General features: G+C 45.1%; 3 protein-coding genes and 1 non-coding gene across 5 annotated transcripts; 1 reads left to right on the forward strand and 3 right to left on the reverse strand.

Annotated features, from left to right (window-relative positions):
• Window positions 1-34,669: 34,669 nt before the first annotated feature.
• Window positions 34,670-43,850, reverse strand: LOC114627584. 2 transcript variants are annotated; one of them, XM_028775473.1, is made up of 2 exons: window positions 38,321-43,850; window positions 34,670-35,519 (listed from the first exon to the last, which is right to left on the reverse strand). In XM_028775473.1, the coding sequence occupies exon 1, from the start codon at window positions 43,403-43,405 to the stop codon at window positions 40,262-40,264; it is 3,144 nt and encodes a 1,047-aa protein (XP_028631306.1). In that variant the 5' UTR covers window positions 43,406-43,850; the 3' UTR covers window positions 34,670-35,519; window positions 38,321-40,261. The 2 variants fall into 2 exon arrangements, with proteins under 2 accessions (XP_028631306.1, XP_028631305.1); XM_028775472.1 differs by having other exon boundaries at window positions 34,670-35,883.
• A 1,879-nt stretch (window positions 43,851-45,729) lies between these two features.
• On the reverse strand, window positions 45,730-45,801 carry Trnae-uuc. The gene has a single exon. It is a non-coding gene; the product is annotated as a tRNA-Glu (tRNA).
• Window positions 45,802-47,429: 1,628 nt separating this feature from the next.
• On the reverse strand, window positions 47,430-51,945 carry Ccdc115 (coiled-coil domain containing 115). The gene is made up of 5 exons (XM_028775426.1): window positions 51,369-51,945; window positions 51,183-51,286; window positions 51,018-51,100; window positions 49,934-50,065; window positions 47,430-48,379 (listed from the first exon to the last, which is right to left on the reverse strand). The coding sequence occupies exons 1-5, from the start codon at window positions 51,477-51,479 to the stop codon at window positions 48,267-48,269; spliced, it is 543 nt and encodes a 180-aa protein (XP_028631259.1). The 5' UTR covers window positions 51,480-51,945; the 3' UTR covers window positions 47,430-48,266.
• Window positions 51,651-56,753, forward strand: Imp4 (IMP U3 small nucleolar ribonucleoprotein 4). The gene is made up of 9 exons (XM_028775425.1): window positions 51,651-52,059; window positions 52,173-52,281; window positions 54,756-54,839; window positions 55,395-55,504; window positions 55,580-55,712; window positions 55,786-55,940; window positions 56,014-56,108; window positions 56,209-56,282; window positions 56,368-56,753. Exons 1-9 carry the CDS (start codon window positions 52,057-52,059, stop codon window positions 56,478-56,480), a joined length of 876 nt encoding a protein of 291 aa, XP_028631258.1. The 5' UTR covers window positions 51,651-52,056; the 3' UTR covers window positions 56,481-56,753.
• Window positions 56,754-70,387: the final 13,634 nt, after the last annotated feature.

Here is a 70,387-nt window from a genome sequence, read left to right on the forward strand (position 1 = left end):
GCCATCGGCTGACTGGGAGGGAAGCAAAGACATTAAGTCCCGGGATCATTATGTCTCAGTCTCCTACCTTTTTGGTTTCCACTGCTGTCTTTGGTTGGCTGACTCTACGAGCTGAAAGAAGACAAGGCGCAGATTGATGGATGCTCTCCATGCCGTTGGAAAGCTGCATCTAGAAGGATGGAGTGCTGCGGGAGCAATGGAAGCTGTTCATATGTGATGGCTGTTCTTGGTTGTCAACTTGACTACATCTGGAATTAACAAAAACCCAAGCAGCTGAGTGCATCTGTGAGGAATCTTTTTTCCCTCCTTTAATTAAATCATTTGAAGTAGGAAGACCTGCTACTAATCCAGATTTTTGAGATGGTAAATGCCATCTTTAATCTAGGTCACACCTTTCTCTATTTTTTAAATGATTTATTTCCTTTTATGAGCATTAGTGTTTTGCCTGTATCTTTGTCTGTGTGAAGGTGTCGGGTCCTCTGAAACTGGAGTAACAGACAGTTGTGAGCTACTTTGTGGGTGCTGGGAATTGAACCCAGGTCCTCTGGAAGAGCAGCCAGTGCCCTTAACCTCTGAGCCATCTCTCTAGCCCTGAGCCACACCTTTCTATAAAGGACGTGGAAAGGAGGAAGCTTGCTCTCTCTTTGCCTGCTTGCGCTTGTCTTGCTAGCAAGTACCTCCCTTCACTGGCATTAGAGTCTACTTCTGTGGGATCCCAGTATATACTGAAGACCAACTAAGACATCCAGCCCCATGGACTGAGCAATTACTGGATTCTTAGACCTTCCATTTATACATAGTAATAGTTGAACTGCTGGACCAGAGCCTGTAAGCCATTCTAATAAGTCCCTTAATAAGTCTGTCTGTCTGTCTGTCAGTCTCTGTCTGCCTTTCTATCTCTTATCTACCTACACCTATATTGTTATATCTATATTATATAGATTATTATATTATAGAGGTAATTTATATTCTTATATCTATATTATATAGATTGTTATATATTACATAGTGTCTTAGTTAGGGTTTTGCTGCTGTGAACAGACACCATGACCAAGGCAACTCTTATAAGGACAACATTTACTTGCAGCTGGCTTACAGGCTCAGCCCATGATCATCAAGGTGGGAGCATGGCAGTGTCCAGGCAGGCATGGTGCAGGAAGAGCTAAGAGTTCTACATCTTCATCAGAATGCCACTAGGAGAAGACTGGCTTCCAGGCAACTAGGACAAGGGTATTAAAGCCCATGCCCACAGTGACACACCTACTCCAACAAGGCAACATCTCCTAATAGTGCCAGTCCCTGGGCCAAGCATATTCAAACTACCATACATAGATACTTCATATTATTATATTGATCTATCTGTCCATGCCTTGTAGTCATCACAGGTCATTACTTCCTTGCTTTAAGGTCTCTTTTTTGGGTCTGGAAGATCAGGCTCGCTCTTTCAAGCCTTTATAATTTGGTCCTTATGAGTTTCAAAGAACTGGTGAATAGGACATTTTTATATGGGATGAAAGTGGTCTGTTGGGAACTTAATTTAATGGATTCCCAAATTATATGGGGATTCCCACATTTGCTTGTAAGACACTACAGGTCTCTGCCCCCAATTGGTTTTGATTGGGGAATAAAAATGCCAACAAGCCAATAGTTGGGCAGGTAGACTGAGGCAGGACCTTTAGATTTGCAAGGGCTAGAAACTGGGAGAGAGGAATGAGGCAGAGATTGCCGTGAGGGAAGAAGAAGAAAGACCAGACATGTGAGAATCAGGGAAAGTGGCCACACCAGCTACTTCCCCAACTGTGTTTGGGGTAGCAGAGATGAAAGATAGATTTTAAAAAGTGTTAACTCAGGAGTACCAGAGAGGAGTCTTTGGTAGCAAAGGGAGGTTTAGGAGTGCCCAGCCATTAAGCTAGCCATGGCGTATCAAAAGTAACTGATGTGTGTGTATGTGTATCATTTCTCAAATCCAGAACTCCTGGGTGAGTGCTTAGAGTGCACATGACCTGCTGGGAGCAAAGTGGTTAGGTAACTACTGCTACAGTGGTCACACTGCACCTCTCCTTATTTTGAGATGCTCTGCCTTTCTGTTTCTTAAGAGGGTCTCTAAAATTGTCTTTTATAACCAAATCTGTCATTAGTTCCAAAAAAGGAACTTTTCACACATGTTGGACTAAAAAGAGAGCCTTATTCCTTGAATGACAAATTTGGGGTGGGAGGGAGCATGCATTCGACACACAATGACTCTCAAAACATCAACGAGAATCCTTGTAAGCAAGTAAGTAGCATAGGCCCATAATTCCTGCTAAGAGAATTTTGAGTTCAGTGCCACCCGAGGCAACAGAGCAAGACCCCTCTCTCAAAACAAACAGATAACCACAGCAAAAGAAACTAAAATTGGACCCAAACCATCTTTGCTTGGACTCTAGAGTGACAGGCAGATTGGAAGAAGAAAGCGTCTGGTAACGGAGTTGCTGAATAGAAATTGTCTGAATCTAGGCAGCTGCTTGCATTTCAGTAGAAAGGACATGATCTAACGGGTATTTAGCAGCATATGGATTCCCTAGGGTAACTGCCTCTGCTGCTCCAGGAATGTGAGCTCACCAGCACAAGGTCAGAGAGTCTGCTCTTGTGTCAGTTACAGCTTGCTTGACATCTCAGGCAGTTGATGTCCAGCTACTATGCTCGGAGGGCATGCGTTCAAACTTAGGAGGTGACATTTTTCCTGAGTGCAGAGAGGAGTCTCAAATGGCACAGAACAAAAGAATGACCACAACCCTTACAACTGCCACTGCCATTGTATTCAGGGAAACCGGCCCACAGAGCCAAACCTACACAGAAAAACAAAAGCCAAAATGTAGCCCAAATCACATTATAGGACCTCTGAATGGACATGTTCCGGGGACTTGCTCTTTGAACTCTGTCTCGTTTACACAAGCTGACATGGTTTTTTGGCTCACAGTCTACACTCCTCTTTTGAGCTGGCCACCTGTCACTTGTCAACAAGAGAGTCCTGCCTTATTTGGAGCTGTTTTATCATTCCTGTGGAAACTTTCTTGGGGGAATTTTTCTAAAGTTTTCTCTGCCGGTGCCTTTTGAATACTCTTCATTGGTACCCACACAAGCCTGGGTATGAAGTGAGGGAAACTGCTGTGCCCATCAGACAGGTCAACAGGCCAGGCTTACAGGTCAACAGCTGCTGCTTTGGCCCAGTTTCTCTCCATTGTTGGCCACTTGGCCGGGATTTCAGAGACCATCATGGTCAGCTGACACAGAGCACGCACAGAGCATTCTCTGTGCCAACGATAATGCCAAGATTCCCACTTTATCTTCATCTCTGAAATGTGTTGTCTTGTACAGAGAACTGCAGGTCAGCACGTGATTTAATGAGTTGGTTATATGAGGTCAGATTAGCCCAGGATTGATTTTCTGGCGCTGACCCCTCATTTCAGACCTTCAGAGTAGATGGTGGCTTATCTCAGTCCACCCAAACACCTCTGTTCTCCCCATTTCTTTGGGTCACCCATCTCTGTGAAGTAGGAGCTAGGCATAGGTGCTAGATACTCCGGCCCACCTGCCTCCCATTCTGTGATGGGCCAGGGAACTGCAGCCCTTAGAAGTTTCATTCAGGTAAATAAATGCAATTCAGGGGACCTACGCAAGGGATGGATGAGAAATCTGATCTCTTCTTAGAATCCAAACAATTTCTCAACAATGATAGAGGACCTCCTGGAGACATCAATTATCTCATTAGATGTCATTGAGAACTACAGTCTGGAAGTCTCTACCACTTCTTGGGCTCGTGCAAAGAACCCCTTTGCCTCTACTCTCCATTCCTAGGGAACAGTAATAACATCTAGGTTGCTTGGAGCGGGCAAGGGGGCATGAAAGGAAAGAACCTGGGGCATCCAGGGAAGAACCTAGTTTAAAGTTTGACCTTTGCTCAACCAGTAGCCCCCAAGGTGAGCTGGGTGCTAACATACCTAGAATTTCCATGAACTGGTGACATACTGGTCTTCAGGTTTTTGGGGTGCAAGGTGATCGATGACCCTCAGACAACTTGAGGCTGAGCAACTTTTAAGCCATTGGTTTGGGATTACGAATTTCTCTAGGTCCTTCTGCATCAGGATGTGGAGAGGAGCCATGGAGTAAACAGCAGACGCTACAAAAGTGGACGCCAACCATGCTTTAACTCTTCAGACAGTGTGGCTGGCATTTAGTTTCTCCTGAAGCTTCCAGATTCCGTCTGGATTATCTCCCTTACTGATGGGATTTCCCTCTGAGCCGAGAGACACAGAAGCAGGTGGGTCAGTGCTGATGAGCCTGTGGTATAGGAAGCGAAAGCAGGCTTCAGAGTTACCACTCAATTCCCCAAGGCCTTTCCTTTCCCCATCAACAGATGAGACATTAGCTTGATTAGGAATATGTAAATAAGCCACTTCCTTCCTCTTATTTTAATACAACTCTTGCTCTGCGAAATCCATTTTTTTTTTCTTCCCTCCGACGGTGGAAGGAACTGATGTCATTGTTCGGTGTGGAAGACAATGAGGTTTTCGGTCCTTGCCAAGTACATTTCTTGCCAGGGCCCGTTCCCTCTACTCGGTTTAATTATGAGTAATTGTTTGGGTTGTGATGGAAGAAATATTAGAGAATGGAAAGGGAGAACGGAGTTCAGAATATTATGCTGCAACTGATTCATGTCTTGGCAAGAACCCTTAACTAGCTTTTATGCCTTGGTCTTGTGACAGTAAACAGGGCAGCTTTGCCATATAAGCACATAAGGCTTAGCCCAAGGACCTATTTTTGAAAAAGCAGAAGGATTTGAAAGAATGCAGAACCAGCAAGCACTAGCCGTTGGGTAAATTCCATGTCGGTCCTTGCAGAGGCCTCCGCTGAGGACCGAAGTTATTCTAAACTGGATGCTAGCTAGCGCCACTCATATTCAGCTGCTTTGTCAAATCTTTGCAGCTTGCTTTTCATATGTTAGACAATTCTTGCATTTTATAGAAAGGCTCTGATTAGTTTCTACTAGGTATGCTCAGAGAAGAACAAACGGCCAAGAGCATGCTACTCGTTTGAGAAAGCTGGGAAGACAGACAGGATTTCAGACGGACGCCTGAAATGTGTCATCCAGGAGGCTGAGTGTCCCCAAGTGACCGTTGCTGGAAGACTGGGCAAAGACAGGGGACTCAGAAAGCTACCCCAGACGCATCACTGAGTTGGGGATTCACGTTTACTCCCCTTTATTTACTTGGTTATTTACTAGTTGTTTACTTATTTGACCAAGACATTCCCCAGAGGGCCTTGAAAATGTCAAGTTAAGAACGATTCCCTTTTGCTTTGTTTTTCAAAGTGGCCCCACTGACCTTGAATTTGAAATCTCCCTGTCTCAGCCTCCGGAGTAGCTGGCATAATCTGCCTGTACCATAGGACCTGACTCTGTTCCTATTTTCTAATTAATAAGATGAGAGATAAATACAAAAAGCATTTTAAAAAAAAAAGGAAGGAAGGGAGGGAGTGAGGGAGGAAGGAAGGAAGGAAGGAAGGAAAGGAGGAAGGGAGGAAGGGAGGAAGGGAGGAAGGGAGGAAGGAAGGAAGGAAGGAAGAAAGAAAGAAAGAAAGAAAGGGAGGGAAGAAAGAAAGAAAGAAAGAAAGAAAGAAAGAAAGAAAGAAAGAAAGAAAGAGAAAGAAAGAGAAAGAATGAATGTTAAGGGGGCTCAGTAGAGGACCCAGGTTCAACCCCATGAGGCATCTTACATGTGTCTGTAACTCCAGTTCCAGAGGATCCAGCACGCTCTTTTGGCCTCTGTGGGACCAGGCATGCAAGTGGTACACAAACATATGTGCAAGTAAAACACTCAAACATCTAAAATCTTAAACCCTTAAAATTACCTACTATGTCACTCCCTGAAGGTAATTCTGTATGTTTTTTAAGTTTTCCTCAAGTTTTACACATAAGGCATACATTTCTGAATAATGAACATTGAAAAAAAAACTGCTTTGCAATGTACTCTTGAAACTAAAACACACCCCACGTGTTTCTCTTGCTTTAAACCCCAACAGAACACATTTTAGCCGCTGATGTGATTACATTTAACAGTTGTATGCTTCTGTAAGTGCACATAGTAGTTAATATGTATTTGTTAGGATGGTATTAAAGTCTAGCATCTTTTTACATCCTTGAATTACTTCCTGTTTCTCTAGTTAGGGATGATTAAGGACTTCAAATCTGAAAGACCACTCAGTGTTAAACATAACTCCCTCCATCCCACCTTGGGAAAGGCTTTAGGGTTATTTGCCTTCACGTTCTGTTTTGGATTTTGTTGTTAGTGGTAGTGGTGTTTAACAGGATCTCATGAAGCCCAAGCTGGCTTAGAACTTGATATGGAGCTGAGGGTGACTTTGAACCTCTAATTCTCCCACCCCCACCTCCCAAGTGGGAGGTTACAGGTGTCCTCCATTATAGCTGGTGTAGGTAGTACTGGGAAAACCAGGAGTTTGTATACTCTAAGAAAACATTCTACGAACGGAGGTACATCCCCAACCTAGGATTTTTTTTTTTAATGGAAAGATTTATAATCATTTGCAGCCATGTACACTGGGATTTTTTTCTTTATGTGTCTATAAGCTCTTATGCCCAGAAAGATTTTGGACCTCAACATCAGACACTTACTCCTCATGTTTTCTTACCATTTGTCCTTGAACACCCTGCTGCGGCTTGGATTCTTTCGCTGTGTGTTTCGTAGAAGGCTTTTGACTATTCCTGAATGTATCTAGTAAAAGCTTATGTTGTAAATTGTTTTAGCATCTCTTCCCCCATCATCAGATTGCCTTAATTAGGATAATGTCACACCTAGTTGTCACACCTAGTTATCTGTTAGGCTAAATCTGTTCTCTTTCTCACTAGTCTTTCAGAATTCGCTTGGCTGTTTTGTCCCAGCTTAGCTTTTCTGATTAACTAAAAATTCATTTGGCCAAATACTGTTTAGAGACTTTTCCTCTCGGAAGCATCCTGTCTAATGCCATCCTCCTGGTTAGATTTTAAAATATTTACATTTATAGTTTTTCTTATACTCATTGTCAAGTAAATAATCTACGGAAAGAAATAGATTAACAATGTTTTAAAGAAATAGGCTATTGATGAAGTGAAACACAATAGCTGATAATAGTTTGTGACCTCTTGAATTAGTCTAAGAATTTGTTGAAAATAATAGAATTATTTCTATTCTTGAACACTGTCAAAATAGAAATTAAAGAGAAAAATTTCTGTCTGGCAGTGGTGACACATATCTTTAATCCCAGAACTCAAGAGGCAGAGGCATGCATATCTCTTCGTTTAAGGCCAGTTCGGTCTACAGAGCAAGTGCCAGGACAGCCAGGGCTACACAGAGAAGCCCAGTCTAAAGAAAACAAAACAAAAACAACAAAAACCCAACAACAAATTTCTTTTCCTTGGATGTATTTCCACAATTGACATTTTTAAACTCTTCATAACTTAAAGAGCTTAACTTCATAAACTTGACGTTTAACCCCCCAAGTAAAATAAACAAGTTTCCCTTGCAGCTGAAGGCAGATAATTCTGAAACAAAGGCAAGTCTAAATGAATTTTAATTGAGTCAGAAGAAGAAAATGTGGGGGGAAGACCTGGTTTCCAAGTTGCTAAAAATTTTCAATTATCTTATTTTCTTGATCTTGACATATCAGTCAGAAATTGAAAATAATCATTATTTTAATGCATTTGCTTCTTCTTTAGAAAACCACCAATAATTAAGTTGTTTAATTGAACTGAAGCACCTGTTGTCTTTCATTAACAAAGAGGACAATCCAGTTGTTTCTTGATGTCCTGCTATGGTAGGTAGACTGGATTCACACCTGATACTTACTGGTATTGATAACTGACCAATTCTTACTCAGCCTAGCTCTTTCCCAAGATGGAAGAAAAGACTCTGCCCCCCACCCCCCATTCTACAAACAGTGCCATCAGCAAGCACATTGGATTTATCCAGGAGAAGTGACAGTGACCCATCTCCACCAAAATATTTGGAAACCATTCTGGACAATTAAACAGGAGCGACCATCCAGAATCTCTTGCTCAGCACTGTTGAGAATAGGAACAGGAAATGTCCCCAAGTAGCAAGCTTGCCAACAGGAAATTAATGGCAGGAAGTGACCTTGAAGTTTAACCCCTCAAGTAAAATAAACAACTTTCCCTTGCAGCTGAAGACAGATAATTCTGAAACAAAGGCAAGTCTAATGGAGTCAGGAGAAGAAAATGGGGGGGGGGGGAAGGAAACTAGTTTTTAATCATACCAATTGGAATTTTAATCAAATAGCAAAGTATTTACTGCCCTGCATATCTAGAACGCCTGTCATAATCAGTTTCATTATAGTTGTAGGTGAGTCAAATCAGAATTTTCTTTTTTTCTTTCAGCAGTGAATATATAGATATTTCATCATCTATTAAAAAACATTTTTAAAAATATCATTTTAATCCTTCATTTCTCTACATTCAATTTTGATATGTAAATATATGCAGATATTTAGGTTTAAATTTATGTCTGGTCCACAAATCATACAGTATAAACCAACAAATAAAGAAATGAATTGAAAGACTGTTTCTTCTAGAATAATTAATCTTAAATTATAGAGTCATTTATAAAATACAATTCTCTCTCTCTCTCTCTCTCTCTCTCTCTCTCTCTCTTTCTCTCTCTCTTATTGAGTCAAAGAGAATGTTGAGCAATTCCTGATTGAAGTGTTGAGCCTAACATAATTCAGACATGTTTGATTTCATTGCATAGTTATTTAATGAAGGCAAAGGTACCCTAAATATCTGTGGGTATTTATGATAAACTCTTTTTTGTTTGTTTGTTTGTTTTGGTTTTGGTTTTTCGAGACAGAGTTTCTTTGTATAGCCCTGGCTCTCCTGGAACTCACACTGTAGAGCAGGCTGGCCTCGAACTCAGAAATCCGCCTGCCTCTGCCTCCCAAGTGCTGGGATTAAAGGTGTGCACCACCACTGCCCAGCTAAACTTCACTTTCAGGTCATACTAAATTATTGATATTTGCTGTCTTTGTTGTTTATCATATGGTTCAGAAGTGACGCACAGCATATGAATTTGTTGACTAAATTAGGAAATGCCTTGGGGCCATACACTGAGAGTCTTCGAAAAGTCTGGTCAAGGTAATCACTATCTCAAAGAATCCTCGGAAGGCACAGTGTTACTAGGTAGAAGATAGAAATGGCCCTATCTCTGTATAAAGTATGGACAAGACCACTCCATGGAATGCCAAGGTTTAGTTATGGTTATGAGAGTACAGCCAGAAGCATCTGGAAGAGTCCAGAGCAGAGAGAAAGAAGTAAGTGGAACATGGCAAGCTGACTGGACATGCCCAGAGATGTCTGTAAGAGAAATGGGAATGGCAGGGGCAGAGGGTAGAGCGGGCACAGTGAGAATAAAAAGACCCAGAGCCATGAAAAGTGAGGATAAGATAGCCAGGTTACAAGAAGGGTGAGCAGCTATGGGGAGGAAACCGGGAGCTGAGAGAGTGAGAAAGGCCAGGCGGGAAGGTAGCTGCAGAGTCGTCTGTTCTGTTTGCTGGAGCTAAGGACAATTATTTCCTTTGGTAATCAGAAACCAGCTTCACAAGTTCCTGAGGAACACTGGCTTTTATCTAACTGTCAAATCCCCCTATAGCGCAGCTTGGACTCGATTCTGGGTCTTTGGACTGCCTTTTAGAATTTTGAAAATCGGAATGTTCTTTGCATCTGACAGTCTCTCCCATGGTTGAGAAGACTCAAGGACACCCATAAGACTTCCTCTTGTGCCTCACTGGCCTGATCTGAACCATAAGTCCTTAGCTGATTGATGGCCATGATCATAAAACAACTGGGGTGCATTTCAACTAATTGGGGGTCACTTTTGGAGCCACAAGGGGAAGGTATGTGTATGCAAAATATATGTAAGTTCTACTAGCAATTAAGAAAAAGATGTAATGGTACATACCTGTGCCCTAGACTCAGGGAGCTGGGAGAGGAGGATCAAGACTAGCCTGGGAAACAAGAGACCTCAAGTTTGTCTAAAAAGAAAAAAATACTCCAGACTTGGGGGTACATGACTTTAGTCCTACTGCTTGGAAGGCAGAAGCAGGCAGATTTCTGTGAATTTGAGGCCAGCCTGGTATAAGGATACATAGTGAAACTCTGTCCAAAAAAAAAAAAAAAGTGTTTGATTGGGGGGGGCAATACAATTACATGCTTAACTTGAAGAGTTAGTGTTTCTTTGTTAAGGAAATTAAAGTAAAGTTTATACTTTAATTGGGGTATTTACCAGAGAAGACTGCTTGGACATGGGTTTAAGCCAATAGAAAGTCTTGATTAGCTGGCCAGTGACTACACAGGGTGTTTGAGATCCCAGTATAGCGCTGAGCTTTTCTTAGGGTAAGACTTTAAGCACAAAAAAAAGTGTTCTGGGTTGACATACTTCAGTTAACAAGAACAGTTAGCCAGAAATGGAACTACAGAGGCTAAAAAGCAAGGTTAGTACATTTTGAGACGCTCCCAGAATTATGGGCTTTGATGAGGTCTTTAGTTTTGGCAGGTGGCTCTGTCTACATGCTGAGTTTTATAGCCTGAATGGTACTTCTGTCATTGAGTGAGTTGTGCTAAGGTCTCAGGGCCTGCTAAGGTCTGGGGCACTGTTATAATACACATACTCTTTGACTATTGCAAAGAACAACACAAACACTTCAAAATATTATTCTTTTACAGTTGTATTCTCTAGGCACACAAACTGGTCCACTGGGACTGAATCCATCTTAGAAGCTCTTGCTTCCAAAGTTGCTGGAAGTGCTTCTCTCTTTTCTCACCAGGAAACAATTTTCCACTCATGGAGTGGTGGATGCCATTATCTGGAAGAAAACTACCTCTGCCCTTTTAAGAGGTGTTAGCATTGAGTCCTGAGCAACCGCCATCACTGGAGTCGGTCCTGCCACATGCTCAAGAGTAGAGAATACTCCCTTTGTTTTCAGTCTGATCTGGGGATGGGGGTGGGGCTCCCCAAGAAAAGAGAAATGTGAGTTTATATCCCATCTGCCTACTGCCAGGATGTTTCTGTAATCTTGTTCCTTATTCTCACATTGACATGATCTCAGGCAGAGACTGGTCAGATTTTCCTGGTGTAGGATTTGGCCATCAAAGCTAACAGTCAGCTATATGTAGGTTCTATGGTCTCTGCAGCTGACAGGGTTGAGAGTCACAGGAGGAATATGAACACCACACAGGCTGTGTCTTGGCAGTCCCTGGGGTTTGTGTGTTGAGTCAGATTATCTCACTGTCTGTTCTTTTGCATTTCCAGTCTCCCTCCTGCTGGGTTTTTCTGTCTCTCTATCCCTTCCTTGTCAAAAGATGCCCCAGAATCCAACAAGCTCGCCAACAGATGTAAATGTTTTGTGTGTATGTATGTGTGTGTATGTGTGTGCACAGATGCTCGCACATGCTTATGTGTATTAATCCTTTGAATTTCTAAATTAAACACATCTCTAATTCAAAGGGTATGTATCTAATTGTGGTATTTAACAGATGCCAATTAAATTTGCTATTGTTGGATTTAGGACTTTGATTATTTGTTTTTGCTTTTTGTTTTTTCTTTTTTTGGGGATTAGAATTCTTCCTTCTTTAATATCTTTCTTTCCATCTTTCTGCTCTATGAGAGGAAAGTGCCAAATATCAAAAATGACGTTAGGCCGGGCGGTGGTGGCGCACGCCTTTAATCCCAGCACTTGGGAGGCAGAGACAGGCGGATTTCTGAGTTCGAGGCCAGCCTGGTCTACAGAGTGAGTTCCAGGACAGCCAGGGCTACACAGAGAAACCCTGTCTCGAAAAACAAAACAAACAAACAAACAAACAAAAGACATTAGAAGAAGTGGTTAGTTAATCCCAAAGATGGGAGGAAAAAGAGGACTGACCCAAATCATCATGGCCAAATTACTTAAGGAAGGCAGACAATTAATTAATGCTAGCTTTTTAAAAATTCATGTACACAGACTTCATCCACTAAGGCAGGATTTGAGAGGTCAACATTGATCATGGGGAAGATAAGGTGGTCATAGCGCAGGGGTAGGGAGTTTCCAAATGGGGGGTTTTGCAGGCACATAAGTGAGGTTAAAGAAGCAGAACATAACAAGGAGGGCATAACAACAGGCAATCATAACAACAGGCAGCCATAACAACAGGCAGCCATAACAACAGGCAGCCATAACAACAGGCAATCATAACAACAGGCAGCCATAACAACAGGCAGTCATAACAACAGACAGCCATAACAACCTCTTGAAACAAAAGTAGCATTTCACAATGGTCATCACAGCTTTTTGAAACAGACATAGTTGCAATTTCCTGGAACAGGCAGTACAGAGCCATTTGTAGTTAAGGTTACAGGTGGGCATAGCCCAATCTTTGAAAAACAGATGTTTAATAATAAACATCCATGACCCTGCTTTGTCTTTACTGTACGATGGCTTTCAAGTTCAAGATGGAGATTGGCTGGTTCATCAGTGGCAATTACAGATGATATAAAGGAAGGCTGGAAGATGGTACAGTGGTTAAGATTACTCGTTGCTCATGCAGAAGATTTGGGCCTGGTTCCCAGAACCCACGACCATCTATAACTTTCAAGACATCTGACACTCTTTTCTGACATCTGTAGACACCAAGCACATAGGTAGTACACATACATACATGCAGGCAGGCAAAATGTAAGATAAAACATATACATCTGAAAAAATACACAAAATAAAATACACAAATCTATAAAATATTTTAAAAAACAAGATAAACAAGCAAAAAAAACAAAAAACAAAAAACCACACACCCTAGATGATGCAAAGGTTATTGAGTCAAATCCAATAGATAATGAATTATGGAAGAACTGAGTGCTACGCTGGAACCCACAGCCTTACGTCTTAGTGTTCTGATTTAAAAAGTGAGACTATTAGGAATACATTTGTGAGTAAGACTGTGTGATTGTCTGTCTTATCTACAGCAGTCGCCATATTCCTGCACTCTGCCCAACACCAACCAGAGCTCCAATCTCACCACCCAGCTCGCTAAATTCCCACCGGCGGACCACTACCATGCCATTCCCGTGCTTCAAACCCCCACGGCCTTTGAGGGGCACATCACACAAACCCAGCACCTTTCTCTCTCGAACTAGGTCGAGTCGCCCCAAGAAGAAAAACACCACACAGAGTTTAGGAACAATGGTAACGCAATCTCTGGGCGCAACAACTAAAACCTAATCTTGTAAGCCTTATTAAACCGAATCTTCGGGTGGCAGATCCTTGTAGATCCACCATGATACTGAGAAAGTCTACCACTATCTTGTCTATGTGCTCACCCCATTCCAAATTGCCTCTAACTCTTTTTCTTCCTCCTCTTCCTCTGTCCAACCCGGAATTCCTGCCTCCTACTCACCCAATGATTGGCTACTTTATTCATTAGGGGATGGTTCACAAGAAGTCTTTGAGGACACACTTCATTCTTTGTCTACAGCCCCTCACAGGAGAGCGGAATTAACATCAGAATACAAAATACCAGGACCATCCAACACACACACACACACAAATAATCAAGAAACAAGAAATTCAGGGGTAAGTTTGTATCAGAAAATAAATCATGCTATTCTTTGTAGAATAAACTTACTACTGACTTAAAAATCAAGGATTTATTAGAGGACAAAATAAAACAAAACCTGACTCACTTGAGGACTCTAGCAAGTTTTTATTTGAGGAAAAGTGTATCTCTGAAGAGTCATCTGGGTTAAGACAGCTCTGAAAGACTGAGACCTGAGGACCCTAGGGAGAGATGGATAGGGAACCGTAATTGCTTTTTCCCTGGATACTTCAAAATGAAAAAAAGAAACAAGATGAAGAACATGACTGCTCCTAAGTGTGGTAGAGGAGAAAGTTTATTGTAGATAAAAGGGAGACCACAGCCAGAGGCAGAGACATCTGGAAGAGCCCAGAGTGGGCATGACCAGGCTGAGTTGGGCCATGTATGTAGAAGCAGGGGACAAGGGAGAAGGAAGAGAGAGGAACCAGGTGCAGCAGTCAGCAGGCCAAAGGTGAAAAAAGGGCGGGTAACCAAAATGTCTGGATTATACAGGGAAGAGCCTCTGGGGGAAGGGCAGCCCAGCCCCTGAGCTGGAGAGTTCAGGAGTAGAAGACAAGGTTTGCCAGCCATACCCTGTAACAGGTAGGGACTGAGAGATGCTGAGAACCTGGCAGCCAGGTCTGCTTTGGTATGTTAAATAGGCACCTCAGCCACTGGGGTTTGAAACTTAACAATTTTAATGTCTGATAATTTGGATTCATAGGAGGCAGCTGCCTTGATTTTAGACACTTTGAGGACTTTGAAGCTCAGTTCTGGGGAAGCCATGAGCATTTCAGTGTCCTCTACTGGAAAAAGGACTTTATATAGCTCCATGAAGTTCCTACAGAGTTCAGTTCACCAGAGCCTCAGGAACTCCCTACTCCTGCACTATGACAACCTTATCTTCCCTATGTGTGGGAAAAAATTACAGGGCCGCAGCAGTGGGTCCGGGGAGATTTCCATGCTGCGGCTGGTCCCACATGCAGGAGGAACGTCTATGGTTCCAGTGGCCTGGAGGCTTTGGCGGCAGTAGGCCCCAATGACACGAGGAAGTCCTTGGTTCCAAAGGGTTTATTGTCATGGTGGATGGTGGATGGATTTGGATGTATGCACTGTAAGACTCAGGGCAGTCCCGAGTTATATAGGGAGGGAGAAAGGGGAAGGATCTGGGGAGGATATGGGGAGGATATGGGGAGGCATGCTTAATTTGCTCCGCCCTCTGGCCTTCATTAGTATGTAAATCCCTAGGCCCTGAGGCCTCTAGTCACACCCTCTATCCTCGCACTTTGGGAGGGGCTGTAATGGCCAGCCTACATGACTGAGTTTTAAGGAGACTAGACTGCTTTTCAGGACCCTGGGTTCTTGGGGTGTGCCGAACTCCTGCCGGTTCTCACGCAGAGTCTCGGGGTTCTAGGCAACTACCCAACCATGACCCAGAATACCCTTATGCAGTCCCACACCCATGATCAATGTTGACCTCTCAAATCCTGCCTTAGGGGGACAAAGCCTGTGTACACGAATTCTTTAAAACTGGAGATCAGAACACTTTCCAGAAACTTCTATAATCCCATGTTATAATCCCATAATAGAGACTCTGTACTCTGTATAAGAGGAAAGATCATTTCAGGGTCTGGATATTTTCTTTCTGGGCTCTTTAGAGAAAGATCACAGCTAACAAACCAGGTAGGATCTAGACTTCCCTTGCTATGTTGTTCTTTCACAGAGAAAAGCAAACTGCAGGCCGAAGGGAGCAGGGAGAAGGCCAGGGTACCAAACTCCTCTGTGAGACGCAGCCGGGACTTGCAATGGGAAAAGCAGCTGCCTAAAACCCTGTTCACCAGTGTCCTGTGTGCTACAGACAGCTGACTAAGGATGGAGGTAAGTAGGTTTTATGGGAGGGGTCTCCCCAAAGGGTCCAGTACACAATCTTCTTTCTAGCCAAACAGAGAAACTCCATTTATCTGTGAACAACAGCCAGGAGAAAATGGCCCTTGGAAATGCTATCTGTGAAACGTGACTGTATGCTAGGAACAGAAGCTGTTTTGTTTCCACAGAGGTGAAGGAGCCTCTGTGGCTTTGGCTGCTCATCTGCCTTTGCTCGGGAGTTCTCATTTACAGCACCTGATACTGCCTCATCTGCCAGGATGCATTAGTTCCATCTCGATGGCTGCCTCTGCCAATTAGAAAGAATTTAGCATTAATGAGGGTCTGGACAACTAAATTGCTCCCCATTGTTACCTCCAGAGACGACTGGGAGGGAAACGTACTCCTTCAAAGATGTAGAAATTTGTTTTTCCACTCTAGCATAAACACACAATGCTCGTTATGTTGATAATGCATTTATCTTGGCAGCCAACCTATTTACTGTGGCTGATTACGTCAGTCCTCAGATCTGCTGCCCAGTAAGAGTCTGAGTCAGCCCAGGACAGTCCAGTTCAAATCATGTTCCTTGCCCCAATAGTTACCTTCCAACTGTCTAGTTGTTCTGAGTTGTCACCCATTAGCAACACAGACAGTTTTGTTTTCAAATCAGAGTTGCTCAGAGTCCTGAAGTGATTGTTCCAGGGTGGAATAGTTTAGTAAGGGGCAGGGGACATTTACAAAAGCATGTTGGATTGTCTTAATTGGACTTTTAATAGGCAAGAATCAGACATTCTAAACTCCTGGAAACACATCCTGATTGACCTGTCCTGTAAACATTGCCACACCCAAAATGTCCTAAGGGCTTAGAAATATTACCAGAGGTCTAACTCGAAGGCCTGGTTGGCCCCTCGGAGGTATCCCACATATTGCCATCTGAGCGCACACCTTCTAAGACATTCAGTCAGCTGATAATGCCACAGAGTAAGGAAACACCTTCCACAGTAAGTTACGGTTCAAGGGGAAAAAAAAGGAACCGGGTAAGAGGGGCCAGATGGTGGAAAAGTACAAAATCTTCTTGGCCTGTGCCTTGAAACATGTCATGGTCTATACGGTACACTGCCTTGAATTATGATCTACCTGCTGTTCTTCAGAAGATATGGTACACTGCTTGAGTTATGGTCTCCCTGCTATTCTTAAGATGATATGGTACACTGCTTTGAGTCTATCTGCAGTTGCTAAGCAGGATCTTGCAGTTGCCAAGCTTCAGAGGACATTGTGCAGGTGGGGAAAGGTAGGGGGTGAGGGTAAGGGCGAGGGTCCTGGCTTCTGGCATCTCCCCCTTCTCTGTTTAGTTAGAGAAGGCATCTTATGATCAATCCCAACTATGTGAATTTTGAATTTGGATGTCTAATTATGGGGGGTCTTAGACAAGTTCACAACCCCAAAACACTGATGTGAGACGAGTCACATCGATGGTCGAAGGTTTTAGGCTGTCGACGATGGGCAACGTCAAGGGACTCCGATGTGGGTGAAAGGAGGGTGAGGGCCCTGTCTTAGGCCATGTAGGCTGCACCCACTCCCAGCACCACGCACTCCTTTTCGGCTGAGCGCACACCTTCTAAGACATTCAGTCAGCTGATAATGCCACAGAGTAAGGAAACACCTCCCACAGTAAGTTACGGTTCAAGGGGAAAGATAAAGAACCTACTAAAATGGCCACTCCATGAATGAGAAATTTATTGTGGATAGGAAAGAATGAGAGAGTGAGAGAGAGCAATTGAATGAGAGAGGAAGAGCAGAGGGAAAGGGGGAGAGAGAAAGAGAGAGAGAGAGAGAGAGAGAGAGAGAGAGAGAGAGAGAGAGGTGTGCAGAGGCATCTGAAAGAGTCTGGAGTCGACAGAATAAGAAACAGACAACAGACTGGACATGTACAGAGCTAGTGAAGCAGAAAAGAGGGAATACTGGATATAGCAAGAGATATCAAGAGAGACTAAAAGAGGATTCCAGGCTTTAAGGGAGAGGAACAGCTACAGAGAGGGAAGCCCATGAGCTGAAGCAGAGAGTTTGGGATAGAGACAGACCGGGGTGAGAGGGGCCAGGATGCTAGTGTAGGGGCTTTGAAATATATACCAGGTACTTGTGAAGAGTAACTGAGGGAGGCTGGAGATAAGCATGGGTATACAGTCACAGGCATATGTCAATGGATCCATATGTCCTTCTGCTAGAGGCAAGGAAAAATGATTCACACTCTGGATTTTGAGGACCTAGAGTTAAACCTGACATTGACTGCCTGAGTTTTTTTTTTAACTGGATTGTTGTTTTGATTTGTTTTGTTTTTTTTTTTTTTGAGACAGAGTCTCTCTACATAGCTTCTGGCTCTCCTGGAACTCACTGTGCAGTTCTGGCTGTCCTTGAACTCACACAGATCTACCTGCCTCTGCTGACTTAGTGCTGGTATTAAAGGCATGTGGCACCACACCTGGCTGTCTACAGAGTGAGTTCCAAGGAAAATATTTAATTGGAGAGTGTTGAGTTCATCATCAACACATTTCATTATGCCATGGACAGCCAAGAGTTCTACATCCAGATCAAGCAGGCAGCAGGCAACAGGAAGAGAGAGAAATCCATTGGGCCTGGCTTGGCTTTCTGAAACCTCCACTTCCTGCACCTCAAGCCCCTTGTGACATACTTCTTCCAGCAAGGCCACACCTGTTCCAACAAGGGCACACCTCCTAATAATGACACTCCCTGGTGATCAAGCATTCAAATCTGGGAGCTTATGAGGCCAGTTTTTATTCAAACCACCACAGGCAGAAAGCCTAGCTCATTCTGTCAATGGTGGTGTACATCTGTCATCCCACATACTAGAGGCAGATACACTTCTCCCAATGCAAGGCCAGCCTGTGCTACATAGCAAGACCGTATCTCAAGAAACTAAAACCAAAGCAGCCTAAGTCTAACAGCAGGGGCTGTTTGAAGAGTTGTGTACCACATCACTTTTCAAAGAAGAAAGCACTGCACACACAAAACCTATCAGGGCAACGTGGCCTGTGGCTCCTGCCAAAGTATTGGGGATACTTTGGGAAGGGAAGAGGCCAGAGATTCCGTCTCCAGAGAGTGAATGAGTTGAGCTTTATTCTTTAAATCACACAAATGAAGTTGCTGATTGAGAGCTGGTACTTGTCTCTTACTCCATGGCCATGGAACAGGGAAGGAAAGCAAAAACATTGAGATTAACATATGAGAGAAACCACTTCCCAAAGGGAGAACAGCTGTTCTTCATCACTGAGGCTCCATTTAAGGCAGTGGTTCTTTTTCAACCTGTGGGTCTCAACCCCATCATGAGTTAGACAACCCTTTCATAGGATTTGCCTAAGACTATCGGAAACCACAGATATTTATGTTACAATTCATAACAGCAAATTTATAGTTATGAAGAAGTAGTGGAAATAATTTTATGGTTGGAGGGGTCACCACAACATGGGGAACTGTATTAAAGAGTTGCAATATTAGGAAGGTTGAGAACCACAGATAAGGAACAGAAAGTGTTAAAAACAAGCCCAAGAAACAAAGTCAAAAGGTGGGACCATGAAGTTCTAGGGGAACAGAACCCACGAGGCCCAGTTGTTTTGTGGCTCTCTGCCCTCTGCTCATCTGCCAGTCCCCATTCTTAAGGATGCTTTTTCTTTTTTTATAAACTGCCTCTATTTCCGTTTCTAAGCATGTGTCCCTGGCACAATCCTTTGCTTTGTGACACAAGAATGTCCTCTCTGGATTCATACAGCCCTATGAATTCAACAACACTATGCGTGCTTTGCAGGTCATTCTGAGTTTTCTGTTTTACTGACCTCCATGCTTAACCTAAAAAAGGCACAAATTTATCTCCATCTTCCCTTCCCCTAGAAGCTGCTAGGACTCAGCTTGCCTGTTCTGTTTCTTTTCTCTCATGCTTTAATAAAATTGTCCTTGAACTTCCTTCTGAGCCTATTATGAAGTGATTATAAAATGCTTTATGGATGAGACTAAAGAACCCAAAAGGGGACCCCCAGTTTCCTTGGTAACACTAGGACACATGTTTTCGTGGTGTATAAAAGAAGTCAAGCTTTTCATTTTTCTAGAATGACATACAGAAATAGATTTTTGTTTTGTTTTTGGATTTTTGTTGTTCTGGATTCTGGACAGAAGACTTTTGTTTATTTGTTTTTGTTTATTTTGTTTGTTTGTTGAGACAGAGTTTCTCTGTGTAGCCCTGGATGTCCTGGAACTCACTCACTCTGTAGACCAGGCTGGCCTCAGATTCACAAAGATCTGACTGCCTCTGCCTACCCCACCGCAGGGATTAAAAGTGTGTCCACCACTGCTTGGCTGGACAGAGTGGGACAACTTTTACAGAAGTTGGGAGAAAGATCTAACTTACTCTGTCCTGGGGACAGAAGGGGCCACATGGGACAAGATGTTTTTCAGTGATATGCTCTCATGGAGGACAATCAAAAAGTCTGTGAGCATGCTCCGAGCTGATAACTAGGGACTCACACAGCAGAGAAAGATACTGAGCACTGAGCTGCTTCCTTGCTGGGTAGGGTGTCCTGGAGAATGGGGTGTGGATGAGAGGAGCCTGATCCCTAACAGTTTGAACATAAAACTCAGCAGGAATGAAAGAGGCTATGTCCCACACAGAAAGCAGGATTGGAGAAAGTTGTCCCAGATGAGGCAGAGTGGATAGACTGGTTTCTACTAAATATCAGAGTCATTTTATTTTAATAAATTTAGAAAATTATATTTAAACAAATACGATCAAAGTCTAGGTAGTGTAGCACATTCAGCCTTTTAGGTATAGTAATGTGTGTACAAATAAAGGATCCTAATGTATTGGCTGACTAAATCCACAAGACAGGAAAGTTCTTGTAGAAAATTTAAAATACAGATAAGCAAAAATAAGCACATTTCATACTTCTACCACATAGAGAAAACAATCACGATTAACACTGTGAGAAATTGCCTTCAAACATTCCTACCATTCGTATTTTAGACTTAAGAAATGCTAAATGAGAGTTGGGGATGGTAATTGATTTCTGTAACCCCAATATCCCAGAGACTAGAGCAGGAAGACTGCTTTGAGTTCAGGGCTAGCCTTGGCAATAGAGTGAGACTCTCTGCAAAAAGCAAAAATAATAATGAGGTAAGGTAAGTGAGAATGTTTTACTTTTTCTCGTTTATATATAAATGGATATCATTTCATGAATCAGTATGTGTTAATTAATTATACTATTTCGGGTCTCCGCAACTTGGCTGAGTCTGCCATCTGTTGGACCATCAGGGACTTCAGAGGTGGCAGATGGTCTGAGTTCAGGAGCAAGTGCCTATTGTGTTCCCTTGACCTGAAGACCTAGTTCATATCCACTTAGTGACAAGGAAGGTTGGGCTCTCCGTGGAAGGACAAACAGCCGGTGAGACTAAGGAAACAGTCACATCCCTTAGGAAACAATGCTCAGCACTATTGCAGGCGGAAATGGAGATGTGCTTCCTTGCTGTCTTCAGAAGGCTCAGGGCACAGACACAGCTCTCACCTAAGAGGGGAAAAAGAGAGTTGATTCCGGAGCCAAATATGAGTGACTGTGGCCGAGGAACACAGGTGTAGGTTACCCAAATTCCATGTCCCAGGATGGTAACAGGTTGATGAAATTCATTTTCATTTTTATGAGGTGGGATAATATTGTCTTTTAAAACTATTTTAATTAAAATTGTTATACCATTTCCCCATTCCCTGACTTCCCTCCAATGACACCCATCCCATTTCCCCCCTCTCCCCTTCAAATGGCGGACACACACACACACACACACACACACACACACACACACACACGGATGTGTATGTGTATATGTATACATGTATATACACACATACAGATATAAAACCTACTGACTCCATTTACTGTGGCTGTGTGCATATCATTTCAGGCTGAGTATTTTGTATTGAATAACCAACTAGGGGGCTCATCCTTGGAATGATTAGTGTGACAAAGACAACCCTATAGCTGTGATAATGACATCATGTCTTGGCAGTAACCAACAGCTATCTAATTAGACTTAAAGCCCACTTAATAAGAGGGAAACATGGCTGATACTAGAAACCTAGCTAGCTCCCCAGGGCACCCAGGTCATGGATCTTAAAAGATAACCCACTAGCAGCACTTTAAACTTTAAATGGGTACATAGATATATGTGGCTCTCACTCCCACATGAAAGAAGCTGTTATAGCAAACGGAGATCATCACAGAAAAGTACAGCTGGCCATGACACAGAGACCAACTGGTTGTGGGGAGCCCAGGCCCAGTGGATACATCTACAGCACAACTGTTGCAGCAAGGGAATGCCTTGGGAGAGGGAGCAGAAAGATTGTAAGAGCCAGAGGACCAGACAGTCTGCTCTGAGATTTTTTTGTTTCCTAAAAATGACAGGGAAGATACATCCATGATAGATCAACAATCTGGTGGCCTAAACAAGACCTGAACAATGACAATATCAAAGGACACATTCAGAACAGGGAGAGCTTATGGGGTCCCACCCTAGACAAATAATTATAGGCAAATAACGACTTCCAAAAGAGGGAGAAGTAGCCTCTTCCAGGGATGGTGAAGCTTTGCAGTAGCAGAACAAAGAAAATCATAAGTCCGGGCACTTTTCTCAGACCTTGGTAGAAACTTAAGGTAGGCAGGTTAGAGCAACCAGGGAAGTCTTGTTACATCCTCAGATGTGACCTGAGCATTCTTATCCCTTGGTTCATTAGAAAATTGTGCTCTGCCTGTCCTGGGCAGAACAGTAGAGCTGACCCTGGTAGGCAAAGGTGCTGGTAAACTGGCCCCAGGGGAACAGGAGAGTTGACCCTGCCCCTTGCCGGTTGTGTCACTGGATGAGTTAGCTGGGGCAGTGCTGGAGAGCTGGCCCTGTTGGTGCAAGCACAGAACTGGCGGGCTGACCAACTCAGCTATATCCCAGGCCCAGATCCAGAGCTTTGAGTTGGCCCACCCCAACATTTACCCCATCCATGAACTGCTGGAGCATTTGAAGTGGCCGGTCCTGCAGATCCAAAGCTGCAGGATCTCCATGACACAGGATGTCCCAGAGGAGTCCCTATAAGATAGTGTAGCAGAAGCCAGAGGCCTCAAAACAGACCAGTGATTCATTGCAAGGAAATCTGCAAGTACAGATGTGTGGACACAAGAGTATACTGTGGGACAGACTGTGACACACTACAGCTTCCATGACAAGATTTATTATTATTATTATATCTTAGTTTATTTTCTTTTGTGGGGTATTTGCAAGGGCAGAGGGCAGATATGAAAGGATGGAGAGATGACTGGAGTGGGGTGTATGATGAAATTCATAAAGAATCAATAAAATGTTTTTTTTAAGAAACCAAGAACTAGTGCTTTGTAGATTTCCAAGGATTTACCTGATGTTCACAAAAAATGTTAGATGAGGTAAAGAAGGCAATAAATGGCTTTAAAGGTGCTAACGACGTCCCAAGGCAATTTAGCTCTAGACTTGCAGCATCCAAACTCTTTGCTGCCACAGACCTTCTAGTCAATCAGTCTTCTGCAAAGTACAGTTCAAAGTACAGTTCTTTTCAGAAAGTTTCCTCACAGTAGAAATGGGACTTTCAATTGTTTTTAAAACAAAACAAAACAAACAAAAAAAATTGGCTGTCTTAGCCCTGTGTGTGCTGTAGAGAAAAGTACATCTATGCACACGGCTCTTCCCATAAATCAAACACAACCAAATCGGCTTTTAGGTTTTTTAAAATTATGTGTATACACACACACACACACACACACACACACACACACGACACACACACACGAGAGTACACTGTTGCTGTCTCCAGACAACACCAGAAGAGGGCATCAGACCCCATTACAGATGGTTGTGAGCCACCATGTAGTTGCTGGGACTTGAACTCAGGACATTTGGAAGAGTAGTCAATGCTCTTAACCACTGAACCATCTCTCCAGCTACATCAAAGCAGCTTCTTAATCTTTATGCTTGAATCGTCTAGATTTGCATCTGGTTTGAAGAGACTAAGTCTTGTTGGGCTCCACTGGCCCTCCCACTTCAGCTTCAAAGAAGCCAGGAATACAGGCATGGCCCAAGCAAGTCTTTTCATCTTTTCTTAGATACTACTACCCATCAGGGATTAATATTGTTAACATTTTGAAATTATTATTACTATTATTATTAATATTTTGGTTTTTTGAGACATTGTTTTTTTTTTTGTGTAGCCCTGGCCATCTTAAAACTCACTATCTAGACCAGGTTGACCTGGAACTCACAGAGATCTGTCTGACTCTGCCTCCAAAATGCTGGGATCAAAAGCTTGTTCCACCGTGCCTGGGTGAAACCATTATTTCTTTTTTTCTTTTTTGGTTTTTTTCAAGACAGGATTTCTCTGTGTAGCACTGGCTGTCCTGGAACTCACTCTATAGACCAGGCTGGCCTTGAACTCAGAAATCCACCTGTCTCTGCCTCGAAACCATTATTTCTTAAAGAAAAGTATTGGCACTATGTTTGGTGTTTCTTCCTTCCTACAGCCCACAAACCTTAGGGCACTGGATAATTTACATTACTTCAGATGGATACCAGAGAGTCATTGGCCAGATCACGATAATGAGAAAGAATTCCTTCTCACTGAGCATTTAGTGTGTTCCCAACTTTAGGATTGTTTCAAATGATATTGATTATATTAAAAACAAAAATTGAGCCGGGCAGTGGTGGTGCACACCTTTAATCCCAGCACTTGGGAGGCAGAGACAGGTGGATTTCTGAGTTTGAGGCCAGCCTGGTCTACAAAGTGAGTTCCAGGACAGCCAGGAATACAGAGAAACCCTGTCTTGGGGAGAAAAAAAAAAGTTCAGCTCATGGCAGTCACCAAGAACAGGACCAAGAATTTGAGACCAGCAAATCTGAAACTGTCTCAAAAATAAAATAAAATGAAGCAAATAATTGTGTGACTTGGTTATGTGTCTCTGATGAGGGACACGAGCTGTCACTCAGGAGATAGACACAGACACAGGCAGGCCAGGTGTGAAGGACACAGTTAGCTCTCACCCTCTTGTTTTACCCTAGGGAAAATGTACCGTCAACAAAGCTGAATTGCCCCTCCAGTCATATAATCTGGCAGCAAGTATCATATAACAAGCAAATAAGTAAAACCAGAGGCCTCCCTCTCACTTCCAGTCTTGTGCCCTTTACCTGGCTTATATGTAAGTCTGATTCTCATATCAAAAAATATAAACAGTGCTAGGGATGTAACTCACAATAGAGCACTTGTCTAGCTTGTGCAAGTCCCCAAGTTCGGTGCCCAGAACAGAAGAATATTAAAGAAGAGAATATTAAAAATATAAATAAGGAAAAAAAAGATGGGAGCTGTTGCTGCTGACTCAAGAATTCCTTCTGATGCTAGTGGGATTTATTATTATGATTATGATTATTATTCAAAGGTACTGTGTGTATTTGCTGTCTTCAGCCTTACATGGTTTTTATTTTAACCTTTAAATTTCATGCTGCCAACTTTTTGCTAGTGCATTAGCTGTTGCTGTTGCGTTCTCCCACTTCCTGCAATTTTAATTTTAATTCATAGGAGCTCTTGCTGCCATATCATCCGTATGAATTCATGGGTTTGCAAACTTTGTTGTGATATCAATTGTGTTTGCACTTAGCAAAAGGCTTGCTTGTGCTTGCTGTCAGGATGGCAGTAATCTCGGTCTGATGAGCCCTCTGAATCTGTAGCATCGGCTGTCTTTGATGGTCCAGTTCGGATTTCCACTATTACAACCTTCAAGCTGGTCCACATGACCATACCAGTATCAGATCGATACAGATGCTGTGATACAATTAAAGGGTTTTGAAGGTTTTTTTTTTCTTTTTGTGTGAATGTGTGCTTAAATCTGTGATAAACATAACATATTCTTTTATCCTTTTGGTGCTTATATTATCTTCTGCTGTTGTGTACTCTCATCATATCTATACAGACTTTCAGTTCTAGGAAAATTAAAATCTTAAAAAGAACCAGAGCTGCCACAACACCACGCCCCTGCTAGAAAAAAAATGCCTAATGCCATTGTTTTAGGAGTCCACAAACATTCTCTTATATGTGATTATTTGCTATGCAAATAAAAAGATCATTTAATGATGTTCTGGTCGTGTCATATCTTCCTCACTTTGCAATGACTGCACACTGAAAGAGATTATAAATCAGACTTAGGAGCAGCTTCTACTTGCTTTCATTAAGATTTCAAAGGCTGTTTCCCGGGGTTCTAATAATGAAACATCAGTCTTGCAAAGGATCCCGGTGCCCAAACCATAGAAGTTAATTTAATAGGCTATCTGATTGAAACCGAAAGTCTTTTATCCTGTTTTTTCCATCCTCTGTTAATATACCAATCTCAAACATGACTAACAAATGAGAACATTATTCTTAAGTAGGGATCTGGATTGTACTCACAGATATCTGCTTCAGAAAAGCCAGCAACAGACACTTTCTGTTTGGGGCCTTGAATGACATAACTTCATTATGTAATATGCACAAGATGTAAACACAAAACCAATCCCATGACACAGACTATAAATTTAGTGAACTGAGCTGGAGGGGAAAAAAGTGCTGTGGGGCTTTTCTGCCCTCTGGTGGTTTGACATCTCAACCACAGACATGCCCTAGTGGCTCAGTCTTTTAAATGGGTTTTGGAGAACTGAGACAGGAGCTTCATACTGAACCAAAATCCGTTCTACACTTCCAGGGTTTGATTGGAGTGCTAGGGAACTGTAATCTACAGAGGACTGATTTCAAGCATTCTTAATAAGGCTACTGCATGAGTATAAATTCATATATTTGAAGTCATTTTGGAAAAATGTTATGAGAATTCTCCTACAGAGTACTTCTGGTATAGAGCAATTGATGTGTCCTACAATAGCTCTTAGGGAAAATGTTACATTTTAGAAATGAATTAATGATTTAAGGATGATCCCTTGGACCCACATGAAGGACAGAGATGACTCCTGCAAATTGTCCTCTGACATCCACACAATCACTGTGGCATGTGCGCGCACACACAAACACACACAAACACACACACACACACACACAAGAAATGTAATTTCAAAAAAACGTTAACTGTAGCCAAGCATGGTGGTCACACGTCCTCTTTTTCATTGTTATTAATCACCTCGAGATCAGTTATTGCTTTCCATATGTGTGTGGGTCCATTCAGTGGGGCATGGGTAACCTACCATTTGCCACGCCCATTCATGAGATGAATACCTCACAAAATATCTCCCATCCTGTAGGCTGCCCTGTAACTCAACTGACAGTTTCCTTTTCTTATATTTGTTTAAGTCTCCTGAGGTCTTCTTCCCTGGGCTCCTGAAGTCCTGTTCAGAAAATCTATATCTATTTATATGTTGAGGTGTATTTTCTACTTTTCTAAGTGGTTTTATGTTGTCAGGCCTTAGGTTGAGGTCCTTGATCCATTTAGAGTTAGGTTTTGAGCAGCAGGCTGAGAGATAAAGACCTCACCTTGTTGTTCTACAAGTTGATATGCATGTTCCCAGCACCATTTGTTAAAGATGCTGTCTTTTCTCCAATGTGTGTGTGTGTGTGTTTAGCATCTTTGTCAAAAATCAAGTGGCTGTAGAATCAAATGGACATATGCCTGAGTCCCACTTCTGTCCCATCTATTTCCATGCCAACACCATGCTGCTTTTATGACAATAGGTATAACATTTGAAATCGGGTATGATAACACCTCCTGCAGTATGCTTTTTCATTCAGGGTTGGCCTTTTGTTCTTTTACTTCTTAATTTTAATTGTTTTTCTATATTTGTGAAGAATGGTTTTGTTTGTTTTTGGTTTTGGTTGTATTTTTCAGACAGGGTTTCTCTTTGTACCCTAGCTGTCCTGGAACTCACTCTGTAGATCAGGCTGGTCTCCAACTCACAGAGATCCATCTGCCTCTGCCTCCTGAGTGTTGGGATTAAAGATGTGTGTCACCACTGCCCGGCTTAAATGCTTTATTTTCTTTTATTTTTCTTAATGTGTGTTAGCACTTTGCCTGCATGTATGTCTGTGTGAGGGGGTTGGGTCTCCTGGAACTGAGGTTACAGCTGCCTGAGGGCAGCCAGTGTGTGTGCTGAGGGTCCTCTGAAAGAGAAGCCAGCACTTGTAGCTCCTAAGCCAACTCTCCAGCCCCTGAAGAACAGAATTTTTTTTTTGAGACTGAATTTGTAGATCTCTTTTGGTAGTGAGCTGTTTTGGTGTTGTGTGTATGTGTGCGTGTTTGGCTGTTGTTTTGTTAACCTGACACAAGCTACTGGAAAGAGGAAACTTCAATTGAGAAAATGCCTCCGTCAAATAGTCAAGTGTGTGGGATATTTTTTAGATTAATGATTGGCATAGGAAGATCTAACCCACTGTGGATGGTGCCATTTCTAGGGGTACAGTCTAGGATTGTATACAAAACAAGCTAAGCAAGCCATGAGGAGCCAGGCAGTGAACGGTGCTTCTCTCTGGCTTCTGTTTCACTTCCTGACAGAGTTCCCTCCATGATGGACTATGATTGGGCCTTGTAAGTCAAATCAGAGCGGCAGGAAGCAAACCAGGACAGGTAGAATGGCCATTTTCTCAATATTGATTTTTCTAGTCCATGAGCACGGACATTTCTTCGCTTTCTAGTGTCTTCCTTGGCTCCTTTTTCAGTGTCTTTTGAATTTTCATTGTAGAGATGTAGAGATTAGGTGTCAACCCAGGAATTTTTAAAAAGATTTTTTGAAGGTTTTGCTTTGTTTTGGTACATCTGAATGCCAGAAGAGGGCATTAGATCCAAGATGGCTGTGAGCCATGTGATGTGTGTGGTTGGTGGGAACTTAACTTAGGACCCCTGGAAGAGCAGACAGTGCTCTTAACAGCTGAGCCATCTCTCCATTCCACTGTAGCTGTTATTAATGGAATTATTTTCCTCATGACTTTTTCTCATTGTTTCCCATCAGTATACAGGAATGCTACTGATTTTTATGTGTTAATTTTGTATTTTGGCATTTTGCTGAAGACAAAGCTTACATTGGAGAACGTGGACAGAGAAGGGACCTTTGTGTTCCTGACTTCAGTAGGAATACTTTTTTTCTGTTTAGCATGACATGACTACAGGTTTTCCATATTATATATATTACATAAATTCCCTCTATTATGTTGAGATATTCTGCCTTCATGTCCAGATTCTCCATGGCTGTCCTGGTTGTAAATCAGGCTGGGCTTTCACAGAGATTCCCTCGCCTGTATCTGGAGCCTTGGGGATTAAAGATATGCACCAACATGCTTGGCAGACTGTTATTGAAACAAGGTTTGGGTCTCTTATTTTTCAGGCTAATCTTGAGCTGCTGCCTCCCCAATCTCAAGAAATTCTCCCGCTTTTCATCCACCTGAGTCCTGGACACAGACATACACATCTGTTAGCCTTTCTCTTTAATTTAAAATTAACATTAAAATATTCAGAAGTGATTGAATGCCTTCCCTTCATCCTCCCCACCCCCACAAAAAAACCCAATAAGTGGAAATCAGACTGCCTTGGAACTGACAGGATCCACTCACCTCTGCCTCCCAATGCTGGGATTGGAGGTGTGTGTCTCCATATTTGTCTAAAAATAGCTAAAGAGCTTTATTGTATGTTCAGGAATTGTCAGCTGACCTCATCCCCCAACAGAGTCACAGACACGAGCTCTCTCTAACTGTCATCTCGAAGGGATGGTGAAGTTTTTGAAATACCCTTTCTATTGAAATGTCTACTGAAATGATCATGTGTTTTCTGTCTTTGACTAATATACATGTATGAATTAAACCTATTGATTCAAGTACATCATCCCAGCATGTTTGAAATGAAGCCAACTGGATGGTAATGAATAATCTATGTGATGTGATTTGAGTTTGGTTTCCAGAGGTTTTTGTTTTGTTTGAGACTTTATATCTATATTCATCAGGAAAATCAGTATGTAATTTTATGTATATTTGTCCTTATCTGGTTTTGGTACCAGAGTTAATAGTGGCTTCCTACAAAAGACAGGGAAAATGTCTTCCTTTTCTGTTTTATAGAATAATTTGAGCAATAGCAGTGGTAATTCTTTGAAGGTCAGTGAATGCCTCTGGTCCAGTTCTTTCTGTTGTCACTGTTGTTGTTGTTTTAGGTGTCATTTAACTAAAATGTTGCTTCAAATACATTGGTATAACCTGTTTAAATTATTTAGTTAATCTTGGCTTAATTGTCAAAGGTCATATGGATGTATATATTCATCCAGACTTAGAAGCAGTAGATGAGGAAAAGTAATTCAGGGCAGAAATTCATGAAGTAGGAACAAAAACAACAGCGACAACATGAGATACCAATAATCAGTGAAATGAACAGTCCTTTGCCAAAGTAACCGAGAGAGAGAGAGAGAGAGAGAGAGAGAGAGAGAGAGAGAGAGAACCAAATCCACAAAATTAGAGATGAAAGGGGGGGAAGATATTATAACACATATCAATGAAACTCAGAAAATCATTCGTGTATCAAAACCAAATTCCACTAAATTGGAAAAACAAAAAGAAAAGGAACTTCTACATGCTTCTAACAGAATAAAAAAAAAAAAGAGCACATGAAGTTGGGGGTGGGAGATAAGCTGGGGCAGACCCCGGGCAGTTAGAGGGAGCGGGGGTTAGCTATGACATAATAGATGAAGTTTTCAGAGAATGAATGAATAAATGAAATGAGAATGTGTCCCTGTTGGAAATTAGAGTAACCCACAGTAAAATAACTTCACTGGGTGTCACAAGAAAACACAACACTAATCATCTGAGGGTCTCCTTTAGAGGCTCCAAAAAAACGCTTCTTACACCCAATAAATGCTGCAGTGAGGATCCCTGTGCAGGGCTGGAGGGATGACTCAGTGGTTCGAAGTATGCGCTGTTCTTGCAGTACTCACGTGACTGGCGTAGACTACAACTGCCTGGAAGTCCTGCTACGGGGAATCTGGCCTTTGGTTACCTGCACATACGTGGCACACACACACATACACATCAATAAAATGAAAATACTTATGAAATCACTGTGTGTGGAGGAGGAGGGATGATAGCAGAAGTGATGGTACTTATGCATGAGGACCAGAGTGTGGGTCCCTCGTACCCACGTAGATGCTAGGTAGTCATGGCACCTCTCTTAACTTCAACATTTGACAGGCAAAGACAGGAGTTCCCCCAGAGCAGACTGGCTAGTTTAGCTGACTGGGAAGCTCACTTGCTTAAGAGGCCTCTGGTGAGGCCTGTTGATTTCGATAGCCAAGCACAGCAAAGGACCTGTGTGTCCACAAAGGGCCTGGAGTGCCAAGACCTCTGGGGCTTTGGACTTGACCTGACAGAATAGATGAGGGAAAGATAAAAGGACAGACATACAGACACATAACAGAAGAGCTGAGGTAGCTAGGATCTGCTGAGCCATGAACTCTGATGGAGACATGCTACCAAACCAGAAACTCAGTATGTTTACTGTATCGACAGCACCTCAGCGACTTCTGACCATTTAGACCTAGGGCAGGAAAAGCAGATAGACAGTCACTTCCAAAGTTTTATCTACCCACTGGCTTCAGACCATAGTAAGAGGAGAGGGCAGAGTGGAACCTGCCTATGTGTAGTGAAGGATTCTGTCAGTGTAAGACAAAACAGAATATATTCCAAGGGCAGGTGTTATGCCCAGATTCTAGGGTCCCCAAAGACCACCAACTTGTATGAAAAAGCAAAGAGTCTTTATTCAAGTCGAGCCTGGACCCTCAGGCTCCTCAGATGCAGCAGGGTCTTGCAGAAAGCACTAAGCACCTTTTTATTGGGGTTACATCAGTGTGAGGGAGCTTATCAACCCAGTGGGTACGTGATTGGCTAACAGTGATTTCAGGGGGGCTTAAGCAATCTATCTATCAATAGCCTCTGGAACAGTAGGAATTTTCCTGCTTGGTGGCCTGTGTCTAGGATGGCTCATTCCTGGAATAGTTTGTGATTTTTCTAGTAATTAGAGTTTAACCTGAGGACAGGACCTAGTGTATAAAATGTACACCTGGTTACAGGATGGATTCTGCCTGTCAAGTTGGGGCCTTTTATTCCCCCGTTCACAAGTACCTAAGTGTAGCTGCCCAGGGGCTTATGGTTGAGCAGGGATCACCTGAAAGGAGGGCTGGAGATGAAAAGGACGGGGGTGGGGGTGAGGGGTGGGAGGTGGGGGTGTGTGAGAGAGAAGCATGAAGCTAAGACAGTATTCTGATCGAGGCTCAAAGTTTATTTCTGCAGTTCCAGCTGATAAGCACTTCAGCAAACAAAGTTCTTCTTGAAAAAGTTTCTCTACAGACTAAACATAGAAGTTCCTCTTGGCTACACATACTACTTTCTGGCCTTGGCCACACATACTGCTCTCATGGCCTTGTGCCCAGCCTGCGGGGTGGGGGTGGGGTGGGATGGGGTGGGTGGGGTGGGTGGGTGTGCGCTACAACAGGATACCCTAAGAGAGAAGGGGAGAGAATGGAAGAGACAGGAGACGCAAAGAATAGGTCTGTCGAGCTGTATTTTCTCAGGCAATTTATACAGGCAGGGAAGGGGATAATGTGCTTGGGGGAATTTCACAGAAGCTGGGCGTTCTGCCACGGCAGATATCTTGCAACCACCTATGTTTTTGTCTGGCTCAGGGCGCAGCAATCACTTTCCTTAGGGCCCAGCAACCATTGGCCACCTGCTTTCTCAGGAGTCGATAGCTGAGGAAAAACAAAACCTAAAACTATTCTTTCAAAATGGAGTAAGGTTGGCTCCCAGCATCTCCTCCGTTTTTATTTAATTTGTATGAGGCTGGCGAGAAGGCAGACACCTATGGGTCTCCTTGATGAACGAGCGGGCATTAACCGGAGGGGGAAAGCATTGACCTGATTCCTCTCGTGGGGAACAGAGGGTTGTTCTTCCCACATCTTGGGCGGCTCTTGGTGTCTTTTGGAGAGGAGGGGCAGAGCCTGACTTGGTGGGAGACCCCCACAATGAGTGGTCCGAGGATCGACACCAACCCCTATGCAAATCAGGTTTGCTTCACGGGGGACTCAGAAGCAGACAGTTGTGTCCTCCCCCTGCAGTGCTTCGCCTTACACTCCTTGCAGGTGCCACGCTGCCGAGCCAGTGTGCATAGATCTGAGTTTCTATGCATCCCCCACAGGGGCAGTGTCATCGCATGGCTCAGCCAGGCCTCTATCAGCCAAATCAAGTCTATGATAATGTACTTGTGGAGGTTTAGATGCCAAGGAGTCAATTTGTTGTTTTATAAAGCCAGTGAGTCTGTTAAAGGCCCAACGGCCGAAAGCCAAAAGGAGGAGACTGACTACAGGACCCAGGATGGGAGAAGGATGGTAAACCAAGGAGAGGCAGAGAACCAGTTTTTAAGCCACCCCTCTTTTTTGTTCTCGCTGTTTCTTTCGCCATTTTAATCTCTCTCTGATCTCGGCCATACTATGTCTAACTACCCTGGTATGGTCAGTATAAAAACAGCATTCCAAGCCGGGCAGTGGTGGCGCATGCCTTTAATCCCAGCGCTTGGGAGGCAGAACCAAAAAAAAAAAAAAAATCAGCTTCCCCCCTTGCGGCTGGCACAGCCCCCCCCCCCCCCCCACCTTGTTGAAGGAAAAGCAGATCAAGCCCTCTGTGATTTTGGAGGACCACTTCAGACAGCGAAATGAGGGATTTTTTCAGTTTAGGGATGCTAATCTCTGGCTGGCTGTTCCATGTTCTTGTCAATGGCCCGTTGAAGAGCTAAGTAGTGCAAGTCCAGAGAGCGGCATCAGGATTAGAACCACCAACAGCAAACACCATGGGTGGCTCATTTTTACCTGGAAAGGAAAAAAGGGGGGGAGGGGAATTCTTAGGGAGATCTCTCTTCCCTGGATCTCAATTGTTACTTATCTTATCTACAATTGGGTCTGGCTTTGTGGAGGTATCTATTTGTTTCACAATATCTTGTCCTTGAGGATTCTAAGGAATCCCAGTGATATGGGTAATATTAAATTGTCAACAAAACATCTCAAATGCTTGACTGTAATAGCCAATTAATTGTCTTAATCTAATTTGGAACACCAAGTATAGAAATGACTAATGTCATTTCTCGTTGCTTCTCCTGTTAAAGCAGTTGAAACTAGAAATGACTAATGTCATTTCTCGTTGCTTCTCCTGTTAAAGCAGTTGAAACTAGAAAGCTGGAGAAGGTATCAATAGGAATATGTACATTTTTTTAAATTTTTCAAAATCAGAAATATGAGTAACATCCATTTTTACCATAATTGATTAGGTACGAATCCTTGAGGATTCACACCATTATGTGGTACAGGAAGAAACTGAGGACAAGTCTTTACAACTTGACATGCACATTCTCTAGAAATGCCAAACTGTTGTCTCAAACTATTACTATTTTGATGATGTAAAGAATGAGACTTTCTTGACTAATTGTTTCTGTGTAAGGCCCGTAATCTGCCTGGTATGCAAATCCCAGGAGTCCAGGCAATCTAGTATGAGTTCTTAAATGTCCTATAAAGTAAGGAACAGTGCATTCTCTTAAATTAAGCTGTATTTGCATAAATAATTGCAAAATTTGAGAATTAGCAATATCTTAAAAAGGAACAATTTCAAGCAATTGTAAACCATGAGCTATATATTGGCTATCAGTATACAAACTAAAAGCTTGATTTTTCAACATTTCAAAAACAGTGGCTACAGCATGTAATTCAATTATTTGTGAAGCGGGGGAACTCGAGAGAGTAAACATGTGATCTAATTACATATGTTTCCTTTCCATTAGATGAGCTATCCGTAAATACAGTAAGCGCATTCTCTATGGGCTGCATCCATACATTACAGGAAATATAAAAGTATGCATAGAGGCAAATTCTAACAACTTGTTTTTTGGATAATGATTATCAAATTTGCCTTAAAAGTTTGCACATGCAATAGGCCAAACATCAGTATTCTGCAATGACTAATTTAATGGCTATTTGGAATAAGGAATAAATATTTCATCAGGTTCTTTGCGTAGCGCCCGCCTCGCCGATAAGGAAGACGCCACACACGATGAATTCTTCTGACACACGGTTTATTACAGCTCTTTTAGGTTGCAGGCGAGAGGGCCCCGAACTGCAGAAAAGTGGCTGCTTATATAGCCCAAGAAGTCCCAGCCCCCGGATCCTGAATGGTCAGTCAGTGCTCGCAACATGGTGTGTCTAATCTGGATTGGTCCCTGGCGTAAGCCTAAATTAGCATAAGAGGCGCGCGTGGCTTGCACATGCGCACTAGTATCCAGGCCTTCCGTGAGGAACCCGGAAGCAGTCGCCGTCGCCATCTCGTTATGGCGATTGCGGCTCCCAACATCTCCCCCTTTTTTATTACTTAAAAGGCAATCCAACTAGATCATGCCGATCAGCTTGCTGATTGAACAGCTTGAGCGATCGAGGCTAATCCAAATGGGAGACCCTATGGGCCTGTACTCCCGTGCAATGGGAACCTGAGCCCTGGGAGGCGCCATAGGACTATTAGCAGACTCTTAGTGAAATGGGAACCTGTGCCCTTAAGAAGTCTTGCGAGATAGTGTCTCATTGCCTGAGAATATTTATCCAAACTTGGGGGGATGCCCCTTGTTCTAGTGCGACAAGTGCTTGAACCATCATGCAGCGATCTCGATGCCTCTGTCGGTGTAGCCTGAGGACCATCCAGATACAGAACACGACTCCTATGCACAACATTGACCCAAAGATCCCTGTTCCAACCCACTCTTTGAAATAGGAAAATGCAGAGGAAAAAGCCAGAGGAAAGCCAGCCACTATGATCTTTAGCAAAATTAACGTCCACCCATGTGGAATTAATACGGGTGACTGCTTGTCTCAGTCGAATCAGGGTCTTGTCAAATTCTTGACTCCAGTTGGTCTTGAGCTGTAAAGATAATTCTTTTGACAATTTAGCTGCAGCTGTAAAATTATCATATAGCACAGAGGTCACACAGAGTCCTGGCATTTTTATTTCACATCCCAATTGTGCCAATTGCCATAAAATATCAATTTGTTCTTGTAGGAGGTCTATTCTTTGATTAACGATCATAAGACCTCCTTTTAGTTGATTTTCTGCAGTGACTCTGGTATCAATGGCTTCTGTTAGAGCGGCTGAGAGCTCATTAACCGCTGCCGCAGTCTGTGCGGTGCCTGATAAAGCCGGGGCGGAGGTGGTCATCGCCGTAGCAACTGCCGCTGTCGCAATAATGGCAACAATGGCGGCTGTGACGCCAAAATCTCTCCTTTGTCTAAATAAGGACAAGGTATTAGGTGCTTCAACTGGAATGGGGACAAATCTTGGCAATCTAACAACTACAGCATGACTACTTTTATGAGCATATTGGGGTTGTATCACCCAGGATGATCGTCTATCTGTCCCCTCACTACTATTAGTTGGGTTCTTAGTAGTAGGCCACCAACCAAAAAGGACTGTGGCATTAGCAATTAAGAGAGTCTTGTTAACCTTTTCTATTTTCTCCAATTGTGCATAGGAATAGTTACCTAAACGAATACAAGGATAATCTGAGCTGTTATAAATGGTAAAGCTGTTATTAATGGTAAAGCAGAGGCTACCATTTAAAAATGGGTTATCACTTAGGTTGGTCGCCACTGCGGATGAAACCATGAGGAACCCGGAAGCAGTCGCCGTCACCATCTCGTTATGGCAATTGCGGCTCTCAACAGTTCTTTCCCAAAACACTTTCTTGATTCTGTCCTACAATTCCATATTAACATAGCACCAGCTTCAGAATAGGATATTTAAACTTTACTCGGGGATGAAGGAAGATGAATCCACATGAATGGTCCCTTTTGCCAAAGGACTGCTGTGTAACTTGATCATAGTCTATATAATGTATCTGTTGCTGACTAATAGCTTCGTCCACTTCCCGCAAAGCTATTCGTCCCTCATCAGTTAATTGTCCAGGGGAATTAGAATTTACGCTCCCCTTAAAAAATATCAAACTGAATTTTAAGTTCCCCCGTGCCAAGCTTAGGGTGAGGTCTTAGCCAACTAACATTTCCTGACAGCTTGTAAGTTAAGCCATCTTCTCTTATTTGCATTTTCTTTGCCACAATTTGTCTAGGATATAACTGATGTCCCAAAGATTGAAAAGGATCTTGTCTTTGAATCTTTTCTTCCCCAAGATTTTAAAGCTCGTTGTATCGGGGCAGAGGCTTGTAGTAAAACTCCTTCAGAGGGATCAGCTAATAAAATACACATGTAATGACTAATATACATCGGAGGAGTCAAAGTCCTAACCTCTTGTATTGAAGCAGAAACAGAAGTTTGACATTAATACAGGGCTACTGGTCATTCCTTGAGGCAAAACTTTTAACTGAATGGTCCAGCAAGGGTAGATACTAAGGAAGTCGACCACGGGGACCCATTAAACATGCTTTCACACCATCCTTGATATTGTTCCATTTCTAATTTTCTGTCCTGTATCCTCCTTAGTTCTGCCATATTTTCCCTAACTATGCCAGTCTAGCCTGCATAGACACAGCATTCTTCTCCTCATGCGACATGTAGTCCACCTTGCTGTAAGAACAATAGACCTATCCTCTTCTATTCTGCAACCCAACTTCAGCCAGGGAAGAGAGTGGTTTTTCTAAGGCAGACATTGATTTTTCTAGTCTTTCAACATCCCGCCAATAGCCAGCCTCAGTGACCTGTAATGAGCATCTTGCAATACCAGAGCAGAGGGGTTCCCGTGCCTACGGATCCAGAAATATCTATACCTAAGAGGGTAGAGAGAGCAAGGGAACTTATGGGTTCCATTTTGGATCATCTATGAGGCCCAGGATTGAGATGATTAAAGACATCTTTTCCTGAATGGTACTCTATTCTTGGGATGAGTTGTACCAGGACACAGCAATCAAAGGAGGCATTTAAGACTCCAGTGGAATGCATGGAGTTAGACCAGTAGAGCATGCCCACTGTGTGTTATCAGGAGGAACCAAGTACCCTGAACCTGTCCCAGTTACTGTGGTCTTACATAGGTAGGAGTATCTTGGGGGGCACAGAATTACCTATACAGAGCCCTTGTCCCAAGAGTGACTGCAGAGTAATTCAGCTGGGACCTGCTTGCTGCCCATCAGCAATGCTGAGGTTCTTGATATTCTGTTACCGAGGAGTTAAAAACTATTCCATCTTAAAATGGGGGGTTGGCATTCAAGCATAGCCAACAGTTCTTAGTTAGATCTGTGTGAGACTGATTAAGCACTTGGTGGATGGCTTCAAGAAGATATAATGGGCCAGGGTCTATTAGAGGACTCTCTATAGGAGGTTCAGACATGGGCTCATCCATGCTGTGTGGTGGTGTCAGTGGATAAGATTGTTTGGGTGTCAGAGGGGACCAATACCTTATTAGGGCCTAGGCCTATAGGTGCAGATTGTGTAGGTATTTGCTTATCTAATTTGATTGTTAAAAAAGAGGCTGCCATAGTCCCTTTCACCCAACCTATCTTTATGGTAAATTCAGAGCACCTAGGTTTTTCCTAATTCCCATCCATTAGCCTTTTTCCCCAAGTCCATAAACCTAATGAGGATAGAGCAGCACTGCCCAGTGTCTGTGGTTCAGTGGCAAGGGGATCATGCGCTCCTAGAGCTCATTTGGTCATCAGTCTTACTCAAATGAGGTCCGCCTTGACAGAGGGATCCCACCAAATGTGTCCTGTACTCACGCGATTCCAGGAGGAGCGGAAGAGAGATTCAGCTTCCCAACGTGGTCGAAGTGGAGGTTGGGGAACCAGGTGCCAAGGGGGACTGTCTTGCTCTGCTGGTGGAGAATGTCACCAGTGGATGGATCACTCAGAGCCCAGGTTAGGTTCCAGAGCTGGTGGCAGCTAGAACCAGGGAGCTGGCAACTCCTGGAAGCAAGATGCAGACAGCCCATGTCCATAAGCTTAGGAGCACTGGAGCTTGAGTTTTAATGGGTTCCCCTGGTCTTGGGCAACACACCATCATGGGGAGATGTCCTCTGAGTCTACAAGACAAGTGTGGGTGTGACATATCCAGGTAGCAATCCTGTCAACCTGGTGGGCAGTGGGTGTTGTTAGGACCAAGACATAGGGTCCTTTCCAGCAGGACTCTAGAATCCCCTTCTGGTATCTTCGCAGGAAGACCCAGTCTCTAGAACAGTAGCAGTGGGGAGTAAGAGGTGGTGCACCTCAAAAATAGCCTTCAGGCAAGGCCAGAGCTGCTATTGGATGTGGGCTAGATGTTCAAGAGAGTCAAGCAAGTGGTAATCATCAATTTCAGCTAACACTTCAGATTTTAGGTTAGGTAAAGTGGGAGGGGGTCTTCCAAACATGATTTCATAAGGGGTTAAAGCCAATGTATAGGGTGTGTGGTGAACCCTATAGAGGGCGAAGGGGAGGAGAGTCACCCAGTTCCCACCAGTCTCCAAGTTTAATTTAGCAAGGGTCTCTTTTAAAGTTCTATTCATCCTTTCTACCTGTCCTGAGCTTTAGGGCCTGTAAGTACAATGTAGTTTCCAATCCATCCCAATGGCTTTAGCCATCCCCTGTGTTACCTGAGTGGCAAAGGCAGGTCCCTTGTCAGAGCTTAGGAGGGCTGGCATTCCGTACCTGGGAAGCACCTCCTCTGGTATTTTCGTGATCACTATTTGTGCTGTTTCATGCCTGATGGGGTATGCTTCAGTCCATCCTGAAAAGGTATCTACAAGCACTAGTATGTACCTGTAACCATATTTCCCTGGTCTTACCTCTCAGTAAAGTCCATTTCCCAGGTTTTCCCCAGGTTGGTCCTTTATCCTTTGGTTGATTCTCTGTATTAGTGAGCTTACAGCTCAAGTACTTGGAGGCAATCTGTCTGATCTGGGACCTGAGGTTGAATATTTTTAGGTCTGCCTTTCTTACCAGATCCTCAGTTTTCTTGATGCCCAAGTGGGTTGTCCAGTATATATGCTGGAGCAGACTGGCTGCCAAATTGCTGGGCAGGATTATTTTGCAGTCTCCAGTGAGCCACCAGCCATCAGGCTTATGGGACATAGGCAGTTTATAAGTAGAGATAGCATCCTCTTTGGAGTATTCAGGCTTCTCTGGTAGGACTGGAGCTCCTGGGTCAGGCAGTTGGGAAGTCAAAGCTGCTATAGGATTGAGAGCTGCTGTCTTGGCTGCCAAATCTCCCCAACTGACTGCCTTTTGCTTCAGGCATAGTTGCCTTTTGCTGGCCTCGGGAGTGTATACTAGCCAGTTGTTTTGGAAGCCAAAGTGCCTCCAGCAGGTTTAGGATCTCCTGTTTGTTTTTAATAGTCTTTCCTTCAGCCTCCAGGAGTCCTCTCTCCTGATAAATGGCTCCACGGACACAGGCTGTAGCAAAGGCATACCTGCTACCTGTATAAATGTTGAGTCTTCTGCCTTTTCCCAATTTTAAGGCTTCTGTTAGGGCTATAAGTTTGTCCTGTTGTGCATACATGCTGGGTGACAAAGCAGACGCCCATACAGTTTCTGAGTCTGATAATACTGCTGCCCCCACATACCTTTGTCTATTGAGCACAAAGCTCCTACTGTCTGTGAACCAAGTGGCTTCTACATTTGGCAGTGGCTGGGTCCCTTAGGTCTTTCCTGAGTCTGTGCACCTGGCTTAGTATGCTCACACAATCATGTAAAGGGGCCTCCAAATCTGGGTCTGGTAGCAAAGAGGCTGGGTTCAGGGCAGCGCTTGGTAAAAAACGGATAGCAAGTCATGCGTGCACTGCTCACCCATCTACCTGGAGGTTGTTTGAGAACCCTTTCAACGGCATGGGGAGTGGTAATGTGAAGTACTTGTTCCAGAGTCAGTTTGTCTGCATCCTTGACTAGCAAGGCTGTGGCAGCGATAATTCTCAAACATGAAGGCCATCTAGAAACCACAGGGTCTAATTCCTTTGATAGGTATGCCACTGGGCGATTCCAGGAGCCTGACATTTGAGTGAGGACTCCTTTAGCTATGCCTTTGCTTTCATCTATGTATAGATGAAAAGGCTTGGTGATGTCAAGTAGAGTCAATGCAGGGGCCACTTTTAAGGCCTGTTTGAGTCTATTGAAAGAGTCTTCCTGGGCCTCAGTCCACTGGAAGCGCTTCTCTTTTTTGGTGGCCTCAGAGAGGGGCTTTGCCAATTCTGCAAAATTAGGGACCCAAAGTCGGCAGAAGTTTACTGACCCCAAGAATTGTCTGACCTTCTGTCTTGTGGTGGGTGTGGGGATCTTCAAAATGGTATATTTTCTGGCCTCTGATAGCCATCGTTGGCCCCCTTTTAGGACGCATCCCAAGTACGTTACCTCTTGTTGGCAGATTTGAGCCTTCTTCGCTGATGCCCTATAGCCTAATGTCCCCAGTGCCATTAGCAGGTCCTTGGTACTCTGTTGACATTCTTCCATGGTCTCTGCTGCCACCAAGAGGTCATCTACATATTGCAAGAGGGTGGTATTGGGTTGTTCCTGCCTGTACTCACCCAGATCTTCATGTAGAGCCTTGTAAAAAATGGTTGTTGAATTCTTGAAGCCTTGTGGCAGTCTGGTCCATGTTAGTTGTCCACTGAGTTCTTTTTCTGGGTTGTGCCATTCAAACGCAAACAGAGGTTGGCTCTGTGGGGCTAAACGCAGGCTTAAGACAGCATCTTTGAGGTCCAATACTGTATACCAACTCTTAGAAGGTGTTAACAAACTCAGGAGGGTATATGGGTTTGGTACTGTGGAAGGTATGTCCATAACTCTCTTGTTTACCTCTCTGAGGCCCATGACTAGTCTGTAGTCACTGGAGTTGGCCTTCTTGATGGGGAGTAGGGGTGAATTCCATGGGGACCGGCAAGGTACTAGTATACCTGAGTCCCTGAGCCTTCTGATGTGGGGTGTGATACCCGCTTTGACATCTTGGGAGACTGGGTCCTGTCTTATTTGGACAGGAGTTGCCTCTGGTTTCAGTTCAACACAAATGGGGGCTCTATGCTCCACCAGCCCCATTCCTCCAGTTTCTGCCCAAGCTGAGGGGAATTTGGTTAACCAGGTTGAGAGCTCATTCGGGAGAGATGAGGACAGTTTGCCACGGGATTGGGTTTGGTCTGAATATTGTGCCTCTGTGTCTACTAAGAAACTAATGGGTTTCTCCTCTACTTTAAGGGATACCCTGGGTTCAGGGAGGGGGTACGAACCCTGTCCCCCTTTGTCCCTCTTTGGAGGTTTCTTGGGGCAGTCCTTGATCCAGTGTCCCATCTTCTTACAGTATGCACATTGGTTCTTTTTGAGCTTTGGTTTCCCCTTTTGTTGGGGCCACTTACCTTTCCCGTCCATGAGTTGGCGCAGTTGGTGGTATATCTCTTCCGGGGAATCTGCTGACAGAGCCATACAGATCCTGGCCAACCTTTGATTTTGTAGCTCCTTGGGGGCTTGTAACTGTTTCTTCTTAAGTATTTCTCTGTTGTCAATCACTTCCCCAGCTACCACCAGCAACTCCTGCAAACTCATTTCCCCTAGCCTATCTATTCTCTGCATTAGATAACGCCTGATGTCAGGAGCAGCCTGACGTACAAAAGCCATAATGACTGCTGACTTGTTCTCAGGTGCCTCTGGGTCTAGGGACGTGTAGGTGCGATAGGCCTCCAGAATCCTTTCTAAAAAGGCTGCGGGTGATTCTGTGTTTTCCTGATACACACTACATACCTTGGCCAAATGAGCGGGTCCCTGACCAGCCACCCTGAGGCTTCTTATCAGAGTCTGGTGGTATGCCCGGAGATTCTCCTTACCGTTTGCCGAGTTAAAATCCCAGTATGGTCTGGTGTAAATGCCTGTATCAACAAGAGTTTGGTTATTATTTGCTCCTGCAACCAATTTCACAGCCTCAAGTAAAATCTCCTCTCGTTCCTTAGTCGTGAAGAAGATCCTCAAGAGCAACTGACAGTCATCCCAGGTGGGCTGGTGGGTTAAAAAAACAGACTCTAATAAGTTAATTAACGCTGCTGGTTTCTCTGAGAACGGCGGGTACTTGTATTTCCAGTTATATAGCTCCCTAACATCTAAGGGACAATATTTCATCAATTGGTTTCCCCTATCGTCTTGGGGGCCTGTTGCCCTCAAGGTGAGAACTGTGGACTCAGCCGCAGACAGTCCAGGCAGCTCTTGTTGGGCTTTCTCTTGGGTGTGAGGTGGGCTCACCAAGGGGAACCCTTGAGCCGCTTCTGGGACCTCAGGTTGAGGGCCTGGGCGACTAGACAGCTTTTGTTGGGCTTTCTCTTGAGTGTGAGGTGGGATCACCAAGGGGAACCCTTGAGCCCCTTCTGGGGCCTCAGGTTGAGGGCCTGGGCGACCCCCTGGTGGGGATCTGTAAGGCAGGTGTGAGAAGAGAAGGTCTTCCTCAGTGCTACCCTGCAAGACAGGATAAAGAGGGGCCGCAGAGTTAGTTTCAGTTTTTCGTTTCTCGCTGTTTTCCTGGGCGAGTACAGTGGCGCTTGGCTGCGGTAGTGGCAGCCAAGGCTTGAGCCATTTTGGCGGGTTCTGGACCACATCCAGCCAGGTGATGATGTAGGGGACTTGGTCTGGGTGTCCCGGTCGTCCAGAAATAATATCCTTGGTCCTAAAAATCACGGGTAGGTTCAAAGTCCCCGATGGCGGCCAGCCAACGTTGAAGGTTGGCCATTCCTCCCTGCAAAATGTGGTTAGTCTCTTCTTCTTAACAACTAAGCCTCGTCTTCTAGCCCTAGTTTTATAGTCCTTGAAATGGTCTAAGAACAGAGATAAAGGAGTGGTAGGAGTGGTCTGGATCTGTCCCATGGCGTCAGTCACAAAGAAGTAAGTCCAGACAGAAAGCAAACAGAAGCGCGAAAGACAAAAAGGCTCACTCTGTCCTCCCGCTGGCGATCGTGCCGCGGGAGCGACCCGCTTTGTCTCTTCAAGTCTACGAGGGGATCCAATCCCCTACACGCGGGTCCGCGACGTCTCCAAAGTCCGGTGGCACCGGCGTCCGGCGGGTCCCCCTAGACCGCCTGCAGGCTACTTGGCGGAGTGCCGAGACACCGAGACAGAGCACAAACATTCACTTACCGGCCGGGTTTTGACTCTACGGTTCGGGGGTCCTGGGAGGCTTGGGGGATCCCGGATGAACCCCCAAATGTTATGCCCAGATCCTAGGGTCCCCAAAGATCACCAGGAGTCGAACTCGTATGCAAAAGCAAAGAGTCTTATTCAGTCCCGAGCTCGGACCCTCAGGCTTCTCCAATGCAGCGCGGTAGCATAGAAGGACCGGAGAGCCTAAGGTTCAGCCTTTTTAGTGCAGTTACAGCAAGGTGAGGGACTTACCAACTTGGCAGGCTTATGATTGGCTAACAATGGTTTCCGTTGGCTTAAACAATGTATCTATAGGTTCTGAAACTTTCCGGTGTTTTCCGGCTTCTGGCCCGAGTCTAGGGTGGTTCCTTCCGGAACAGTTTGTAGTTTCTCCAATAATTAAGAGTTTACCTTGAGGACAGGACCTAGTGTATAAAATAGAGGCATGGATACAAGACGGAGTCTGCCTTGTCAAGTTGGGACCCTTCAGGAAGAGGGTTAAAGGATACGACGAAAATCAGGCGACAAAGAGAGATCAATTCCAAACTAGGGAGCCACACAACTTCCTAGTGGGAGGCAGGGGAGGGCTGGGGAGCAGACGCTGTTTCCCACCTCCCCAAAAAAAGGCAAGGCCAGCTAGATGAGGGACAGGTTGTGCTGCCCTCAGGACAAGCTCACAGTTTGAACAAGCCTCAAATCTAGTTTGCAGACTTTGGTGAAACATACATGGCTTGGGACTGTGGCAAAGTTACACTGTAAGTGTGATTTGACCAGCAAAGAGTGGGTACCATCTTGAGAATCTATTGTTAAGTAAAGTGCTACATTGGGAACCCAAGAAGAGGAGGGAGCAGGGTACAGTAACAACCGGGGGAGTTTCAGTGTTGCCTGCCCGGACTAAGACTGAAGGGTGCTGTGGAAAGAGGCCGGACTCACACCTGTAAGTGCAGAGAGGAAGAGCCAGCTCCACCTTCAGTAATCGGGAGCAGACCACTTCAGTCCTGCAATAAACCTCGAATTAACAAAGGAAAATGCATAGAAGACTGGGCAAGTCACTCTGATTTAGTGTTTGTACGTTTGGTCCTCCGTGCACGTGTAGATGCAGAGGTAGCTGCACATCTGTAATCAATCAGGAAGTAAGATAGAAGGTGAAGAATGAAATTATAAAGATCATTTTATAAACTATACATAGGTTCTTCTTTAGGTTTTTCTTTAAAGGGTATGGGAAATTTTCTCTGAAGCAGGCTAAGAATGTGGACGGCCAGTTACAGGAGTTGGCTAACCACATAAGGGGAAGAATGCAAGTCAGCTAGGTGGAACCAAAAAGCTGGTGACCACAATGACTGGGCAAGGCCTCAATGAGAGGGTAGGACCACACTTCTGAGAAGAATGAGTATACAGAGTGTTCTCCACATGACCCTGCGAGTTATTGGGTGGTCATGACATCCCGAGACTTGAGTGAGGGTCTCCCCTGAGTGGGGGTCTTCAAAGGGTAGTATGTTTGAAAGGCCGGCCTAGGATATATACAGGGGCCTGGCTCAAATAAAAAAACAAAAAACAACTGGAGTCAGTTCCATATTGGAGAGAGGAATCAAGCCTGGCACACTCAGGTGAGAAGGTGCTTACAAAACTCTAAAGACAAACAAACCAAAACCAACCAACCAACCAAAATGGGGGGGGGGGGGGGGGGGGGCCCCAGCTGGCGGTGGCTGGTGAGAGCGCTACGCAGCGAGCACTTCTTCCTTTGCCCACGTTTTCCTTTTACTTCAGGCTAAGAATCTGGGGAGGGACCCGTAGAAGAAATCTCCGTATCAGCATTCCACAATGTTGTTTTGAAATTTTAAATATTACTTTTAACTTCAATATCTATAGCTCTGTACCTATAATGTAGATGGTAGTTGATATAAAGAGCTGAAGTAAGTTCCTGATGGGCAAAGTAACTAGTTAATATTATTATGAAGAAAGCAGTTCGATGAGGCCTATGTTAAGAGCCGCAGGATGACAAGAATAACAACGAATTGTTTACGATAAACAAGAAAACATGAGGTTTGTTGTTCCCATACCGGGAGTCGAACCCGGGCCGCCTGGGTGAAAACCAGGAATCCTAACCGCTAGACCATATGGGAGCTGCCGGCAGGTGTCTCTCCTTTGCTCTTATATTACCTCGTCATTAGGGCTGCTTGCCTAAACTCCACCCTCCAAAATCTTTAGCGTCTCATTTCCTAGGAAACAGTGAAGGATCCCCACATCCCTCAGCTGCCCCCGCAGTGGCAGGGAGGATAGAACTTTCTTCGTGCGTGGGAATGTGGCCAACGTCAGCAGCCGAAGGCATTGTCTTCCTCCTACCCCAGCAGCCGCAGCGTCGCGCTTTCCAGAGCCCACCACACCGGAAACGCAGGGCGCAGCAAATGCCTTTGTGTCCAAACCTAGATTTAATCCCGTGGACTCTGACGAGATCAGCGTTCCAGAGAGGTAGTCTTGTAGGAAGAATTTACAGTCAAAACGATTGTGTTCTCTGTCCTCTCTTCCATGCTGAGATATCACTTTACTGACAGAAGCAGCTCGGTCTTCTGGCGTGATGGGTGCCTTTAATACTTCCAAATTCGGGAGGCAAAGACTGATGGGTTCTTGCGAGGTCATAGCCCTCTTGTTTTACAGCTGTGCCCGTCTCAAATTAAAAACAAAACGAAGGAAGAGGGTCGTTTTCTCTCTAGTTACAATAGTCCCAAGCATACAGGCACCAGAGCTAGAGAAGGAGAAAGTGCTATCTTATAGGTTTGTAATCAATCTGCTGTTATTATTCTTGTTATCATTAAAAATTGGTAGATTTATGAGATAATTTTCAGAGATACACAGCCAGAAATGAGTACAGCCTAGACGGTGGTAGAAAAGCTGGGTGCCGGACTCACTGAACATCCAACTGAAACCACAGTGCATCACAATTCCTTTATTACTGTATTAATACAATCCCAAAATCCAAAAATCACAGAAATTCGACTTTCCTTTAAAAATTGATTTAAGAGGGTCTGGAGTGATGGCTCAGTGATCAGGAGCACTCCCCTGCTGGGGTGTGGTGTAAGGAATTAAAGGGGGGTGGCCCACACCTTTAATTCCAGCACAAGTGAGGCAGGGGCTACCTCTGAGTTTGAGGCCAGCTTGGTCTACAAAGCAAGTTCCAGGACAGCCAAAGCTACACAGAGAAACCCTGTCTTTAAAAATCAAAAACAAACAACAACAAAATCCTGGGGCACACAGTGCAGAGACACGGAGACTGAGATTTATTTATTATTCTGGCATGCCAGAATCATTCCTCATACAGGGAGGAGACAACCCCCTGCCCTTAAAACACACACTTTATATATTATCACTTGGGCAGGTTTTAGCAACAGTAACTTGATTGGTTACTTAGGGTATCTAAATTTGTTGATCAGACACACTCAAGCATTTACAGGCAGTTATTATCATACAGGAAGTATGGATCATGGGTAATGTAGGCCACAGGTGGCATACAGCCAGTACATTCTGTGGTCCTCACTTCTTTTCCTGAAGGCTCATCCTCATTTTACCCTTTTGGTTCTCCTGGTAGCCATTTTAAGTTAACTAAGCACCCACACCCACACCAGCACCCACAGGAGACAGCACCTCTTCTATCTTCTAGCCAAAGGGCAGAAGGCACCACATGGTGCAGACATACATGCTGGAAAAGTACCCACACACTGAAAAGAAAGTGAATGTAAGAAATCAAAGAGCTCAGTGACAGTTACTGTAGCTTTCACTTTATTCAATTTTTCTGTCAAGTTTGTGTTTTTACAATTCATAAGTAGAAAAACCAATATAAGCAAAATTAACAAATTTGGAAGAAATATTTACACCCTACAAATGATAACATTCCCCTTCCCAACACAACTGGAATGATAGCTCAGGGAAAAAGTGAAGCAAGACACAGTTCCCAGATGAGAGAATACACCCTCAGCAAAGAGGCTGGGTCTCACTTCAGTAAGCTAAATGCAACCAGGAAGGTCTCCTTGATTCCCCTGAAAGAATGCCAAACGAATACTTCCTACTAGCTCTTCTGGTATTTGTGGGTGTGGGTGTGCGTGTTGTTTTTTCTATCAACTTTAAAAGTCTATTGCCCAGGCTAGTCTGTCATTCCCAGGCTTAAGTGATCCTCCTGCCTCAGCCTCTAGAGTTGCTGAACTACAGGCATGTAACAGGCATGTACTGCCATGCCCAGCCAGAGGTATTTTTATTGACTGGAATTGTCCTGATCTACCTTAAGTTTCCAGACTCCCTTTCTTTCCTGTCACCATTCCAGCTGGCTGACGCAAGGCTTTCACTAGGTCACTGTCTTGCCCCGGGAGGAAGACCCTATGAGACCATGGGTCTCAAGGTGCTCTCAACAATGCTCAGCTTGCTTCATTAGACTTCATAACTCAACTTCATGCCTGGAAAAGCTGGAAACCGTGCAGACTAAGGACATTTCTAGGAGGAGCATCAGCTGAGATGGGCTGTTTATGAAAGAAGGCCTGAGGTAAGGTGGCAGCATCCACAACGGCAATGCTCAGTGCCTCACAAAGTAGATAGATGCAGGTCAGGCAGGCCCAGGGTCCAACTCCTTCAGTTTCTTCTGGAGGCCCCGGAGCTGACTTCGACCCCAGTTGATGCGAGTCTGGAGGCTGGCTATATTTGCAGCCAGCTGCAGGCCTGGGAGAGAAGAGGAATGTCATTGTGGTAGGATACATGGACCCCACCCCCAGACTGCAAGGGTGTTAGACCTCCCTAGCTTGTATAATAGTCCTAAAACGCTCCGAGTATGATACCACTTGACCCTCGCCTTCATCTCACCTGTGCTAAACCATCACCTCCTCAAACACAAAAACTCTCCCTCGACTCACTGTGCTTGCCAGGAATAAGCGAGCACCTCACAGTTCACCTAAACCCCTTTGCCCTCCCAGCATCAAAATCCAGCACTGTTCCAAGCCTTCTTCCATCCTTGTCTTGTACCTGAGCATGAGTCACCCCCTCCATCCACAACCAGGTGGCGATTGCCTCTGTTCTCCATTCCCTTACCCAGTAGGCCAGGCAGGCCTGTCTTTACCTTCCACCAGGCAGCATGGCTGATGTCTCTCCCTAACCGTCCAGGGAATGTTTTCTCAAAATTCTTGGCGTCTAGGATCCCTCACTCTGGGGCCCTATTCCTCTGTCTCTTCTTGCTACTCCCTGACCCTCAACTCATCTCCATCTCAATTTTTATGTGTATCAGTGTTAAAACTCCAGAATTAAACACCACAAGTCTGCACTGGATCTTCAAATCTCTCTCCAGTCCAGGTCTCCGACGGTCCAGACATAGGTGCCCACACACAGGAACCCATCCACGGCCACCACTCACCTTTCCCTTGGCTGCTGCCTGTTGCCAGGCCACAGGTGAAACAGCTCTGTCCTCTACTCCTGCATCTATCTGTTAGCAGACATTGGGGCTTCCACATGTGCAGGTTCCCACTGTTTACTCCACTGATGCCTCTACCTACAGCCCAAGCTGGCTGATCCTGGCCCTGCTTCCTCTCTCTGCTCTCCAGTATGTCCTCACTCAGCATCCAGAGGACTCTTGTTACTCTGTTGCTCCTACTGACTCATCCTGCTGACTCTGGGCCTGCCCATGGTTCTAGAGGTCCTTATAGAACCCTCACTAGGTCCTGGCTCCCTGGACCCAGCTCTTGGTACTTCAGCTCTCTGACCTCCTCTGCTTTTCCTCCAGTTCAAATACCTCAGGGCTTTTCCCATAGTAGCTAGACCAACTAGGGCTTAGTTGGTCTCCTTAGCTAGAATATAGTTCGCCCAGATCACTTACAAAGCTCTTCCTTTGTCTCCGGAGAGACCTTTCCAGGCCCATCTTCATAAAATATCCCAGCCCACTGCACTCCCTCCCATGTTACTTTTTCATGACTTTTGGAGCCTGAAACTACAATAAAGGTCTATTTGTTTGCCTATCTCTTTATATATTGTCTTTCTCTCCTATACAGAATAAACATTATCCCGGCTGCTATTATATCCCTTACCAGTTAACAAACATGAACCTAGAATGCTAAGAACAGCCAGTGAATGCTTTGGGGGGTAGGGATCCCCACCCCTACAGATATTCAACAGTTTGCTATTGTAAAAACCTGCAAAGTCCTCACATGGTATTACTGTTCAAATGCTCCCTGTAGCAAAAGGGCTGGAATTCAGTACGTGGCTACAGAGCCAACAGGGTTCACTCACCATCCCGGAAACTGGCCTGGGCCTGCCGCAGACTGTGAGGAACCAAGATTCCAAACCAGTTCAAGGGATCTTGAGGAACTACAGAGGATCCTGACTCTTTGGTCTTGGTAGGGCCCTTGCGCCTGCGCAGAGCTGGAGAAAGAAGGGTTAGTGGCCATACAGTCCTCATGACCACAATGAGATAAATCCAAGTTCATGATTCTACCTATCAAAGTATAAGGATAAACCCACCTGAAGGTTAGACGTTTCCCCAACCTTTCTGTGTGTCTGCAAATAGGAACACCCTTCCCCTTTGTAATCCAGTTGACTTTGTCTACTCTTTCAGGACAGACTGTTTGCCTGCAACAAGATCACAAACTGACTTTGCCCATTTTACCTAAATGTGATGAAAGACCCTGACATGTCCCCAATCTGTTTCAGGAATAATTAACTGGGATTAGAGGTTTATTTCCAAGGAACACCTAGATATCAGGATGCACATTTTCTCTTCAGCTGAGCTCCTTTGACTGCAAAACTTATCCCTCTATAAACAGCCCACCTATAACGTCTTGTTTAAGGATAAAAGTACCAGAACAAACTCCATTTTGTTTTTCAGACTCCATTTTAAGCTACCGTGCCCTCAGAGTGACTTGGCCCTCACCCTTTAGCTCTGGGGAAAAAAAAAAAAAACCCAAGATATTCTTGGCAGTTGCAAAATAGACATAACAGCTGTGGCCAGTTGATAATAACAGGGTGGGCTAAGAACAGGTCAAGATGCTCCCTTTAGACGTGTGGTCCCTACTTGTGGTTTGGCCAGATGCTGTGAACCAATCAGCTTAAACGCCAACATTCCTTTAACCCTCTTACCCAATCTTGTAACATCAAGGTTTGGAATAAACCTTATACCTCCTCGGGCCGCTCTCCCATCCTGTTACTTGAACCGTACCTATTAAAGTATAAGGAAAACCCACCTCCCTTAGACATTCAATTCTCCAGCTCAGGCGCACTCCACTAACCAGAGTCCGAATGAAGTAATTTCCTTAAATGTTCAATGGGTTATGTCTTTAGCATGGAGTAAGGGCTGACAGGTGGAAAGGAAACTCACATGCTTCGCTAGGTCCTACTTCCTCAGGGGTCTGGGCGTCAGCTTTGATCACCCTGAAGGTCTGGGGTCCATCCTGGGCCTCGCTGAAAGAAAAAGGGAAGTTGGATCTCTGGCCGCGCAGGCCTAGGTCCTGCCCACCCACGGGGGTTGGGGGGGGAACCTCACCTGGCGCGCACGCAGACCTGAGGCTCCATACGCGAGGCATACTGCAGGGGTCCTACCGACTTGGCTCCCATGGCATAGCGAGCCTTGGCCAGTGAGAGCCAACCCTGGGGAGACAGGACAGACTTGAGATTCAGTTTCCCTCCCTGTGCCCGCTTTCAATCCGTCCCTCCAGTCCCCGTGGCCCACCTCCTCCACACGGGCGTTCAGCGCCGCCCGCTTCGCCTCCAGTTCCTCCAGGTCACTGAGGAGCTGCAGGCACTTGGAGTCCAACTCCTCTCGCAGGGCCTGGACCGCCATGGCCCGGCTAGTCTTGGGACGCTGATGGGCAGCGCCACTTCCTATCAAGCGGTCTAATCACTGCGAGCCCGGTGCCTGAGAGCCAATCAGCGCTGGAGATCCGCCCTTAGAGGGGTGGTCCTAATCGTGGCCCGGAAGTCAAAGGCTTCAACCTCCGGGTGATCCGTGTCAGTGGCCAGGACGTGGATTAAGTGCTGGAGCGGAACACTTCTCGAATCAGGTGGCTATGAAAAGTCGGACCTTAACTTGAATCTAGGAAACCATCTACACAGTTCCCGCTCTTACTCAATTAGCCTACTACCTGACCGGCTGAAACATTGGTAAAGCCACGGACGGACTTTTTTATCAGGGCGGTCTTAGCCCACGTGACATCCCAAATCTGGGTAATTGATTGGTTGCCCGTCTGACCAATCACCTTGCAACACCCTCCGTCATTCGCCATCTTAAAATGAGGCACTGCAAGGCAGTGGAATAGAATGAAGCCTCTAGAAGCCATTTTGGTTGAGGGCGGAAGTGATTGCTGCGTGGTATCTGCCGCGCCAGAAGAATCCGGACTAGTGGTAAAGCGGCGCTCATCATGGTAGGGTATTTTGAGTTCGTGTTTTGGTTTAAGGGGAAAGAAGGGGACTACGGGAGGGTTGAGTTGTGGTCCTCAGTGCTCCGGAGTGGATAGTGACCCTATGTATTCTCTAGCTCCGTCGAGAGGCTCGCCTGCGCCGCGAGTACCTGTACCGCAAGGCCCGGGAGGAGGCGCAGCGATCTGTTCAGGAGAAGAAGGAGCGAGTCAAGCGTGCTCTAGAAGGTAAGGCCTCCCTGTGCTGTTGGGTTACAAGTCCTTGCTAGAGCATACTACACAGAGGTGTAAACACGTTTGAACTTCTTGCATTTGTATTAGTTTGGCTAAGCATCTTTTCTTTCTTAGCCTGTTAGGACTTCTCACTGGTTTCTGAATGGTCCCACCATGTGATGGTATGGCCGTTTATGCTGCAGTCGCCCGTGTTTACGGGTTGATTGCTAGTTTTGTTTACAGAATTTCTAGTTTTTCTTTAGTTTTAAAACATTTGCCTCAGTCAGGTGGCGGCGGCACACGCCTTCAATCCCAACCCTCGGGAGGCAGAGACAGGCTTGATCTATAAAATGAGTTCCAGTACAGCCAGAGAGCTGAAACAGAGAATCCGTGTCTCGAAAAACCAAAACAAAAGCAACAAACAAACAATCAAAAAACCTTTGCCTCATCTTATTGATTTCCATTCCTAGGGATGGGTCTGCAAGAATCCTTGGCATTTGTTCTTACTGTCTTCTTTAGAACAAAAGTTAGAAAAATGTTGATTGTTATAATTGCCTTGCATTTAAAAACTCTTCTTCCATTTAGAATTTGTCATTTGTTTTACAAGTTAGTTTAAAACTTTGCCTTTCGTTAATCCACCTTTAATGAAGATCCTGTATCACAGAGCTTAATTGGAAATGTTCTATTTATCGCTATTTTGGTTTTGTATCCAAGGAGTTTTATGTCTCCCATCTGATAGTACATCATCCCTGGTACTGGTGGTTAAATTTTTTAGGACTGTAAAGTATTTGTGTTATGTAAAGTTTGTTGAGTTAAGAAGCATAATGTTAGGGCTAGGATTGTACCTTGGGTGTTGCCCCAGCATGAAGGAAGCTCTGGATTCTGTCCTCAGCCTGTCTGAACTGGGCCTAGGGGCCTATGCCTATAATCTCAACACTGGGAAGGTGGAGGTTAGAGGCTCAGGAGTTCAAGGCTTACTTTGGCTACATGAGTTCCAGATCAGCCTGGGTTATAGAGGCGTACTGTTAAGTATCTGTGACCCATCATCATAACTTTAAAAAGTTAAAAAAAAAAATGAAGATGACCGGGAAAAAAATATCTCAAGGGTTAAGAGCACTTAACTTCTCTTCGAGAGGACCCAAATCCATTCCCCACTACCCATATAGAATGACTGACAGCGGTCCAGAACTCTAGCTCCAAGGGATCCAGTGCCCTCTGGCCTCAGCTACCTGAACACATGTGCGTGTGATCTCAGGCAGGCACACACATACGCAGAAAAATGATCACTGTGTTGACATTTACAGTTATCACTATATTAAATACTGCATTAAAAGAAACCGTTTTAAGCTATTTGTGTTCGTATTATGCCTACTTATATCCCTAAGTTAGAGTTAAATTAGACTATGTGCTTGGCTGCTATAATTGTTTGGGTTGGGGGCTCAGTATTGTGTCTAAAATGCAAAAGGAATGGTTGGACTTTCCTTCTTGTGGGTATCCCTACGGAGGATGCTTTTCCTGTGGCAGATGAGAGCTTATGTTCAACTGGTAGCTGGAACGGGTGCTGCTCCTGTCTCTCCCCCTTTCCTCACAACTAGAGAGGCAGAACTGGGCCTCGACCCTTGCTGCCCCACCTTAGTTCACAGAAAGAATCTCTGACCCACAGCCAGCTGAGGCCATGCACCTTGAGGTGTTTTGTGCATCCAGATAGCAGTGTTCTTTTTTTTTATATTGTTTGTTGTTACTGTTTTTTGAGACAGGGTCTCACTATGTAGACTTGTCTGGCCTCACTATGTGGACTAGGCTAGCCTCAAACTCAGAGTTGCCCTGCCTTTACCTCCTGAGTGCTGAGATCAAAGGCGTGCTGACCATCTTAGTACTGGTCTTCCTACTTGAGAAACAATTTCTTTCTTTTAAATTTATTTATTTATTCTTTAAGTATGAGTGCTCTGATTACATGGCTGCCTGCATGCCAGAAGAGGGTATCAGATCCCTTTATAGATGGCAGTGAGCTGCCGTGTGGTTGATGGCACAACCTTTCTATTTTTCTTTTTAAAGCATTTTTTAATTTTTGTAGTGCTCCTCAACACCAGGGTCTTAACCTGTAAGCAAACTACCGACCAAGGCGTTATCAAATTTTTGTCTGGTATAAAAATAACATTGATAGTGAAAAAGTATTTAGAAAACGAGCTCCCTGGAGACCATGAGTTGACAGATGAAAAGAAGTTGGTAGCTAGGTGTGGTGGCATATACCCTGTTATCAACACACTCAGAAGACAGAGCCACGAGCCTTTCAAGACCATATTCCAATGGAATAAGTTGGTTTGTTACCTGTCTTCCTTCTGTATTTCTGTACTGACTCTTTTAAGAATGTTAAGAAAGAAATCAGGGGCTTTCACATGAAGTTTGCATGCTAGCTAGCGAACCACTTAGTATTATCTAAATTGGTGGGCCTTGCTTGTGTCTCACTCTGCCCCATCTCTTCCTTGCAGAAAACCAGCTGATTCCCACTGAGCTGCGCCGGGAGGCTCTAGCCTTACAGGGGTCCCTGGAGTTCGACGATGCTGGTGGTGAAGGTAAACTGTGCTCTGCAGCCCTCTTCCACACTGAACCAACTTGTGTACCCACTGGGCTCCATGTCCTCTTCAGCCACACTGGGCAACTTCCCACCTGATGGAAGTGTCCAGGTGAACAGTTTTGGTACCTGTCCTCAAGTTCCCTCCTGTCTACCTGGGTGGCATCACAGGGGCTCTCCCTGAACAAATGCCTTTAGTTCTATTGATACAACAAACACAGTAGCTTTTAGTCTTTGCACACTCTTCCTCACTGGAGTGTCTGCTGGAACAGAACAGTGTCCTTAGCAATGGTACCCAATTGTATCATTCACACTATCATTGAATAAGCAGGAAAAGAATCACGGACACTATAGATATTTGTTGTCTGGACAGGGAGACTCTGACCTCTGGTTTTAGCTATTCAGAGTTTTGCCAGCATAGACTGCTACATTGCTGAGTTGTGTTTGGTCACCAAGGGCTGGTAGCTGCTCTCCCGGCTGCTAGAGGTGCATTTCCACCAGTGAGGCTCTCTTGACAGAGTCAGCTAGCATTCCTTGCCTCCTGCTCTCCTGACAGGCGTAACCAGCCATGTGGATGATGAGTACCGCTGGGCTGGGGTTGAGGATCCGAAGGTCATGATCACTACCTCCCGAGACCCCAGTTCTCGCCTGAAAATGTTTGCAAAGGTACTGGGGGCCGGAGAGGAGGGGATGCCCAAGCCTCGTGGCCCCAGTTCTAATTTGGCGTTGCTCCATGAGCAGGAACTGAAGCTGGTGTTTCCAGGCGCCCAGCGCATGAACCGAGGCCGGCATGAGGTGGGAGCGCTAGTGCGAGCTTGCAAAGCCAATGGGGTCACCGACCTGCTGGTTGTCCATGAGCATCGAGGCACACCTGGTAACGCCTGGTGGAGGGCAGGGGAGCTTGGGCTGTTGTCATGGCAGAGTGTCTGACAGCCTCTCCCCTACAGTGGGGCTCATCATCAGCCATTTGCCCTTCGGTCCTACTGCCTACTTCACACTGTGTAACGTGGTCATGCGGCACGACATCCCTGACCTGGGCACCATGTCAGAGGCCAAGCCTCACCTCATAACTCATGGCTTTTCCTCACGGCTGGGCAAGCGGGTGAGTATGGGAACCCTGTGGGGAGGGCTGAGGCTCAGGCCAGCCCTGTGACTCTCTATCCCTGTGTCCCCAGGTGTCTGACATCCTTCGCTACCTATTCCCTGTGCCAAAAGACGACAGCCATCGGGTTATCACATTTGCAAACCAGGATGACTACATTTCATTCCGGTGGGTCCGTGGTGAGAGTAGGGCCCATGACCTTTGTAGCCCTTCAGATGACCCACAGCCCTACTGACCCACAAACCCACCTCTGCTTTCTTTCTCCCAGGCATCACGTCTACAAGAAGACGGACCACCGCAATGTGGAGCTGACTGAGGTCGGGCCTCGATTTGAGCTCAAGTGTGAGTTTGGGGCTTTGGTTTATGCCTGAGGGGAGGTAAGGGTGGCCCTTGGTTGTGTGGGGGCTGACATCTCCTCTCATCCTAGTATACATGATTCGCCTGGGCACACTGGAGCAGGAGGCCACCGCAGATGTGGAGTGGCGCTGGCACCCCTACACCAACACTGCCCGCAAGAGGGTCTTCTTGAGTGCTGAGTGAGCTGAGCCGCTGGCCAGTCAGGATGCAGGCTTGGAACCCCAGATCAGAGACTTGTCACAGACAGACTCACTGATCCTCAGTGGGGACTGGAGGGAGCTAAATAAACCTCTGTCGTCATGGACCAGCTGCCTCTAACTGGTCACAGTGGGCCCACTGTCTGTAAGGACAAACCTGAAAGATGAAGCCTACAGAGTGACTGTGGACTGAATAGTCACCCTCAGGCTGGAGTAGGGGTGCAGATCTGCACTGTAAAAGGAATGATTACCTTCTTGGGAGTTGGGCCCTGTGAGCACTTTTTTCCTGTGGTTTAGGGTCAGTCTTTGTCACCAGCAGCAAGCCAACCCCGTTCAAGTGCCAGGCTAACTTGTCAGTTCAACTCTGCCAAGCAAGTGTGTGCCAGTTTTACACCATCGACCACTTTCAAAAGAAAACAGATTTGAGTCGTAGCCGTACGTCGCAGGCAGAGGTAGTGCCATTTCACTGAGTCCCGCTTCCGGGTGTACAGAATCAGTTCTGTGTCTGTGAGCTCCATGACACCAGAGCCTAGCTCATTGCCATCATCATCCACGTTAATGACCTTAAACTTGTTCCTATGGTTATCTGGGACAGTGTCTGTATCTGGACAGCTACAACAGCTACCCATGGCTTCGCTTTCTAACCTCGCTGCTGTACCTCGGTCCTTGCTAAGCTGCTTTACCGTGGAACTTAGATTCGTCCCTCTCCGGGATCTTTTATATTTAGCCCCTACTTACGGGGCACTTACCGATCGATCGCCCTGACTGCTACTGGTTCTGGAACTCCGGGAATTCAGGAATTCTCTTCCCCTTGACCAGCAGGGAAGAAAGACTAGCACATCAGTTCCTTCCAGCAACAGTTTACTCAGGAGTTGCAAGTTACATGAAGCTTGAGGGTGTGCCCCCGACCAGCCTGTGAGTGCAGCTTATATACCCTTAGTAGGGTTGCCCATGGGCCCATACCACGTCCTGCACCATCATAGGCCAGAGACACATGACGAAAGATCAGGCTACCAGCAGGTCCGGCCTTCTGGCCAAATACGGACTTGTTTACTCCAAAGTGGCAAGGGCAAGCAGGCACCATCTTTAGGGCGCGGCAGCAGCGCTCCACACAAGTGCACCCTCCTGTAACTTCCGAGCTTCTCCACTCAGCCTTCTTGTTCATGGAGATAATTTCATGAATAAATGCCTACGCCAATAGCTAGTGCCTATTCCCCGCCTAGCTCATAACTCAGTTACCTATTTATTTTATGAGTGCCATATGGCTATGTCTTAGTCAGGGTTTCTATTCCTGCACAAACATCATGACCAAGAAGCAAGTTGGGGAGGAAAGGGTTTATTCAGCTTACACTTCCACATTGCTGTTCATCACCAAAGGAAGTCAGGACTGGAACTCAAGCAGGTCAGGAAGCAGGAGCTGATGCAGAGGTCCTGGAGGAGTGTTACTTACTGGCTTGCTTCCCCTGGCTTGTTCAGCTTGCTTTCTTATAGAACCTAAGACTATCAGCCCAGGGATGGCACCACCCACAATGGGCCCTCCCACCCTTGATCTCTAATTGAGAAAACCCCTTACAGCTGGATGTCATGGAGGCATTTCCTCAAGGGAGGCTCCATTCTCTGTGATAACTACAGCTTGTGTCAAGTTGACACGAAAAACCAGCCAATACAGGCTGGTTACCTTTTTCTCAGTTTCATGCAACCATCTCCCACACCTCATTCTTTTCTAGAATCCCCTCTCTTCCTGGAGGATGTCCTACCTCCTATTTCTTGCCTCAACTCGTTGGCCGTAAGCTTTTTTATTGACAGTTGATATTTCCATATAGAACACAAGAGATTCTGCACCCTCCCTTTTTCACAGGAGACAGTGACACCCACAACCTGCTTACCATACCTCTGACTCATGTAGATGTATGGCCCATCTACAGTGGGGCTATCCAACAGCCACAGGGAGAGTTAGTGCTGCCCAGGGAAGGGCCTCAAGATTCTAAGTCTGTCCCAGCCTCTCTCAACTTCCTGCCCTCTCTGTACCCAAATCCCTGTACTTCCCCAAGGGCCCTGGGTTTATGTAGAGTCGCTGTCAAGACCTTGCAAATGTCCTAGAGCTCGCAGAGAGAGGTGATGGCATCAAGCATACAGTTAGGCAGCGGCCTCTGAGGAAGCACGTCAGACAGGATAAGGGAGAGGTCTGCATGGTGTCATGAAAACTGGTAGTGCGAGAGAAGCCATCTGGACGATGTGCAAGGATCTAGAGGTCCAATAACAAACTTCGAAAGGAGCCTTAGGACCCACTTAGGCCACTGCTCTGGTATAGGTGGGCCCACAACTGCAGATCCAGTTCTCTCAGCAAGGCCCCTGGGATCCTCCTAGGCCTTTGTGTGTGTATCTAGAAATTTCAAAAGCTCTCATCTCCTGTGTTTATTTCTGTTTGTTTTGAGATGGGGTTTCTCTGTGTAACCCTGGCTATCTAGCTGTCCTGGAACTCTAGACATGTAGAGCTCAGATCCGCCTGCCCTTGTCTTATTTGTGTTCTGATTAAAGGCATGCACCTCCACAGCCTAGCTGTCTTTATTTCCAATGGTTACCATAAGAAATTGTGGACCAGACAGTTCAACAGAAATTAGTTCTAGAGGTCAGGGTGCAAGGTCAGGGAATTCACTCCCTCCTAAGGCTGAGGGTGTTGGGGATGGGAATCTGTTCGCTCTGGCTTCTGATGGTTACAGCAACCCTTTCCATTCTCTATTGCTACTATAGCACTTCAGTGTTGGCCTCCATCCTCAATGCTGCTTACAGCATCGACCAAGTGCTTACAGCTCATGGTCTGGGTAGATCTCATTTACAATTCTGGACTTAATTGTATCATCGTAGACCCTTTCAAATGCACTCATATTTACAGATTTTAAGAACTAGGGTTTTTTTCTTGTAATGTGTAAGAGTTTAAGAGTTGCCTGCATATATGCCTGTGTCCTACATGATGCCTGCCACAAGGTAAGACCAAAAGAAGGTGTCAAATCTTCTAGATCTGGAGTCACCGACTGTTGGGAACCAATGTATGGATCCTGGGAACTGAACCTCCATCCTCTGGAAGAGCTAGTGTTCTTAACCCCTGAGCCGGCTTTTGTAGATAAATTTGTTCTCTCTTGCAGCTTTCTACACTGTCCTGTGTGTTTTGTGTTTTAATTATGATATGATAGAAGGATTTCTTTGCTGGCCCTGCCCATGTGAGTTCTGTGGGCCTCTTGGATCTCTTTGGGCATCTCTTCATCTAAAGTTGGGAAGTTTGAAGATATTTCCTCTCAGAATTCATTTGGCATGAAATTCCTCTCCTTGTATGCCTAAAATTTTGGTCTTTTCATAATGTTCCAAAGATTTGCATGTTTTATTCACATGCTCTTACATTTATCATTGGCCTTGACTGAGTGATGTCAGAAGCCCTGACCTTCCCTCCTGTCCCCTGTCCTCTCTATTCCAATGCTTCTTCCCACCGAGCTTCTACCTGACCTGCACTTTTCACTTCCCACCTTCGTCTCTGTTCATTTTTTCTCGACATTTATCTTTTATCAAATACTTTCACATCCTGAATGGACTTTCGAATTCCACCTGGCTGTTTATGTTCTCTTGCAGTAAGCATATCCATGTCCTCTCTGAGTTGATGGGTTGCTTTGCTATTCTTTTGAATTGTGTGTCAAAAATTTCATGTGAGTCGTCTTCATTGGAAGCCATTATTATGGAATTGGTCATTTTTGGAGAAGACACATTATCTTGATTTTTCATATTATTCCTGGTGTTGTGCTGAGACCTACCCATCGTTCATTAGTATTTTTATTATTCTTAAATTCAGGTTGCCTTTCTGCTTTTAGTGGGAATGTTTTCAGTTTTCAGAAAAGACCAGTAAGTTTGAGGTGACATTTTCTTTTAGACTTGTTCAGGGCACTAGGCTCTATCCCTGACCTCCACAGAGAGTCGGAGAGTCACTGTAAAGCAATAAACCCACTGTAAAATTAATGTCAGTTAACTACAAAACAGGCATTCCTTAAATAGCAACTAGTTTGAGGGAGTGAGGGGCTACACTGTGTGTGCTGGTGTATTAGTTACAAAGGACGTGAGTGGAGAGAAAAAAAACCCACCACAGTGGGACTTGTAATTGCTACTAGGTCTCTGTAAAAAAAAAAAAAAAAAAAAGAGGAGGGGGCATGTGTAGAAGGAATAGTTGAAACAAAGAATCTGGGAGAAAAGGTCCAGGAGCTTGGGTTAAGAGGAAACTAAAAAGAAATCTCAAAGATGTACACTCTGGACCCCAGTCTCGTCTCTCAGGAGGTTGAGTCACATGACTGTAACCCAGCCTGTGTTCTTTGGAAGAGAAAGGATAAAGATGGGGGAAAGAGAAAAGTAAAAGGTGGGAATGGTCATGAGAATATGGTAGTCTGTTACACTGACCTTGGGTATCAAATAAATTAGGAGAGCTGTAGAGGAACAAGAGCTGGGTGGAGACTGGGTGTGGGGCCAGATTCTGTTTGATGACCCCCTGACCTAATTGGGTGAGGGTGTGTGTGTGTGTGTGTGTGTATGCACGTGTGCACATGTGAAACCTCATATTCACTGTTAGCATTTGAGCCTGGGCTCTGGCAACCCCAACAACCTATATTCTACCAGCTGTCCTCAGCAGGCCAATTAAACACACAAGTCATAGTGAAGGGCAAGGGAGGGGAACTCAGTGTGGCTACACAGGGGAAACAACAAGGAGGCCCAGTGAACCTCCACCCAAGTCCACCTTTGGTCCCGACATGAGGTTTAGGTTTAAATCGAGGTCCAGTGGTGTGCATAGCTGAGCAGTCCCGGCCAGAGTGTGGTGCCATTTGTTACTGTGGGCTCTGTCCATCTGTTTATCATTGGGCTCCAGGCTCCTCCAAGATAGTCTGGCAAGTTGTTAGAACTGAGTGAAATCTCTCCCTGGGAGACACATTCCCCTCCCTGGCTCCAAGCTTCAGCCTTTTCCTTCTTCTCACAGGAGACTCCTGAAGAAAACCCAGTTCCTTGGAGATTGTCACTTCTTTCAGAAGGGAGGGACACAGAGGGCCTCTGGTTAAAACATCTTACCGCCAGAATGGGTACACCGTCAGCCATGACTCTTCAGATCCTTCCAAATGTAACCATGACCTCACAAACACTGATACACTTTTGGTCTCTTCAGGTCTGCTTGTCTCTTTTCACACGAGTAAAATCATGAGATATGTTATCTTTCATGACTTGCTGCTTTAGTCTAGCCTGATGTTTCTAAAACTTATATTGTAGTTCATGTCAAATCTTGATTTCCTTGAATGGAAAAAAAAAAAAGACTTGATTTCTTATTACCCAATAATCCATGGCCTTAGGTATAAGACTATGTTTATCAATCAGTTGATGAAAATTTTTGCTTTTCAGTCATGCGCATTTGTTCTAAGTGTCATTTAAGTTTCTCTTTATTTTGTCTTTGTAATTTATCTATTTAGGAAATATGCTTCTCTGTTGTTTACACAGTCGGACATTGTGGTGTCATTTAACGTGTGCGTGTATGTTGTATTTCCTTTGACTTAATATGTCTGGTTGTTCTTTTTAGACAGAGTCTCATGTAGTTCTGACTGTCCTGGAACTTGCTGTGGAGACCAGACTGGCCTTGAACTACCTCCTGCCTTTACCTCCCAAGTGCTGAGATTAAAAGCCTGTGCTGCCCGTGCCTGGTCTGACTGTTCACTTCTAAATAAAGTCCCAGAGAAAGTGTTAACATTAGAGGGAAGCTACGGGTTAGCCATGCTGACTGGCTCCATCGTTAAGAGCCCCTGGTGCTGCCAGCAACATGTGCACGAACACTTTTCTGAGTAACCATCCTCTAAGGGAGTGTGGGGTAGATGCCCAGGTCTGTCTTGGAGAAGATGACAGTCTAGGGTGGTGGTTCTCAACCTGTGGGTAGTGACTCCTTAAATGACCCTTTCACGGGGGTTATCTAGGACCATTGGAAAGTACAGATATTTGCATTGCAATCATAGCAGTAGCAAAATTACACCTATGAAGTAGCAATGAAAATAATTCTATAGTTGGGGGTTCCCACAGCATGAGGAACTATATTAAAAGGGTTGCAGTGTTAGGAAGTTTGAGAACCACTGCCTTAGGGGAGAGGTCAGCATGTGGATTTAAAAAAAATTTTTTTAAGAATTATTTATTTTATGTATATGATTATAGATGGTTGTGAGCCACCTTGTGGTTGCTGAGAATTGAACTCAGGAAGAGCAGTCAGTGCTCTTAACCACTGAGCCATCTCTCCAGCCCCCTAGTATGTAGATTTTAAGGATGTCATTTTCGACACCAGCAAATTAAAACGACTCAGTGGGTAAGGGTACTTACTGCCAAGCCTGACAACTTGAGGTCAATCCCCAAACCTACATGAAGGAAGGAGAGAGCCCAAACCCACAAGTTGTTCTCTGACCTCCACACATGCCCCCATGCACAAAACAAACAAACAAACAAAAAGCAATAAAAACTTTTGCCAGGCAGTGGTGATGTACCACTTTAATCCCAACATTCAGGAGGCAGAGGCAGGCAGATCATTGAGTTCAAGGCCAGCCTGGTCTATAAAGTGTATTCTGTTAACCTACACAGAGAAATCTTGTCTCAAAAAAAAAAAAATCATTTCAAAAGCTGGGATCAGGGCATTAATATTCTTCCTCGTCTTCTCAAGATGTCCTGTCTCCCGAAGCAGACCTGCAGGCAAGTCCTCAGGGAGGGAAGAACCCAGAGTGTGAGATACTTCTCAGTTGCTGTGACAAAATGCAGTTTAAGCAGGTTTATTTTGGCTCACAGTCCGTGGTGCAGTCCAATATAGTGGAAGGCAAGGAGAAAGTGAGGTGGCTCCTCTGTCAGCCATCAGCTCAGAGTGATAAATGGTTGTCTAGCTAGCTCTATGCAGTCCAGGATGCAATCCTAGGAAACAGTTCCCACTGTTAGGATGGGCCTCCTGCCTCCACCTGATTAATGTAACCCCTCACAAACTTGCCAAGAGGCTTGTGTCCTAAGTGAGGCCACGTCCTGTCAAACTGGCAGTTAACACTGCCCAGCACAGCTCCTCTGTGCCTCAGCTGATACCTAAACAGATCATGTTTAAGCAGTAACTTCCATCCCTTACCCCCATACGTTTTTGACCATCTTACAATGCTAAAGCACATTCTGTCCAACTTGGAAGGTCTCCATAGTCTTGAGCAATTCATTTCATCATTAAAAGTCCAAGCCAATCTCTTACCCATGAGCTATAAAACAAACCATATGTTTTTCGACATACGAAACATCCAGTTGCAAAAGGGGAGAACCCTGGCATAGCAAGGAATGATTAGTCCAGAAGAAGACCCAAATCAAGCAGTGCAAACACCAAATCCCGCTGCTCTACATGGGCCCAGCGTCTCAGGACTCAACATGATCATTTGAACTTCGGTAAACCCACCCCTCCAGGTCTCCACTCCCCATGCTGTACACACAGCCTGAGACTAGCTCCACGCCATGCCTGCAGCTCTCAGCAGATGTCTCATGGTCCTGGGATCTCCAGTATCCTGGGGTCTCCATTACAAATTAGGCTTTACCTTCACTGCTTCAAGCAGGGTCCCCATGGCCAACCTGCCGGGGTTCCCCACCCTGCCACACCTTGCCTGGCTTTATCTGCTCTCTGAAACCATGAAATAGGACTCCACAAGCCTCTCAATCTTGCATCTTCTATGGCAGGAAAACCAGGATCCACATAGGTGGTGCTGCCCGGTTCTGCTGTTAAGACGTAGCCTGGTGTCCTTGGGCCATAGCCGTATCCAATTCAGTGTGCTCACCCTAAGGAAACATTCCCCAGTGTCAATTCAGGCTCTCCTTCATAACACATTTGCATTTTCACAGGTTGGAGCTTTTGGTGGATGGGATTGTGCCTGCAGGACACCATTCATGTAACCCAAGGGCATTCTCCATGGTGGCTCTGATTGCTTTAACAGTTCTAGCTGCATTCTTGTTACCAGACTACTTGCTGTCCCATCTTGAAATTCTTTCTTCCAAATAAATTTGTCTATTAACTTTAAGTTCAATTTCACTCCAGTTCTCAGGGCATGGACAGAATGAAGCCATCTTTTTAGACAATCACACAAACTGGCTTTCATCCAGTTCCCGACAGGTCCTTGTTCTCCTCAGGAACCTAACCTTCCAGTGAGCTGCTATGTTTCTGGAACCATTCTCATCTTCCCAGCTCCCACCAAAATGGCCCTGTAAGCTCCGCTGGCAGTTTTCAGTTGCCTTTCTAGCCCAAAGTTCTAAACTCCTCTACATCCCTCCAATAAAACAAGTTCCCATGGGTCTGCTGGCCACATGATCTGCCTCAGCACCGCAGCAGTCCTGCTTCTCACAGTCACAATTTCTGTCACAGACCCTGAGAAATCCCTTAATGGAGAAGGGAAGGTTAATTCTGGTTCATGGTTCAGATACTGTCCATCAGGGCAGGGAAGTGATGGTGCCAAGACCTTGATATAACTTAGGAAGCAGAGAGTGTTGAACATTGGTACCCAGCTAGCTTTCTTTTTTAAAGCCTAGGGAGTGGCACCACCTATTTTTCAGAGTGGTTCTTCCACCCTCTACCTAATCAATGTAACGCCTCACATGCTTGTCCAACACAATGGTTCTCAACTTTTCTGATGCTGCAACCTTCAATACTGATCCTCATGTTGTGACTCCCCAACCATAAATTGTGTTTGTTGCTACGTCACAATTGTAATTTTGCTACTTTTATGAATTGTAAATACTTTGGGGGATAACAGGGTTGTCAAAGGGGTCAAGTGCAACCAACAGGTTGAGACATGCTGGTCTAGAGGCCAAGTAACCTCTCACAGGAGTGCCTGGAGGCTTGCCTGCTGGGTTAACAGTCAGATATCACTATGCAGCCTCCAGAGAGGACTGAGGTGTAGGGTGGCTTTCTCCGTAGGCTGTGGACCTGTTGTCTCCAGATGCTGATCTGGTTCTGAATCACTGAACCTCTGAGGAGGCTGGGAAGCCCCAAAAGACCTCTGGAAGAGGCACTGAACTCCTGGGTACTGCTGGCCTCAAACTTCTATTTGCAGATGGAGAGGGGATATGCTTTCTATTTGCCAAATGTCCAGCTTGGGCATTTGGGGGCCCTGGGGAGGGATAGCTTGCCATATATGAGTGTGTGGGGGCGAAGGGTGTATGATGTCTTCTATCTCTACTCCTTTTGTTGGATTTTTTTTTTTTTTTGGTCTAGTGAAAAAGGAAGCTAGAGAATAATTGTGTATTGGGGGCTATCAGTAGCCTCAAAGAGTCTCCCTACAAGCTTCCTGCATTAAAGCACTGTCTTCCAGGTTTTTCACTGTAGCACCCCCCACCCCACTTTGCAACAACAGTTCAGGCTGGCCTCATAGCACCCATCAACAAACACTCAGTCCTCAGCCCTTGAGTGACCCAAGGAACAAGGGCTCTGAGCATTATTTGTCTAGTCCCTCAGATCAAGATACAGTGGAACATTCTTACCCCCCATCAGCCAGCAACCAACCAGACTGGTTTTACCTAGACAACCTTAGATTTCTGCTCCAGTTTGCTTTCAGCTGCTGTGATAAGCACCGTGAGCATGTCAAGCAACTTGAGGCGGAAAGGGAGTATTAGGAGAGATTACAGTGGGTCATCATGGGAAGTACCTGTTACGTACTTTCTTATTCCACAAGTTTAAAAACCAGGGAACAGTTACAGTCATGTGGAAGCAAAGCCAAGGCCAGCAGTGGTGCTCAAATTTTGCAGCTCAGTGTTTGACATCTGGTACTCATTCACAGCCTTCTGAACTCCAAAGGATGGTCAGCCTGTGGCAGTTTGAAAGACAATGGCTTCCATTGGTGCATATATTTAAATGCTGACTCCCAGTTGGTGGACTGCTTAGGAAGTGTGAGACGGTGTGACCTTGTTGGAGGAGGTGCATCACTGGGTGGGCTTTCAGGTTTCAAAAGCCCACTCCAGGCCCAGTCTTGCCTTCTCTGTTCGCTGCTTGAAGATACATAAGCTCTCAGCCACTGCTCCAGCATTCTGCCTGTCTGTCTGCTGCCATACTCCATGCCATAATGGTCAGAGACACACACCCTGAAATGTAAGCAATCCCTGAATTAAACGCTTTCTCTTAGAAACCGCCTCTGTCATGGTGCCTCTTCACAGCAATAGAGCAATAACTAAGACGAAGCCCCATTTCTCTGCCTCTGGTATCTGCAGCATGTGCGGCTTGCCTAGAAAGCTGGCTTCTCTCTACTGCAGTCCTTGGCTGCTGATGCTCCAAAGCTTCCAATGTGCTGGGCTCTCCAAGGCAAGTAAGAAGGCCGTACCTTCGCCGGTGGCCTCTCTTGGCCTCCTCATGGACTCTGACCCTTTCCCATGGTGCCATGTGTCAGCGTCTCCCTGAGACCCCCTTCAATCCTGGTGTTTCCATAGAAACCGAGACTTCACCTTTACCAGTGACCTCTCTTGCCGAGAGACTGCCACTCTGCCACACAATGACAAGTCTCAGCTGCTCTTCATGATCACTTCAGGCCTACAAACCCACTCCCATATGGGAGGCTTTTACACAACATCAAGTTCAGCTACCAGCTAGAGATGCAGCCTTGCCTCCAACCCAGGCCACAGCTTCCGTATGCCAACCCAGAGGAAAGAACTTCCAGAAGGTTTCACCTCGGTGATACTGGCCTCTTATTAATGGTAACCGCTATTTCAGCATCCGTTATCCCAGTAGAACAAAGACAGTCTCACTTCCAGATTCTTAATTCTAATTTACCACACAAATGGAACTGAGAAAGACACTCAAACTTCCCTCAGAAACATCATAAGCCAGTTTCTATCATCTTATTTTCCAAGGTCCTATGAAACAGATCATTAACACTCAAGGGCTTTTCCTGTCCAGAGTTCCCAAATCCTCCATGGTCTTTCCCATGAATCAGCATTGTCAGGTCTGTCACAGCAAAAACCCGTTCCTACCAATTTCCAATCTAGTTCATTTTCAGTACTGGTTACAAACAGGAAGCAGCTTGCGGAATGCGCTGGCTAGTTTTATATCAGCTTGACACAAACCAGAGTCACTTGGGAAGCAGAAACCTCAATTGATAAAATGCTTCCACCAGATTTTTCTGTGGTGGGTTTTTTTTTTTTTTTGATTGATGATTGATGTGGGAGGACCCAAGGTCACTGTGGGTGGGACCGCCTTGGGCTGGCTGTCCTGTGTGCTGTATGAAAGCAGGTTGAGGAAACCAGTAAGCAGCAAGCACTCCATGGTCTCTGGCCCAGTACCCTACCAGGTTCCTGCCTTGAGTTCCTGGGGTAACTTCCTTTGAAGTGAAATAGAGCCTTTCCTCCCCCAGTTGCTTTGGGTCATGATGATCACAGCAATAGAAACCATCACCACAGAGAAGAAAGTTTATTTGGCTTTCAGGTCACAGTCAGTCACAGAGAGAAGCCACCTAAGGAATTCAAGTCAGAACCTGGAGACAGGGACTGAAGCAGAGCCCTCTGAGGAATGCTGCATTACTGACTTGCTTTCTCTAACTTGGGCACAGCCAGCTTTCTTCAAATGATATTTTTTTTTAGACAGTTTGCTTGTACAGCCCGGGACCACCTGCCTGGGGGTAGCACCACCCACAATGGCAAGGTTCCTACGTCAGTTAGCAATTTAAAACACACACACACAAGCACACACACACACAAGCACACACACACACACAAGCACACACACACACACACACACACACACACACACACACACACATTCATGTCCACAGGCCAATCTGACGGAATAGAGGCAATTCTTCAGCTAAGGTTCCCTCCCCTTTGGGTGCATCAAGTTGACAACCAAGATCAGCCATCACAGACAGACAGGCAGAATCCTGTAAAAAACAGTCTCCCATCTGGACAACCAGATAGTTGGACAGATTTTTGGGCAGATAAGGAGATAGACATCTAGACAGATCAGTGGTCTCAGAGAAGTATAGCCACGCCCTTCCTTGCTGACTAAGGTTAATCCCAGCCAACAGAAGACAGACCATCTCCACCAAGTGAATTATCCCAATGGAGACCCACCTCACCTTCCCGCTCAGCCTTCAGATGGACAGACTTACTTATTACCCAAACTTAAGCCTCTGAGAAAAATCCCCTTAGTAACATTCCACCATTTGGAGAAATAGACGCTACTGGGTCTCCAGCTGGGTTTTCATCCCCAGCTTAGACAGATCTCCAGCTACCAAAGTAGACATTCCTCAGGCACTGGTCAGCTCTCCTGCCCCTGCTTGTTACCATATCTGACGCTTTGATCTCTCAGAGCTGCCGCTGCTCCTGGGTACTGAAGTGGTCTCCAATGACCACTGCCTAAGAGTGACATCTACTGCTGGCTCCACAGGGGTCTTTCATGATCCCTTGGTGACACTACTCCATCTGTACTGGAGGGTCCTGGCTTAGGATGACTGCCATTAGTCATCTCAGAAATTCAACTTTTCCAATTCCAACTTTCACACAGTTCCCTGAGTTTTCAGCAACCCCTTCCTGCCCATCCACCAAGCATTCGCAATCCCACTAGCATTTACTAGTGGCCAACTTCTGCTTCTTTGGGAACTAATACTCCAAGTCCCCGCAGCCACTCACGACATCATTGCCTTTCATCCAGCGCCAGAGGACAACGACTCTCCAACTGCTGTTAGTAACATTCACTGACCTCCAGTGAACTCAACAATTACTGTCCATCATCAGTCATTCCTGCTGACCCCCTTAAAACATGCAGGTGTGAACAGTGACCCCCCAATAACTTATAGTAAATAGTTTAGATTCTCCCACTTTTGAAAGCTCAAAACCATTTAGTTCTTCATAGACATATACATAGATATATATACATCATGTATTTCGATATATTATTCTCATTCTCTAATACCATTTCTCTTCTGCAGACCCCCTTCTTCACAATCCCCCCTCCTACTTCACGTCGTTGGTGTGTGTATGCCCCACTGCATTTAATTGAGGTTGCCTGAGTGGGAATGGGTACAGGGCGGCCATTTATTTGAGTGAGGGAAACCTAGCAGTAAGGAGTACGACTCCCTTCCATAACTATTAAGTGCCTATAGCTTCTCAGGGAGGCATGAGGCCTCCTGTGCTCCACTCACGATGGAACTTGGGTAGAACCAATGTTAGGAGTCCATGCATGCAACTGCTATGTCACATCCAGGAGAAACGTTTCATGGCACTCCTGCCCTTCAGCAATTTTCCCTGAGCCTCGGAGAGTGGCTACAGATGTCCCTTTTAGGGCTGAATTCTCAACAATTACTCCCCCTCAGTGCTTGAACCCGTTTGATATTACTCTCACTTCTCAATATTGAAGCTATGCCCAGCAAACCAGAGTCTGCAAACCACACATTTTAAAATTTGCATTTGGCTGAGTGGTGGTGGCACATGCCTTTAATACCAGAACACCAGAGGCAGAGGCAGGTGGATCTTCGTGACTTCAAAGCCAGTCTGGTCTACAGAGCTAGTTCCAGGACAGCCAAGGCTACACATAGAAACCCTGTCTCAGAAAAGAAATTATTTTACGTATCTGAGTATCTTACTTGCTTGTATATCTACACCATGTGCATGCCTGGTGCTTGTGGTGGCCAGAAGAGGGCATTGGGTCCCCCTGGAACTCAAGTTTCTGATGTTTGTGAGCCACCATGTGGGTGCTGGGAATCAAACCCCAGTCCTCTGGAAGAGCAGCCATTGCTCTGAACTGCTTAGCCTTCGCTCCAACCCTCCTAACATTTTTATTACATTTACCTGAGTGCTTACACACAAGCCTGTTCATAAGGTCAGAGGACAACTTGTGGAGAGGTTTTTTTTTTTCCT

This window comes from Grammomys surdaster, unplaced genomic scaffold, assembly GCF_004785775.1.
Source record: "Grammomys surdaster isolate TR1022 unplaced genomic scaffold, NIH_TR_1.0 255, whole genome shotgun sequence".
Taxonomy (NCBI): domain Eukaryota; kingdom Metazoa; phylum Chordata; class Mammalia; order Rodentia; family Muridae; genus Grammomys; species Grammomys surdaster.

What these genes read in the sequence shown, in the direction of transcription:
- LOC114627584 (XM_028775473.1), bottom strand. Translation starts at nt 43,405, where the DNA reads ATGGGACAGATCCAGACCACTCCTACCACTCCTTTATCTCTGTTCTTA.
- Ccdc115 (XM_028775426.1), bottom strand. Translation starts at nt 51,479, where the DNA reads ATGGCGGTCCAGGCCCTGCGAGAGGAGTTGGACTCCAAGTGCCTGCAG. An exon ending in CAGGTCTGCGTGCGCGCCAG is followed by an intron (nt 51,101 to 51,182) that starts GTGAGGTTCCCC and finishes TTTTTCTTTCAG; the next exon opens with CGAGGCCCAGGATGGACCCC. An exon ending in CCAGGCCAGTTTCCGGGATG is followed by an intron (nt 48,380 to 49,933) that starts GTGAGTGAACCC and finishes CTTCTCTCCCAG; the next exon opens with GCCTGCAGCTGGCTGCAAAT.
- Imp4 (XM_028775425.1), top strand. An exon ending in AGTCAAGCGTGCTCTAGAAG is followed by an intron (nt 52,282 to 54,755) that starts GTAAGGCCTCCC and finishes TCTTCCTTGCAG; the next exon opens with AAAACCAGCTGATTCCCACT. An exon ending in GCCTCGATTTGAGCTCAAGT is followed by an intron (nt 56,283 to 56,367) that starts GTGAGTTTGGGG and finishes CTCTCATCCTAG; the next exon opens with TATACATGATTCGCCTGGGC.